General features: G+C 38.0%; 1 protein-coding gene and 1 long non-coding RNA gene across 2 annotated transcripts; one reads left to right on the top strand and one right to left on the bottom strand.

Annotated features, from left to right (window-relative positions):
* Positions 1–10,540: 10,540 nt before the first annotated feature.
* LOC135087037 (uncharacterized) lies at positions 10,541–11,486 on the bottom strand. The gene is made up of 3 exons (XR_010260662.1): positions 11,401–11,486; positions 10,876–10,997; positions 10,541–10,625 (listed from the first exon to the last, which is right to left on the bottom strand). It is a non-coding gene; the product is annotated as an uncharacterized LOC135087037 (long non-coding RNA).
* A 2,381-nt stretch (positions 11,487–13,867) lies between these two features.
* On the top strand, positions 13,868–57,638 carry LOC135086618 (glycerol kinase 3). The gene is made up of 8 exons (XM_063981367.1): positions 13,868–14,264; positions 15,019–15,192; positions 15,695–15,842; positions 16,063–16,214; positions 16,427–16,675; positions 17,072–17,241; positions 18,194–18,329; positions 53,056–57,638. Exons 1-8 carry the CDS (start codon positions 14,022–14,024, stop codon positions 53,326–53,328), a joined length of 1,545 nt encoding a protein of 514 aa, XP_063837437.1. The 5' UTR covers positions 13,868–14,021; the 3' UTR covers positions 53,329–57,638.
* The last annotated feature ends 14,451 nt before the right edge of the window (positions 57,639–72,089 follow it).

Raw genomic sequence — 72,089 nt, forward strand, 5'->3', positions numbered from 1 at the left:
ATTGTACGATGTGTATACTAGTGAACTCGAACGCGTTATTGCCCCTTCCTGTTCAATTCTACAATATGCTGATGATGTCTTAGTATACTCAGTTGATAATTGTATTGCTACGGCTTCCTCGTCACTAGAAGAATCTCTAAACAACCTATCCCTGTGGTTATCAAAGCATGATTTATCCCTATCCGTCTCAAAAAGTACTATAGTGGTATTCTCTAGGAAAAGGTTGATTCCGGATATAATTATTAAAGTCAATGGCAATCAGCTTCCCATCGCTAATGAAATTTCTTTCTTGGGAAGGAAGTTTGATAGTAAAGGTAATGGCCAATCTCATATCAACTACACTGTGGACAAATGTGAGAAAGGTTTAAATGTCATGAGAGCTCTCTCAGGGGTGTGGTGGGGTGCTCATCCTACGACTCTTAAGCTTGTTTACAACGCATTAGTACGAAGTCTTTTAGATTACGGCTCCTTCACGAACAGCTTGGCCTGTAACACTGCCCTTAGGAAATTTGACTTGGTACAATCCCGTAGCCTCAGAATTATACTTGGTGCTATGAGAAGTACACCAGTCAACGCCTTGCAGGTAGAGGGTGCAGATCCTCCATTGAACATGCGTCGACAATACCTTTCAGACAGGTTCATCTTTAAAACTGCCCAATTCACAGACCATCCTCTCTTCGGCAAACTTCAAACTCTAAACGAATTCATCAACGGTAACAATAGTTTCTGGCGTAACAAGCGTGTGCCACATTTAGTTTCTAGCTACCGTAAACTTATTCAACTTGATGGTGATATACTTAAGTTCCCGTGTCATCCGTTATTTCATTATCAACTCATTGATATTCTATTTGAACCAGATGTATCTCTCTCTATAGGCATTGGTAAAGACACTATTAACCCAAATCAAGAAATACAACGCTACATTCAGCAGAATGCCCCAGATTATGAAATATTTTTTACTGATGCATCTAAAACCGTATTACCAGATCAAGATTTTGACTTGAACTCTGATAACTTGGTCGGATCTGCATTTTTAAGACAGTCTACAGGTTATTTTAAACTTTTTAAGTATCCAAGTTTGGCTTCCAATTATAGCGGCGAAGGTTTGGCCATCTTGGAATGTATTAAGTACATTTTAGAGCAGAAAATAAGTAATTCTCTGATATTATCAGACTCTCTGAGTTTTCTACAATCTCTTCTGGCGAACCCTTTCAATAAAAATTTGTATAACCCTTTATCATTATTGGTGAAATGTAAAATAAGAGAATGCCGTGATCAGATGTTAAGTGTGAAGTTGGCCTGGATTCCTGGTCATTCGGGTATTAAAGGTAATGAATCAGTTGATAAACTGGCAAAGCTTGCTTCAAGACAAGGCTATAATAATAAGAGTGTTTACTGTCAGGATCTGGCTTCGATTCCGCGCTATATTATGCTACAAGACTGGAGTCAGGATTGGGAAAGTTCTTCCCAACACAAAGGTAAATTTTTTCACCAATTTCAACCAAGTGTCTCTCTGAAGCCTTGGTTCTCAAAATTCCGTTTAAGCAAGGATATCACTTCCACTCTATCCCGTTTACGGTTTGGTCATTGCTCTATTCCAGCGCATTTGGCGAAACTTCACATTTTAGATTCCTCAATTTGTGATTGTGGCCTGGAGGAAGGTAGTATAGAACATATTCTATTTAACTGTACTCTATATAATTCTCTGCCCCTACATAGTATATTAATTAAAAACAAAGCCCCCCTTCCTTACAATCTTTCATCTATTTTAAGTATTACTAATAAAAAATATGTACATTCCCTTGTTAAATTCATTAAGCACCACTCTATAAAACTTTAAACTTATATTTTATATATTAAATTTATGTATTTTATACGACCTCAACCGCACCTAATATCCCAAGCCCAAGCCCAAGTCCCATCCCACTTGGTCCCTCTTCTTAACTCGTCCCACACTCACATGAAAATGGCACAAATCAAGTCGGCCTCGACGAGTATTGCCAAGAACAAAAAAGAAGAAGAAGAAGAAGACTTGACTTTTTTTTATTTAATTCAGTGTTGCCAGAAGGTTACTTTTGTAACCTTTTAGTTTACTTTTGAACTGCATTGGTTACTTTTAGGTTACACTAATGAAAAGGTTACTTTTAGGTGATTTTTCAGAAATTGTAAAATTAACTTTTACAGGTTGTTCAGTAATAGTGACAATTTAAAAATTAATTCATAAACTGCATTTAAACATTAATTTGATTTATTATTTGTTAACCCTCAATTTGCATGGTAGGTCCCAGGGACTCCATGTGAAACTGTTTTGGTCCATAAAATTTTTCAATACGCGAATACAGTGCTGTTTGCTTCAGTAGCTTCCTTTGATGTCTTGGCCAACTCGGGGGCGAGAGGTCGTGTGCATGCGCATCACAGAAAGGTGAGTAATTGACACTTGCGGAGTCCCGTGGACTCCACCATACACTTTGTGTACCAAAAAAAAATATTATAAAATTATGTTTTTTTTTTACCCTACGGTTATATTCACGGTTTAAGTGGCTCAAAAAGCATTTAACAGTCACACACAATACATAATTTATCAATACGTTACATGAAAATAAGGCCTCAGATATAAGGAAATCTAGAAAAAAATGCAGAGGATGAGGGAAAAGAAGATGACTTTACATCTTATGTCCCGAAAGATTTGTTTTGATGATATTGTATTTTGATGATGTGTTTTGATGAATTAAAAGGAAGACTGCTTATTTTGAAATTAATTTGACAAAAAAATGCTTGTATTATTCAAAAATGTTTTGCAGTCAATGTGCTGCTCGTACTAGTTACTAAGCCATTGCACGTTTTTTCGTGTTAATTTTTTTCTAACAATTTACATATTATTTGTGAAGAAGACTGTTATGTCCACATGATTTAGAGAAATCATTTTTTTTTTGTAAATTTTTTTTCTATGTTTACGAGGTACAAAATGGCTATGTCGATTTTTATGTGATTTTTACGACTGAATGAAAAAAATAATTTTCAAATTAATGTTAATTAATGTTTTAATTTCTGTTGTTTCTAATTAATAGTATATTAACCATATTATTATGTTATTATTATTATTATTATAGCTTTATAAATCCACAGTTATTACAGTTTTATTTAAAATTAATTAAGTATTTCTCTTGATTGTGGCCCCACTTGGGTAAAAGCCTCCTCCATCATTTTGATGGAGGGTGGTGGTCTACTTCCCCCACGGTGACCAGCCGTATTGGGAGAGTTTTTGTTGTATAAGATGTTGTTGTCGTTTACTGTAGGTAGTTGAATTTTCGTTTCCGGTGTGATGAGTTGCATTGGTTGTATTAGTTCCTGGTTTCGTTTGAAGCGGAGTTCGGTCTAGCTCGAAATGTATCGAATCTCTTGTTAAGTTTTTTTGGAGGGGCAGCTGTTATATTTTTAGTGTCTTTCTGATTTTCTTTTGGTGACTTAGATGGTGATCTTTTCCTTTTAGCTTCATCCACATCCCTATGCTTGACTATAAGTTTGTCGTATCTTATAAACGCTATCTTCCCTTGCCTTTCTTCTTGCTCTTTTTTCTCTTTTAGTTCTTTCCTTTTTATAAGGACATCCCTTGGGTAGTCTTCAGTAGCATATAATGTCAGATGGAAAGTTTTTATAGTTTTTCAGGACTTCGTACTTTCGCCATGTCAGTGTAAGAGTTATGAGTATTGGTCTCTTTTTCTCGGTATTTTTCTTCCCAAGTCTTCTCACATTGCTGATTTCCCACTTGTCCCAGTCTTGCATTCCTTCGACTTTTTGGGAGATTTTATTTAACATCTCTATTACTTTATTCCTGAGGTCACTATCGTTTGCTTCATTTTCAGGAACGCCGTGTAATATAATGTTGTTTTTCCTAGTTTCCCTTTCCAAGACTTGTACTCGCGATTGTAGGTTTTGAACTTCTTCTTTTAATTTTATATTCTCCTCCAAAAGTGGTTTCAGCTTTTCATCTATAGTTTTTGAGAGGCTTGTGTTGAAACTTTCAACTAACTTTTCATTTTGCATCTTGAAGTCTGTTTTCATTTCTTCCATTTTTGCTAGTATCACTTTCAAGTCCATTTCTACTATTTGGTAGATTTCTTTTGTTTCTGGCAATAGTTTTGCTGTGGCAACACTGACCCAGTGACAGTTAGCCGGAAATCGTTCACCGCTCTTTATTTTGTTTGGCGTTTAGTGGGTAGTTTTCAAGTGATTTTTTATGTCACTGTGTTGTTGGATGATTTCTCAAATAGTTTTTTTTTTTTTTCCGTCTCGCGAGTGTCAGTGCGACGGTCCCTACGTATAATAACGTATCTGAAAACGGCCAATTTTACAGGAGAGCGGTTTGAAGGTTTAAACATGTGTAGCTCGCGTTCTATTTATCATACATTGATGAAATTTGGTATAATAGTTTTATATGAGGTATATTTTATAAATCATGAAGAATTATCAAAAAATATTCTCAATTAGTGTATTATTTGTCATTTACTCACTTATACAACGGAAAGTTTCTAATTACAAATGACGTAAGTGGTACTTACTGACTTTTACGTTGGATTAATAGATTTGTTTAAATCATTAACTGCCACATAAGTAATTGTACATGGGAACAAAGTTCAGCTACTACTGACCGTAACTCTCATTCTAGGCCCATAGTCCTCCTCGACGAGGCTTAACAGCGTCCTGCCTCGTTTCCCAGATAGTTGCATATTGGAGGCACTTCAATACCTTAAGATTCTTCCTTATCTAAGGGGTCTTTTGACTGAAGAATTCCTGTAGAACCGGTAAATTTTCTTTTTCAATAGTGCCGGCCAGGTTTGACACCATGGCATCGAGCCCGAAGATCCACATGGGTCTTTTTTGAGTTCGATCTTGTGGAACATTGGATACGACTGGGTACTAAATGGAACCCTTTTCAAGGGCATGGACATTTCAAGGTATCATCTGCCATGCAGATAGTTTCATCATTACAAGAATATCGTGATAACTTTCAGAGCCTCCCCTCCAACAGCGAGGCGGCTTGCCTGGGCGCCACAGATGGCATTATGCTCGCCCCAGGCCAGGGACCACATATATTTAAAAGCACCCCTGATACCTTCACCTGACGCCCACATCACTGTCAAAGCTAAGGCACAGATCAAATATCTAAGAGTAAGAGTCCTGTTAATCACCAGTGGTGCCAATTAGTGAGCGCAAATACGGTGACCTCCATCAACAGCCCTTTACAGTCCACTGCTAGACTATGAGCCTCCTCCACTATAGTGGAGGGTTTTGCCATAATCTCCACGCTTGGCCGGCGGGTTGGAGATCGCAGTTTGAAAGATTGATGTTTATCAGAGAGCGCTGCTGCCCGTTCTCTGTTTGATATGTAGTCCCTAAGTCGCCTCTTACGACGAGTAGAATACATTTGTCACCAACCCCTACTCTTCCCGCGGGTGTCGTAAGAGGCGACTTAGGCACTACGGTGACCTTAATTGTATATAATCAGTGGCAGCTTGCACTTTTTCCAATTCGTCGACGTGCGTATGGAAGACAGCTTGCTTCGTCGTGGCTGCTTCCCTAATTTGGAAGTCCGAAAACTCTATGTCGGAAGGCTATGGAGAAAGGCCAGGAGCTCTATACTGGCACCCTCAAAAGCATAATTCTGTACAGGACTCCCATCTAAGGCATCACCCTCGTAGGGAAGGGTAACGCTACCCATCTTCTAAGACCTTAACAGGCCCAGAAAGTCTACAGGGCTACATCGTAGGCTTTAACGCAGCGTGAAGAACGAGGTGAAAGCTCCGCCTTAGGAGGACAGAGAGGCCGTTTGACGTGAGACTCGCTAGCCTGTGCTGTAGTCTAGTAGTTGATAAACTACCTAGCCGTAGCTAAGTTGGGTCACCGAACCTTATTCGCAAACGTGCAGAAGTTTAAGGTTGCTCGAGCGATTTCACCATGACTGGGCACGGATCCTTCGAGCCCTACCTGTATTGCGGTGGCTAGGAGCATACGGCACACCATATTCTTGCGGGATAGCATAGTCAAAGCTATGTGGACGGTAACAAAACCTGGGTGGTAATGAATCACCTCTATCTGAGAAGACAAGGTGCCGAAAGAAGCTGCGGTACGATAGCGCGACTACGAACCAAGTGCGGGTGCATTTGAATTCACTCCAGGGAAGGTGACAGTATGATTGCCTCCTATCTTCCTTCCTCAGTAATGGCCAGCGTAACGGGGTCGTGAGGCAGTACGGGAGGCATTGCATAAGCCACCACCACCGTCTTTTGACGGTGAGTGTGTGTGCGGGAAAGCTGTGTACTTCCAGCTGCTCTCGTCCCAACTGTCGCCGTGTAGGCGGGAGGTCTTTGTTCGGAATCTCACAGTTAGCACTTATAGCGAGTGACGGGTGCATCAGGGCATTTTTAGTGGGTATACCTCATCCTTCTGACGGGTATGTATGCAAAATCATGTAAGCAGGTAATAGTAGCTTCTGAGTTAATTGAAACTTTTGTTTGTAAGTGTTGCCTGCTTATATTTATTTCTGAATTCCATAATATGCTTGATAAATAAATAAAATATTTTTTTACGATATTTTTACAAACTTGTATCTTATAAAAAGTAGCATAGGAGAAGAACTTGGTTGCGTTAAGTCTAATAAATGACCCTAGATACTTCAGTCGTGTTGTATATCATATTTTATATTGTTTTGTCTTCACTTTTATCTCCACCAGATATTGCTAAAATACAATTTCTCAGCGTAAAACACCGTTACTGGCACTAACTTATAGACATAAAACAAACTTTTCCAAAGTAAAACATTTATAGTGGCAGTTACGGCTAGAAGATACTTTAATTTTCCGACGTAAAAATATGTAAGTGCCACCTACTTACAATAGTAACTTTAATTTTCCCTAGTGAAACAACGCAACTACCAGATTCCTACAGTTAAATGATTAATTTGCCGTTGGTATAATGTTGAGTGAAATAAATTAGGTCAGAAACCATAGTAATACCTATTTCCTTCATAAAATACGTATCAATTCACTCGACCTGCGCGAATGAAAGTGGCAGTTGCGGGGTTGGGCGCGCGGGGTTAAGCGTGCGGTCCAACGTAAAATTTCGTAACTCCCACTAATGCAATTTTACTGCGGAAATCGTTCTAATTTTGTAGTTGCGGGATTTGTTTTTTGACGTTTTAAGGTTCAATTTGAATAAAAACTGTATGTTTTTTGAACTGAGCCGTAACTGTTGGGTGCTCTGAAGGTTTTGCAAACAAAAACGGCAAATCACGGAACTGGTAGATACTGAATTGTACGTAGGGACCGTCGAGTGGCTACACGTGTTTCAGGAAAACAATTAGTTTTGGTGTAATTACTAGTGTAATCTTTTACAGAAAATCAATTTTAAGCTAAATTATTACTAAAACAAGGGTGGTGGTACATAAGTTTATTTATTCTCGGTAAGTTTTAACAAAAATGGACCCTAGTCCTCCCGACCCGCCTGATCCTCCAGATCAGACGGATACAATGGAGGTCTCCCAACCCTTATTCTCCCAAACGGCAACTAAACGCCGCCTAGATACGGAGGTTGACTCCGAGCCCGCCAAGAGGACAAACACAGACGGATCTTCACAAAATCATCAATCGGTGTACACACATCCCTCACTTGTGATTGCTCCTAAAATCTACAGCGACCAGGACAAAGGCCCCTTTATCGTTCACGTTTCCCATGTGGAAAATGAACCTTCTTCCCCAGCTTATATACAACCCATGAGATTTGGCAAATTTCTTGTGACTAACAAGATACAGGGAATTATTTTAGACGGAGTCAAAAAAATTGGCAGAAACAGGATTTCTGTCGAATTTCTTTCATCCACTGCTGCTAACAATTTCCTTAGTAATGAAATTTTGTCCATGTACAAATATGTAGCTTCCATCCCAACTTATAACGTGACCCGCATGGGCCTCATTCGAAATATCCCTACAGACTGGACCATGGACGAACTCGCTGAATCCTTGACTACCCCAGACGGCTGCGGTATCCTTTTGAAGGCGCGCCGTCTCAATAGGAAACTAGTTCAAGATAATCAAACTTCCTGGGTCCCCACACAAACAGTCGTAGTCACATTTAAGGGTCAAGTTCTCCCGGAAAGAGTCTTTTGCTTCCACAACTCATTACCAGTTGAGACGTACCAGCTCCCAACTATCCAATGCATGAACTGCTGTCGTTTCGGCCACGTCAAGTCTCAATGCCGGTCCAAGCCAAGATGCTACCGATGCACTCAACCACACTCCGCTGAGGAATGCCAAGTTACGGAAGACAAAGCCACTTGTATTAACTGTCAGGGCCCCCATTTTGCATTAAACAGGTCCTGCCCAGAGCACTCTCGGCAGAAGGCAATCAAGATCACCATGTCTCAGGACAATATCTCCTACTCCCAGGCCTCCTCCCAATTTGCGCCAGTTCGTAGGTCATATGCAGACATTGCTAAATCCCCATCACCCCAAAAATCCAACCCCACTCCTCAATCTTCCTACCCCCAATCCACTCCCTCCACTCAATCCAGCTCTTACAGAAAGTCCATCCCACGCCCATCCCGTCCTCATACGCCATTGAATAAAGGGTATGACAAACAGGCACACCAAGCCATAATAGGCAACTGTGCCTCCACCCTCCCCAATGGCTGCGCTTTAGGCGATGACTCTTTTTCCTCCTTAGGAGAGGAGAACCTTCTGGACCTGGTTCTCTCTCTTATCCTCCAAATTGTTTCTGGCCGTAAAAACACCTTACCGTCCAACGTTGCGCAAAAGCTTTCCCAAATCTCGCAGTTAACTTGCAATAATAATGTCGACAGAGGTAGTCCAATGGAACTGCAAAAGCATTAGACGTAAAAAACACGAATTAACATTTTTGATTAATAAATATTCTCCATCGGTCCTAGCCATCTCGGAGACATGGCTGGTGCCTGGTTCACACTTTCGTGTATCAGGTTACTCGTGCCTCCGGGATGATAGAACCGATGGTTACGCGGGAAGTGCCTTACTTGTAAGGCGCTCTCTCCGCTATACCCAACTCCCTCTCCCCTCGCACAGTCAAGACATTAATGTCGTGGCCGTGCGAGTATTTGACATATCCTTTCTATCCGCTTATATTCCTCGTCCTAACTCTTCCTCTATTAATGAATTACGCTCTGCCATTATATCCCTTCCTCCTCCTGTCCTCATTATGGGTGACTTAAATGCCCATCACGTCTCATGGGGCTCATATCACTCTGACTCCCCTGGATCATTGCTTTTGGATCTTTTGGATGATTTGGACCTCTGCATTTTGAACAATGGCTGTCCAACGAGAAGATGCGCGCCGTCTCAAAACCCAGCGTCTGCCGTGGATGTTTCGTTTTGTTCACCTAATTTGAGCTCAATTCTTTCCTGGAGCGTTCTTAAAAGCACGTTCGGTAGTGACCATTTTCCAATTTTAATTTCTCTACCGAATAATAATTCTCCAATAAATCGCCCTCCTCCCCTCTTAAAATATAAATTAAATAACGCTGATTGGTCAGGCTATTATGCGTCGGTTAGAGAGAAACTGAAGGACCTACCTAATGTCACTAACGAGAACGCTCTTGACGTGTACTCGGAGTTTGTGAATACCCTGCTGACATCAGCTGATGCTCATATCCCAACAAAAAACCCATCTAGGAAGGTATCACCTCCCTGGTGGGATGCAGAGTGTACTGCTAGTGTCCAAAATCGTAAAGAGGCTGAAAAAAGATACAATCGTTCAATGACCATGGAGAATTACATCTTCTACCAAAAAACTGCTGCGCAAACCAGAAAATTTCTGGCCAAAAAGAAGAGAAAGGGCTGGATTAAGTTCTGCGAGACTATGTCTCCAAGAACTCCTTCCTCAATAGTTTGGAAGCATATCAAAAGATACCGCAGGTCTTTATTACCAATGAATGCTCCTTCAAATGATCCCTCAACATGGTTAAATTCTTTCGCTGACAAATTGGCTCCTCCTTTTGTTCCTTTCATGGATAGCTTCCCTTCTCCCAGTAGTTTTCTTCCTCATACAAACAACCTCGATAAGCCCTTTTCATTTGAAGAACTGTCATTGGCTCTTGACGGTTTAAAGGATTCTTCCCCAGGGGTAGATGGAATCCCATACTCTTTTATATTAAAATCCCCCGAAAAAGCCAAACATTACTTTCTCGACACCATTAACTCTTTTCTTGATCTAGGTTCTCTTCCGGAATCTTGGAAACAACAGATAGTTATTCCAATCCCCAAACCAGGAAAAGAACCTTCAGACCACAATTCCTACCGTCCTATAGCTCTCTCTTCCGTCCTTCTCAAAATAATGGAGCACATGGTTAAAAACCGCCTAGAATGGTTCTTAGAATCCAGCAACATCTTGCCTAAGTCCCAATTTGGCTTCCGTAAAGGGCTGAGCACTCTTGATAGTTTGAGCATCTTGACAACCGATATCCGAGTAGCTTTCCAAAATAAAGAGTTCCTTGTTGGTGTTTTCCTGGACATAGCCTCCGCGTATGATAACGTTTTGCTCCCATTGCTCAGGCAAAAATTGCACTTGCTGAGTATCCCGGAGAAACTGGTACGTCTCATCTGTAACACATTGATGTCTAGATCAATAACGGTGAGATGTCAAGACTCTTCTGTTCCTCGTTTGATATGGAAAGGCCTCCCTCAAGGGTCTGTGCTTAGTCCCCTACTCTATAGCGTTTATACATACGACCTAAACAGAACAGTTGACTCTTTCTGCAGCATACTGCAGTACGCGGATGATATATCTCTGTATTACTCCTCCAAATCTATAAACGAAGCAAGCTCTCGTCTAAACTCAGCATTAGATTACCTTAACTCTTGGATGACAGACCATGGACTCTCAATTTCTGTTCAAAAATGTAGTTGCGTTGTCTTCACCAGAAAACGTTCCATTCCAAATTTAGATATATCATTGAACGGCGATAGCATTCCCTGCAACAATCAAGTAAAATTTTTGGGATTAGTTCTTGACACCCGGTTGTCAGGTATCCCGCATTTCAACTATATCCTTGGAAAGGCAGAAAAAGGGTTAAATATTCTTCGAGCCCTCTCGGGTGCCTGGTGGGGTGCTCATCCTTATTCCCAAAAGCTACTATATAATGCTATCGTTCGTAGCCATTTTGACTATGCTTCATTTCTGTTAGACCCTTGTAACAAATCCGTCCTCGATAAAATTACTAAAACCCAATCTAAATGTCTTCGCATAATACTGGGAGCTATGAAATCCTCGCCTATCAACGGTTTACAGGTTGAAAGCGTGGAACCTCCCCTCTATTTGCGTAGACAATACCTCAGTGACAGATTTTATTTAAAAGTTTCTCAAAATTCAACTCACCCATTAAATGACAAATTAATCCTCCTCTCTTCACTGATCAACAATGACCCCTCCCGGAGTTTGCCATGTATCTTGTTAAGTTACCAGAAATTTAACCGTCTCCCCACTCCAATTGAAAAAATTACATTGAATCCCCTTTTCTCCAACAGCTTTGAATCACTACTTTACCATCCCCCCATTATTTTAAACTTTGGTATAACGAAAGATTCATGTTCTGCAGGCCAAGAATTTATCAATATTGTCTCCGAACACTGGCAAGGCTGGCTCAAGATATATACTGATGCTTCTAAGCTGGACGAAGGTGGATGCACAGGTGCTGCAGTATGGATCCCAGCATACAAAATAACATTGAATTTTAAGTGTCCTCCTGTTACATCAGTGTTCACCGGAGAATCTGTTGCTATACTTGAAGCTATTCGCTATATAATCTCTCATCAACTCAATAACACTCTGATTTTCACCGATTCTCTAAGCTGTCTTCAATCCATTTTAGCCAATCCCTTCAAATCCAAATCCAAATTTCCAATAATTTTCAAAATTCGAGAAGCCCTATATCAGTGTAATCAGCTGAATTTAAAAGTCGTTTTGGCCTGGATCCCAAGTCATCGAGGAATTCCTGGTAATAAAACAGTAGACTCATCCGCCAAAATTGCTATAACCACTGGCTCGTTGGAACATTACAAGTTATATGCGCATGACGCTTCCTCCCTGCCACGCAGTCACCTTTACAAATCGTGGAATACTCACTGGGAAAAGTCTAAACGATTGGCTGGTAGATATTATGCAGACATCCAACAGAGCATTCCCACAAGACCCTGGTTCTTTAAATATCACCACTTATCTAAAAGGACTGTTTCCATTATCTGTCGCTTGCGTCTTGGTCATGCTTGTACCCCGGTTCACCTTGCAAAAATGCGGATTAAAGATAATTCCCTATGTGAGTGCGGCTTAGACGAGGGATCAACCAACCACATATTTTTCAATTGTCCGAAAATTGGCTCTTCCTTGTTTGATTTTCTTCCCAAAAAATTCCCACTCCCTACTAACATTAAGTGTGTCCTTAATTGTAATAACCCTTCCACTTTAAAATCCCTTGTTAAATTCATTAACTCAAACAAAATTAATTTGTAGGTGAATGGTACTGACATACTCTCTAATCTGTGACTGTTTGGCAAACGTTTTTAAATTATCCCTCTGAGTGACAAGTAACTTTTTTTTTTTTTTCCCTAATTTGTCACCTGCACTGCAACAACAACATCCCTTTTTTTTGTCTCCCATAATTGTTTGTTCTTTTTATATTTTATTTTCACGTATTGTGTTGTCTTATTTGTGATGTCTGTTTGTTTTAGGTATATAAGTTTGCTTAGATTGCAGCTACAAAATTTTCTATTTTTATAACAACAACCACTGTGTAAAAGCTGCGCACGTGACATTGGCGGAATAGTGTGCCCTCAGTGGCGAAAAAACGCAAGTTCATCGCCATAAACCAAAGAAGAAGAGATTTCTCAAATATTTCACACTCGGAATATTCTCGTTTGCACCTGATATTCAGCGAAGCTAACGTTTGTGGTTAAAGTTACACCAGTTAACTATAGTTTTCGGTGGCAAACGGCACTAATCGCGCACTTTAACACTGTGTATTTACGATTGTAATCAGGAACCTCGATTTACGTTGTGAACTGTTTGACAACCGGAAACGGAAAAAAAAATTATTATGTTACCAAATAAAAAATATATTACTTTTATTAGTATGAGTATATTTTTTCTTCATTTGAAATGTGGAGTCCCAGGGTCTCCACCTTACACTTAACGTAAGTTTTAGTCACCATGCAAACTGAGGGTTAAAAAAAAAAAGAGTTTTAGCGAATGTTTTTCGATAATAATAAAACGCAAATCCATGAAACGTTTTTATACGACCAGTCACGTTTCGGTCTTCATGGAATGGTCAAAATTTATTTCGAATTTAGGTAAACGATCGATGATCAATTGTATTTAAAGGCACTGGGTCTCTATCAGAAGGAACTCTAGGGGTGGAATCTCCATAGGCGTGGGTTAACGGGCAAGGAGATAATATCTTGGACGGTTGACAATCACTTTTCCTACAATTTAACGTTCCACCAAACTCAACACGCTTTCAAAGATGACCTCGCAGCCGCCTGCTCACACTTGACATGACACAACTGATTGACAGTTATCTTTTTCTGCGCATCAGTCGGGTGTTACGTTTAGGAATCACAAACCTTCCGCTCTACAGATTTATACAGATAACATAATATTAAGATTGGTACTATTAATCATCAATAATAATTTGCAGCATCTGTGTCCGGCGCCGACATATTCATTTTCCATCCATGAACAACCTTACACAATCGCTCCGCACCCCCCCCCCCCCCGTACGAAGGTTACTTTTTTTTATATTTCTGGTAATTTCTGACAAGACCCGACTGGCAACACTGATTTAATTGCGTTGCGCTGTCGGTGTGCGGTTGACGATTGTCGAAAACATTGTCTTCTTCTCTTTTATTTATTTGTAAAGTTTTGTGTGGTTTAGTTTGGTTTCTTTCTTCTTGAGCTTCTTTTCTCGCCTAGAATTTGGTCCAGTAGATAAACGGGACTGAGTGATGTCTGAATTTGGTAAATTTGGCCCTTTGGTTGGCGCTATAGATGAGGGAACTTCAAGCGCAAGATTTATTATTTTCAAAGCAAATTCAACGGAAGTCGTTGCATCTCATCAAAAAGAACTAGAACAGATATTTCCTCAAGAAGGTTGGGTAGAACAGGACCCTTACGCCATTTTAGAAGTTGTAACAACATGCATACAAAAAGCTGTGGAACAACTGGAGAGTCTTGGCGGGAAAGCCAAGGTAAGTACATAATATCAAGACCATTCTGTTGACTTATTTATTTAATTTAAGCAACTACCGTAAATTGGCACTTAATGTCTCTTTGGTTGTCTTATGTTTATTTCTTTTTCTCTGCATTCTGATTACATAATGCATTCAACAATTAGGTGCAGCTTGGCTCAATGTAGATTTTTGGTACCTACCTACTTGTTCAGTGATGGTTGACTTGTAGCCAAAAATTGCCAATTAAAGTCAATTGAAACAAGCAGTGATTTTGGTTTCAATGTGAAAATAATTACACAAAATAAACATAATTTCATAAAGAATATTGCTTGTTGTAAATAATCTGATGACCTATTTTAACATGCTGTGTGCTGCGTAGTTATAAGCTAACTATCTTGCAAATATGCGAATTTTCAAGTTTATGCAGCGACTTATTGAATCATGGTTGCTGATATTTTTTTTTATTGTTCGTTCCATCATTCATTCATTTCAGCCGAAAGACGTCCACTGCTGGACAAAGGCCTTTTTATTGTATTAATAAAGTATTAATTTCTGTAATTTGTTATTCTAGTGTGCCAAATAAATGTATTTTCTTTCTTTCTTTCTTTCTGATAGTACTACAGCAGCTAAATATTATCCATGACATTTATCATTAAGCATAAGTCACTACTATGAAGCAACAATGCGCTATATCAACATTTTGTATATTTGTGTTTCGAGCTTGGCAATGTACTTTTTCATATTGAAGTTTATATGTATATTAATTTCTTAGGACATAATAGCGGTGGGTGTCACCAACCAACGAGAAACTACCATAGTGTGGGACAGAAACACCGGTGTGCCATTACATAATGCCATTGTTTGGTTGGATATGAGGACCAAATCAACCATCGATAAACTTCTCGATACCGTGCCAAATAAGACAAGAAATAAGAGTTATCTAACAGTGAGTAATTTTACTAAGTTAAGAATAACTTCATTTTATAGCTGATATTAAATATCATTCTAGGATATCCAATAACCTTGTATGTATGTGTCATATACAAGACTGCTTATCTATTTGTTAGCTTACTATTAATGTTCAGAATTATCATTTATAATTCTGAGGCAATTATCATTTAATATCCTGTATTAAAGTTATCACCAGTTACTTATTATGAGGCAATATTTATATGATTAACGTGAAACTAGGCCTAATTTTATCTTGTATAATTCTGATGTTTGCCATCGTTTGGAAGTGTTTGGTATATGTGTTACTGTAAAATTGTGAATTCCGTCAGCTTATAATCTGATATAGTTAAATTAGTTTCACATTGACTTATTACGCACCTTGAGAAGAATGGCTATTTAGTATTTCATTGCCAGAAGAAACATTTAATAAAATCATAAAATATTTTGAAGATTTTTAAGGAATGAAAACTATTTAAAAATGTTTTTATTTGTTACAGCCACTTTGTGGATTGCCTATGTCCCCATATTTTAGTGCTGTAAAATTGAGATGGCTGAGTGATAATGTGGATGCTGTTAAAAATTCCATGAAAAAGGGTACATGCTGTTTTGGAACTGTTGACACTTGGGTAATTTGGAATTTGACAGGTAACTTACTAAAGATTTATCAACATTCGCCTGACAAGCAAAAAGTCGTGAGTTCGATTCCCGCCTTAGGCAGTTCGATTGTTTAATGTTATTTGTTATTTATTTTGAGAAGTGACTAATTGCTAAGAAATTTTAATAGCTATCTATCAACATGAACACAATAATGTTTTTCTGATGAAAATGTATAATTAATTAAAATGTGTAAAATAAACAATTCCAGGTGGCCCAAATGGAGGAAAACATGTTACAGATGTCACTAATGCTTCAAGAACTATGTTAATGAACATAGAAACTTTGGAATGGGATCCATTGTTGTTGAAGTTCTTTGAAGTGCCTAAATCAGTTTTACCTAAAATCAAATCAAGCTCAGAGGTATTTACACTTTTCCTTTCTCTCTTTAGCCTGATGCCTAAGCTACATCATAGTGTCCTTTGTGATTCACTATGCTGTAAAGTAATATGATCTCACTGGCTTACATAAGTTGTTTATTACTTGTTGTTGTTATTGTTGTTTTAACTCAGTGTATCAGCTGACACTGATCATAAATGGACTAAGTCTTGATATTTTCATAAAATGTGTTTCAGGTGTATGGGTACATACCGGAAGGACCTTTGAAAGATGTTCCCATTTCTGGCTGTCTCGGAGACCAACAAGCTGCTTTAGTTGGACAAATGTGCCTACAGAAGGGTCAAGCCAAAGCAACATATGGCACTGGTTGTTTTGTACTTTACAACACGGGAGAAATCAGAGTAAACTCCAGTAGAGGGTTGTTAACTACTGTTGCATATCAATTGGGAAGTAAAAACCCACCACATTATGCCTTGGAAGGATCTGTAAGTATTATTTAAATAACAACAATAAAAATACATATCTAGAAAGTTCTGTTACGAAGAAAATTTTCCACAAAGTTCGTAACTTTAGTACATTATTCGCGATAAAAAAGTCGTAACATATTATCTCTCAGCTTAGCGACCGGATAAAGTAAGGCTTTCGGTAAGGATGCGTCTTACATGATGTGAACAGATGAGTAGGCAACTGCTTTGTGTTGCAAATAACATTCAATTTAACTTAATATTTTAAAATACTGCTTAGTAAGAATTTTGTATTGGTACAATACTTAATTATTACCATTTTCTTAAAGCGAATGAACTATAGACTGCCTACCTCTAAATAAAATAATGCCCACCAACTGAGTCCGCTAACTTTTACTTGATTTAATTTACTTTTAGGTAGCCATTGCCGGAGCTGCATTAGGTTGGCTGAAAGATAACTTAGGGCTTTTGGAGAGTGCCAGAGATTCACAAGCTATTGCGGAAAAGGCTACAGTTAATGGTAGTGTGGTATTTGTACCAGCTTTCAGTGGATTGTATGCACCTTATTGGCGTCAGGATGCGAGAGGGTAAGCAAGTCGTTCACTTAGGGCGCCTTCAAATAGCAGACGGCAGTGTGGTTGTTTCAAAGCAGCAGATTCAAGTATCATAGTGTTGTCAAATAGTAATAAGTATAACCCAAACTGACCAAAAAGTTGAACCTTATTCCAATTGCAAAGAATACTTTTGGCTACTTTGGGCGTTACTAACTATTTGATGCTGACTATACAGAAGACAACATATCAAGTTAAACACCGTGGCATCTAATGTCTTTTGTATAGTGATTTGAAGTTGCCCTTAACACATAAGAAATGCTGTTAATACGATGAAATGTGATAAAACTCCACATCAATCTACCACACCACCACCACATTTACATTTATTTATTAGGCCGGTTTCCACCAAGGCGGGTCGGTGCGGAGCGGAGCAGAGAAGTTTTAGGAATAGCCAATCAGATTCCAATATTTGCACATCAACATCTCCACTCCGTCCCGCTTCGGGGTAAATGGATCGCGCGGAGAAGAGCAGAGAAGTGTCGGGCGCAATGATTATTTTTCTATAGAATTTGACAGCGGCGACGGCGCGGCGCGTAGTGCTGCGGAAAGGAGCGGAGATGTGCGGAGCGGTGCGGTGTTTCATAGATAGTAATAGACTGCTACGCACAGCTCACACAACTCTCGTCTCCGCTCCGCTTTAGTGGAAATAGCCTGCGTGCTTAGCCGCACATCTCTCATCTCCGCACCGCTCCTCCTTGGTGGAAACTAGCCTTAGAGTGTAATCTTTGTCTTTCGCTTAATCAAAGGTTACAGCTTGATAGTTTGACATTCTGTTTACTACATATTTTATTACTAGAAAGGTCGAGACTATCTGGTGTCGGTTTTAATAGCCTATTATTTCTTTTGTTTGCTACTTTTATTATTTAAATACATACCTACATTATTATGCTAGAGATAACTGAGAGATAAATAATTTGTATTTCAGTGTGATTTGCGGAATTACTGAAGACACTAATTCTAATCACATCATTAAAGCGGCACTGGAAGCAGTTTGTTATCAAGTAAGGGATATTTTGGATGCAATGAATCGAGACTGTGGTATTCCTCTTCAGTTTTTAAAGGTAAATTTAAATAATAATATTATTAAATAGCGAGCTTAACTTTAGTTCGTTTAAGCTTCGAAAAAACCAACGCGTGCGCTATGGCGACGGCGATGGCGATCAGATTTCGATGGGTTCACATTAACGCGTCCTGTCATTGGTCGCGGCGATCGGCGATCAGATCGCGTCCGTTTGGCTGATGTTTACAGATCTCTATTCCTCTAAATGAAGAGATCTATAAACAAATAAAATCTCCGACGAATGTAGTGCCAATAGGCAGGGAACCGACAGCCATTTGGGCTGGGTTCTGCGATGGAGCGCATGTACCTGATATTATGATGATAAGGAATTAAGTATGAGTTTACAGTCCGTGGAAGATTTCTTTCAAGAAAAACAGTACTTGTGGGGAATTCTTAGTCTCTGCTACAATATCCAACATTCCTGTATGTGTTCACTAACTGTTATGTAGGAGACTATATTGTTCTACTATTTGCTATGAAATTCTCTATGAAAAGAAATATTGAAACTAGGAATATAAACAGCTGTGGTATGCTTTTTCTCTGTTGTATGCGAATATGCGATGCATTTTTTTTTGTCTATTCTGCTACTTGGCAATGTGTTTTTTTGTTTCGTTGGTTATTTTATTGGTACGGTAAAATTAACTGGCTTGTAGGAGTTCTTTAGTTTGATTTCCTATCCATTTGATTGTCTTATTCTCATCTTCATGTTTATTTCTCTGTTTCGAATTTTAATTGAATGAAGAACGCTGACTGAAGAAATGATTACTTTTAAGATGAATTTACAACCGTTGTTCGTTCGTGTGATCTTGCTGGTAGTCGAGTGAGGCTCCTTGCTCGTATACAACTTCAGACGTATTCTGTGCGCTGATAGATGGCCGATAGATGGCGTTAACATTCTCTCTTTTGAAAACATAGGTTCTTGGAATTTGTTGTGTTTATCTTGTAACTTGGAATATTTTGTGATTTCTAAGTTTTCCAGTTTTTTTTAGGTTTCGTTTCGATACTTACCAATGCTACGTTATTAGTTTTCTTCGCAATGAATGGTCAGGGTAAAATTAACAGTGCTTCAATGTAGTATACATTGAAAAATGTAAGTCGTAGGTCGTTTTTACTACTCAAAAGAAGTAATAAATAAGTAAATATAAATCATCTTATCAATTTATGATGATTTATATTTACTTATTACTTATTTTGTCAGGTATTAATTTGGTTTGAAAGTTTTAAAGGATATTGGCTTTTAAGCAAAGATGTCAGACAAACCTTTTTTATTTGTCTTAGATTGTTTACTACATTGAGATCTATCGCTAAGTACACACGGCCACACTGTTAACTATCCATTTCCGTTTTTGCTCTCGCTCTCATCAAATGATGATTCTTTGCAATAGAACGAGACGACATGACAGGCAATGGATAGTTAACACTGTTGTCGGTGGTACATAAACTGTTGGATTGGATTTATATACACACTAGCGGCCGCCCGCGACTTCGTACGCGTGGATCCCGTTTTTTCCCGTTTCAACCAATGGTACACTGTGATTCAAATACATAAAAATTCTTTATTTAATAAAATTTGAATATTAATTACGAACAGCGCTTGATAGATGGCGTTGCACGGCTTCGTCTTCCGCATGAATATTTTCGAACGTCAAAAGCAATGTTTATAGATGGCGATTTTTTGTAAATATTTTTCACATCTTATATAATTATTGCAATTTGGTTTGTCACATATCGTCATAAATTATAGCCTATATGTTATTCTGGGTTCTTCATCGTTTTTGTTCTTGGCAATACTCGTCGAGGCCGACTTGATTTGTGCCATTTTCATGTGAGTGTGGGACGAGTTAAGAAGAGGGACCAAGTGGGATGGGACTTGGGCTTGGGCTTGGGATATTAGGTGCGGTTGAGGTCGTATAAAATACATAAATTTAATATATAAAATATAAGTTTAAAGTTTTATAAAGTGATGCTTAATGAATTTAACAAGGGAATGTACATATTTTTTATTAGTACTAATACTTAAAATGGATGAAAGATTGTAAGGAAGGGGGGCTTTGTTTTTGATTAACATGCTATGTAGGGGCAGAGAATTATATAGAGTACAGTTAAATAGAATATGTTCTATACTACCTTCCTCCAGGCCACAATCACAAATTGAGGAATCTAAAATATGAAGTTTTGCCAAATGCGCTGGAATAGAGCAATGACCAAAACGTAAACGGGATAGAGTGGAAGTGATATCCTTGCTTAAACGGAATTTTGAGAACCAAGGCTTCAGAGAGACACTTGGTTGAAGTTGGTGAAAAAATTTACCTTTGTGTTGGGTAGAACTTTCCCAATCCTGACTCCAGTCTTGTGGCATAATATAGCGCGGAATCGAAGCTAGGTCCTGACAGTAAACACTGTTATTCTGGGTTATAAACAATAATACTGTGAAGTTACGTTGAAATCCGTTCTGTAGTTTTTGCGTGAAAGAGTAACAAACATGTTGACATCCAGACATCCATACAAACTCGCATTTATAATATTATAGTAGGATTTACACTATGTTGGGTTTTCTGCAATTTTTGTTCAAGTTTTGTGCCCCTCTGAGGAAATAAACTTCACATTGATGTTGGTTTTCACCTGGTATTTTCCATGTTGTAGTTATAATACGGGATTGTTGGATATTGTAGTGGACACTGATCTCCCCTACTAGGTGTGTACTTTACTGTTCTTGTTACTCAAAAGAAGTAGTAATAAATAAGCGAAAATCGTCTAAAATGATCTGTACCGATTAGGGTGTTTGTTCATGGCTCATGTATTGAAAGTTTTAAGGGATATTGGCTATTAAGTCACGACTTGAGACAAATAAAATTAGTTAAAACTTCTTTTATCTGAGATTATTGACTATATTGGGAACAAAGTGAAGCGAAGCGGAGAAATGTTTTGAATAACCAATCAAAATTCATTCAATATGAATGATTTCTGAGGAAACGTACCTCACATGGATGTTGTTGTTACTTTTTGGCCTGGTATTTCTCAAGTTGAATGAGCATAAAACTATGTCATTAGAGAGTATCTAACCAGTTGGGATACCTTCTATTGATACAGTTTTTATGATCTGTCGATACGCGACTTTTTAGAAAATTTTAAGGGATCAATCAATAAACCAAGATCTCAGACAAATGAAAGAATGTTCAAAATTACTTCAACCTTCATTTATTTGTCTAGGACTGTTTACTATATTGAGAACTATCGCTAGGTACCTAAACTATCTTGGATCGGATCAGGGTTGCGTGATTTAAATCGCAATTTTTATTGCATGATTTTTTTAAAATAAACATCACTGATTTGAATCGATATCCGATAACGGAATTAATTATACGCTGGGAGTGCATACATATCAACCAACTGTAGTGTTCGAAAACAGTGTTAATACCTTGATAGTTTTTTTTTGTGTGTACCATCATAAACTAGGTACATAATTTAGATACCTATTTGGTTTGGTACATAATTTTAATATTTGGTATTCAGTCACATTAATCATAATCCGACTCTACAATTAATTATCAACGTTCAAGTCTAAGCCCGCAACCTTGAATGTATGTCTGGTATGGCCCTGAGATTTGTTAAAGGTAATTGAAAAAGAAGTCTTTAACGGAAATTGTAAACGTTTAAATTGGAATTGTAAATCTGAAGGTATTAAAGGAATTTGGGGAATCAATACATCTTCTCCGATACCACATCCGGTGAGTATTGTGCACTCTTTTATGAAGGTTTTCAGGGTTTTACCACAGAATATACAAGTAAACACGATTTTTGAGTCTGAGTTCTGTAGTGCTGATTTTGATTAATTTTATCTAACTGAACTAGGAAAAAATACTTCTATCTAATAAAGTTTGCTTTTGTAGCAACTAGAACGAAATTTCAAATTTTAAGAAAATCTTATAATTCTAATTCAATCGAATGCGAAAGCAAGAGATAGAATTTTAATTTAGGTGTTAATCACTTTTATTTACAAAGAACAATAAAGATAAACGTCAAAATACTTAAAATGAAACAGAAGGAAGCTTTAAAAATGAAGATTTTTTGTTTTTCTTCTGTGTATGTAGGAACTTTCACGTATTAGACTCCAAATGTAGTCACCCATCATGTTTTCATTATTATTGTCCTTGATATCATCACATCTTGATGAAACCGTTCTCCTTGCTTTTCTGAATATGCCCCTAAGTTATATTTAAACTCTTCTAAGTGAGCATCTAGCATATGTATTTTAAGGGATATTCTGCAACCCATGAGTTTGAAAATACTTATTAAGCATATTAGAAATTAGATCTTTATAGTTTGCAGCTTTTTTATTGCCAAGAAATCCATTGATTACTGCTTTAAGACTGAGCCACGATTGTTTTTCGTGGGCGTTCAGTAACTCGGGGAATTCCTCACTGGCCATTATTTTTTTAATTTCTGGACCGACGAAAATTACTAGCTTTAACTTTTTCATTGTAAAATGCACAAAAGCAAACTTTATTTGGTATGCATAGAGCCTCTGGGTACTTTTAGATGTAGACAATAAGAAAATATCAATTAAATAACAAACTCAAAAAAAAAGTTTTTTTTTGTTGACTTGTGTAATAAGTAGTACGTACAGAAGGTTTTCTTCGCGAAGGTATTAAAAAAAAACCGCTCAATGTCGTTAACAATATGGTGTAATTTAGCTTGTCTCAAGAGTCGAGCACTATTTTGTTGACAAACGTCAGTGATCGGTATTGCGCCGAAGCCATAGGGCTGACTTCGGTAAAGTGATTTGTGACTTGAGGTGCCAAACTGCGGAAAATGGCGGAGGAAATACATGAATAAGCATGAATTATATTTTGTTTCTATTATTATTCAGGCAGTTAAAATACTGCACAGTATTAATTACTCCACCGTTTTTACATACATAGTTTATTGTCTTTACAATGCAAAAGGGTGAAGAATACACGTGCGTGCGTCAATGCTCGCTCGTGATTGTCCTGTCATGTTGATTAGATATCTCAGGAGGTGTAGTCGCGCGTGTTTTGTTTTCGATGCAAACTCGCGAAGATGAACAGGCCTGATTTTACCAGCAAACGCGTGCCATTGCAAAGTTTAGGTGGATTCAGGTTTCTTAACAAAATAACAGGGCAATCTACTTTTAACACCATTTTATGAGGAAGGAGTCCGGAAGGATTCAAAGAATTAAGAAATTCTGTAGGAAAATTAACAGCTTCTTCCAAATCGAGAACGGTATTGACCGAGTAGTATATTTGCGTCGGCGCATCAATCTTTGAAAGAATCAAGTTAATACCATAATAATATCGACTTGTTCGTTAGTTGGTGATAGAATCGCTCTTTCTTTAAACCAAGATATAGTCTTATAACTTATGTTATCAATGTCGGGATAGACATTGTTGATCAACTCTTGAATGTGGTCTATCAAAACACAAAGGATTTCTAGGTTAATCCTTCCTTCACTTAATGTTAACTCTCCATTGCCAACTTTAAGCAACATCTCTGAAAAAAGCCTGTTTGCATGTGAAGACAATGAAACTCGTTAGTTTTAAGCTCTAATTTATTCATGTGTGGTCAAAAGTTGGATCTCTTCTTGAGTCACAACTGGTAGGATTTGACTAAAGTCTCCCGAGAACAGAATTGTGCATCCACCCATAGGTGAATTTTTGCCGCGCAAATCGCGCATTGTTCTAGCTAGTGCTTCCACAGACGTCTTGTTTGACATGGTTGCTTCGTCCCAGACTATAAATAAGCAGTCACGCATTAATTTTCCTGTATTGATCTGTTTAGAAACGCTACAGACGCTGTTATTATCGTCGGTGGCGAATCTCAGCGGGAGCTTGAAAATTGTGCGTGTAAAATTCTAAAGCGTAGCTGCTATGCCGGATGACGCGACAGCTAATCAGCTAATGCAATTTTTCCGGTAGTTCTGACTTTAGTTAAAAGCAAATTGATTAAACATATTTTTCCTGTACCTCCTGGGGCATCAAGGCAAAATATTTTTCCTTCATTGTTAAATTGTTATCAATTGATGATAGTAATGTAGTGAATGCTTTTTCTGATCGATGTTCACTCGTGGCTCATCTTGAGCTATATTTTGTAAAAGTCTCGATTGGTCGTATGATCAGGCCTGTACATCTCACGAGATATCTAATCGACAGGACAATCACGAGCGAGCATTGACGCACGCACGTGTGTTCTTCACCCATTTGCATTGTAAATAAGATAATGTCAAAGTCTTCTTTGTGTATGGTCAGGTCTTGGATATGTCAAAAAAGGTTACACATTTTTACTAAGAAAGAATCTTGAGTGACCCTGGCTGAAAAATTAAGAACTACTAAATATATGAAAAAAATGGATCTGTCAACAGCACTGGACACAGGGGTGATTCACTGTTTGTACTAAAAATGAATGGCATGAAGCCACTGTTCAAAGAGCGCGAAATACTTGTAACTTCTTTATTTGTAGAGATATATTTTCAATATTCTTTCACTAATATTATTGGTTTTACTTATATTTTCAAGTTTTATTAATAGAAAAAAAATGGAAACTTCTCCATTGGTAGCAGATATTGCTTTTGCTATGTTTATCGATTTTGTTTTTTTGAGTGGCCGTAGTGCTAGTAAAAAACTTGAAATCAGTGATGAAGACCAAATCGTTTCCTACCAAATGAGGTATTAGGATTCGAGCTGCTTGTGCTTGGTTCAACTGAAGATGTACTTGCGCTACTTGTACTTGCCATTGGTTGATTAATAGCAGCGTCTGCAGTTTCTGCAAAGAATTACTAAATCAAATGAAAATACTTTAAGTAAGTCCTAAAAACTAACTTCCTCACTATTAAAAATATTAGAGATCAAACGGATAGTTGTTTGTATCTGATATCCGGCCAGCTGCTAGGCCGGATAGCCGGATATCCGGCGGCCGGATAATTGGCCCATTCTTTTTTTTTAATTTGGGCATTTTGAATTTCAGAGAGAGCGCGGCGCTATCGGTTTACGCGTTGCTCTCTCCTACGTGATTTAGAATTTTAATTGTTGAAAGATTTTAGGTTGCTAACTATGTTTTCAATGTGGGTGGTAAATGTTGTTATGGAATCTTGCTTGGTTATAATTTGTTGGAAATTGAATGGGACGATGTTGTAAAGGACAATGGGCAAAATGGTACCCGGCTCCAATAGATATGCTTCTAGTGTCGTTTGAAAGGTCTTACCAAGACGAACAACTTTTACTATGGCCACCAGCCTCAGATCTGGTTGTGTTCGAAGATAAACATACTTTTTAGCAAAATAGTACCCGGCTCCAATAGTTATGTTTGTAGTGTCATTTGAAAGGTCTTACCAAGACGAACAACATTTACTATGGCCACCAGCCTCAGATCTGGTTGCGTTCGAAGATAAACATTACTTTTTGTGTAACCTAAGTCTCATACGTGTCCATAGTATGGTACTTAGGTTGTGCGAGGCATGAAGTGTTTACTGCTCCAGCATCCTTCCTTAACTCTATAATTATTGATAGGGATAATTGTGAAATATTTTTTTTTTTTAAGAACTACTACCCCCTTATTAATAAAAAGTTACACCTAGGAGAAACCTTGGATTAAAATGACATTTCCATACCAAATGACAATTTAAGCCAGAGTTCAACTAGGGTGTAACTTTTATTAATAAAGGGGTTAGAGTTTTATTACTTCTTAAGGGTTTTATTATGGGTTGCTAAAGCGAATAAACCCACAAGACCCAATAAGTCCACCCACAAGATGGACCGACGACCTCATAAAGGTAGCGGGAAGGCGCTGGATGCAGGCCGCTACCAACCGGCCATTGTGGAAATCACTGGGGGAGGCCTATGTTCAACTAGACGTTCTATGGCTAAAATGATCATGATGATGATGATGAAAGCGAATAAAGGGCTAATAGCTTGGGTAGTTCATCGAAGGTACAATCCTTTCCTTTTGAATGTTTATTTTAGTTATATTAATAGATTCTGGTCATAGTACATACTCGTATACATGGATGATTGTGTTATACTTTCATATAATACTTAGTGGAATTACTGCTTTCAAAACGTGAATTAGAACTGGCCCCATAGCAGACATTTTCCTACATCTAAAGGCCTTTTGAAATATATATTGGTTATGGCTATTGGAGCGGGTACCACTTTCCATACATTTTGTGCCCATCATCCTTTGGCAAACTATATTATGGCTAAGTCTTGTTGATTGAAATCTTGGGCAGTCCTGAACGAGATGCAACATTGATTGGATGGTTATATTATCACAGGGACATGTGTCATTGTCCGTAATCTTGAATCTGTGGAGGTATTCTTCATGGTATCCGTGGTTTGTGAGTAACTGAGTAATAGAAAAGGAGGGTTTGGTATGTGATATGAACTCGATAAGATTTTCATACAAAGGGAGCCAGGATTTAGTGTACGCGCGATTATCTGGTGTAGAGTTTTTTGGATTCCTGTTCTGATATTATTTTATTTTTGTGTTTAATGTAGCTTATGGGAACTTTATTAAAATCGGGAATTGTCTCTAATGAAGCCGCAGCCTTAGCAGGCATTGTCTCGTTGCATGTCGTGACGAGTTTAGCGCCGCACAGGTGCTTCAAACGCGATTAGTGGGTCTATTAGTAGACTAGACTAGTCACACTTTTCGAAAATCGAATCCATCCGAATAGAATGTCAGATTTTGCCACTTGTCTAGGGGGCAGATCAATTTGGGCGATTTCGGTTGCTATCGTGAGTGTGTGATTGAATAGCGAAAATTAAATTAGTTCACTTGCTGACTAATCTGACTAAACTGCATGCATCATGTCATCAGAACATCAGTGAAAAAAAGATCGCCTTTTTATTTGGCAATATTTCAACATTAACAGATATTTACTATTTATGTATTCGTCATTAGAGTGAATAGCCCAGAAAAAGAAATAAGTTTTTTGAAAAGCCTTAATATGGCTTTTTTGTAACTTTTTGGACTTTAAATAAAAGCCGTCATTATTATAAGCCATTTTATTGTAAATACCTCAAAGAATAATGTATTTCATTTTATTAATAGGAAATTGTCGTAGTTTTTTAATATCCGGTATCCGGCCGGATAGTGAGTTACTATCCGGTATCCGGCCGGATAGTAAATTTAGGCCGGATATCCGGCCTACCGGATAGTTACCGGATATCCGTTTCATCTCTAATTAAAATACTGAAAAACAAAAGAGTTGTAGTTGTTAAACTTGTGGTTGAAAAACTCAAACATTATTGAAAGGAAATCGAATTAATTTTGAAGTCTTTAACCTTCTTCATTTATACAGTTTTTCTGATGCTCTTTCATTCTCTGTACCAACCCTTGCATTTCTTTTCCACATTACTTGCACTGGGCTCTGCATCCAGTTTTATCTTTCATGGCGTTGGAAATTTCGAGATATCTGCAGGCCTGTTCATCTCCGCGAGTTTACATCGAAAACAAAACACGCACGATGGCCCACCTACAGGATACTATTCGACAAGGCCTCACATACGAGCGAACATTGACTCACGCACGCGTATTCTTGTGTATGATGGAAGAAAATAAAGAAAATGGTGTACTAAATACTGTGCAGTATTTAACTGCCTAAATAATAATAAAAATATAGAATGTACTTTTTTAATTTGCCTTAAGACACTGAGAGGTAAATAAGTAGTTAATATTATTCATGATAATTCATGCTAAATCATGTATTTCCTCCGCCATTTTCCGCAGTTTGGCACCTCACGTCACATCATTTTACCTACTCTCTAATCTGTGATTTTACCGAAGTCAGCCCTATAGCTTCGGCGCAGTGCCGATCACTGACGCTTGTCAACAAAATGGTGCTTGACTCTTGAGACAGGCTAAATTACACCATATTTTTAATGACATTGAGCATACATTTTTTTAAGTACCTTCGCGAAGTAAAACTTCTGTACGTAGTACTTATTATTATTCTGTGATATCTGTCCCAAATAGGGTTTTTTTTTCTACCAGCAGCACTCATGTTCTGAAAGTTATTTATGTTAGTTACTTGAATAGTAATATTCGTTACGAGAGAATTCAGAATAATTAAATAAAAATAATAACAATCATGGACTGACTTGACATAACTTCCAAACCCTTTTTTCGGTCGATGTGACATTTTAATTGGCGTTGTCAATTCTATCGAAATTATCGTAAATAAAAATGCTTTTCGCAAGAAAAACTAAGGCAATGATCGCTAAATTAATAAAAAAATATCTATGACAGTAAAATCATGATTAAAAAAATGATTTTTTATTTTTTTATTAAAATAAATAAAATCTTTTTTTCCACCCTGCTTGCATGTTGTTGTTACTTTTTTAAGGTGGTATTTCCCAAGTTGTATAATTATAAAACTACTATGTCATTAGAGGGTCAAAACAGTTTGGATACCCTCTAATGACAAAGTTTTATGATTTGTCCATACGCGACTTTTTTGCAAGCTTTAAGGAATCTTGGCCATTAAACAAGATCTCAGATAAATAAAAGAATGTTCAACATTAGTTCAACCTTCATTTCTTTGTATGAGATTGTTTACTATATTGAGACTATCGCTAAGTACTCATACTACACTCGCGAGCAAAAGTATGGAATCACTTACATGAAGTTGTTTCCACGCGATCTTGTGTACTAACGAATTTGTTAGTAACAAAAAAAGTGGCACCATTTTAAAGATTAAACTTTTATCTTTAAATTGATACCAAATTCATTTAAATCACACCAGTATTTAAAAAGATATCCCGGCTGATGTGAAGAAGTAACGAAAAAGACATGTATCAACTGTTTAATACGTCGCGAGTTGCGGCCTATTTATCCCCTATAAAAGCACGCGTTTTCGGATTTTTGCTTTCACACGTTGATTCATACACATCTCCGCTTCTTTTGACACTTTACATGGGATTCTACACCTTCAGAAGCAGCACAAATCGTTGCACTATTACAAGAAGGGCTCAGCCAGCGGGCTGTCGCACGTCAGCGCCACATAAGCCAGTCCTGGGTTTCGAAAGTTTTAAGACGCTTTTGGGAGACTGGGTGGCTTTATCCCGAGACCAAGTTCTGAACAGCGCCGGTGCACATCGCAGAGGGAATACCGTTTTTTCATGTCAACCTCTCTGTGAAATCGTCATTTGACTGGATTCGACCTCCAGCAAGAGCTCAGAAATGTTCGTAGGATAGCTGTTAGCGAGTGGACAGTTTGTCTAAGATATAAGCAATAGAATTTGACTCCAAAAAGGCCGGCCACAGGCTCGAAACTGACGGCAGGTCACCGATAAGCACGCTTTCAATTTGCTCGTACACATCTCGATGGGAAGTCGAGCAAGCCACCCCCATAAGCCACTGTTTCAGCGAACAAGCACTGCACAAATCGCTCCCCAGGCCGCCTTTAAACCCGACCTCTTCGACTGCTGCACTGCAAACACAGTTTGCATTCATCGGAGAACAGAACTCGCCTCCATTACTAGACTTCCCATCGAGATGTGTACGAGCAAATTGAAAGCGTGCTTATCGGTGACCTGCCGTCAGTTTCGAGCCTGTGGCAGGCCTTTTTGGAGTCAAATTCTATTGCTTATATCTTAGACAAACTGTCCACTCGCTAACAGTTATCCTACGAACATTTCTGAGCTCTTGCTGGACGTCGATTCCAGTCAAATGACGATTTCATAGAGTGGTTGACATGAAAAACCGGTCTTCCCTCTGCGATGTGCATCGGCGCTATTCAGAACTTTGTCTCAAGATAAAGCCACCAGTCTCCCGAAAGCGTCTTAAAACTTTCGAAACCCAGGACTGGCTTATGTGGCGCTGACGTGCGACAGCCCGCTGGCTGAGCCCTTCTTGCAATAGTGCAACGATTTGTGCTGCTTTTGAAGGTGTAGAATCCCAGGTAAAGTGTCAAAAGAAGCGGAGATGTGTATGAATCAACGTGTGAAAGCAAAAATCCGAAAACGCGTGCTTTTATAGGGGTAAATAGGCCGCAACTCGCGACGTATCAAACAGTTGATACATGTCTTTTTCGTTACTTCTTCACATCAGCCGGGATATCTTTTTAAATACTGGTGTGATTTAAATGAATTTGGTATCAATTTAAAGATAAAAGTTTAATCTTTAAAATGGTGCCACTTTTTTGTTACTAACAAATTCGTTAGTACACAAGATCGCGTGGAAACAACTTCATGTAAGTGATTCCATAGTTTTGCTCGCGAGTGTACATATTTTGGATTTGATACACTTGCATTATGTTGGGTTTTCTGCGTTTTCTGCAATAAGTATTGTTTAATTTTTGTGCCGCTCTGAGGAAAAATACCTCACATGGATGTTGTTGTTACTTTTAAACCTGGTATTTCCCAAGTTGAATGATCATAAAACTATGTCATTATTAAAGAGTATCCAACCAGTTGGGATACATTGATACAGTTTTATGATTCTGGGAGTGGGTAGTCAATACGAAAAAACAACTGCTCGACGGTTGGAATGTGCAGGGGTCAAAATGTCCATAAGTACGGCCCGGCTAGGCTGTTAGTGTGGCAAAAAGTAAGAACGTCAGAATGTCCCAGTGTCAAAATGTACATAGCACCATGGTTACAATGGTTTAGTGACAAATGGTACACATCACAAAATACAAGTACAACAATCTATACCAATCGTTACCATCACCAAAGAACATTTTGTCATCATTTTTAATTTGTAATATTATTCTTGTTGCGTAGTTGGTACCGAATAATAAAAATTATCATTCCCAACCTCTCAAATTATAAATTGCTGTCTTAATATTTTTGATATTTCGACGTTTTTTAGTGTATTGAAAGACGTTGATTTGACCTCCAAAAACTCATTTCTTGCTTTAAACAATGACCTTTTTCACAGACTTCAAAAAAGGAGGAGGTTCTATGTTCGATTGTATGTATGTTTTCTTCTTCTATGTATGTTTTCTTCTCCTATGTATGTTCACCGATTACTCTGTCAATTGTGGACCGATTTTCAAAATTATTTTCTTGTTGAGGTGTCCCCATTGTCACCAAATCAGTTTCTAAAGTTATTCAAGTGTTTGCATCAGATAGTCATCATCTCATCACGATGAACTGGTGATGGTAGGTAGCTACAACTCCTTAACGCATTTACAAAAAACTGAAAATTACTTAAAAACTAAACTTTAAACGTCCACCCACAAGGTTGACCGATGACATCATAAAGGTAGCAGGGAAGCGCTGGACGCAGGCCTCTACCAATCGAGCAACATGGAAAGCATTGGGGGAGGCCTATGTTCAGCAGTGGACGTCCTATGGCTGAAATGATGATGAAACTTTAAAAATTACTTAAAATAATGGCGCATTTTCATTAGTCAATAACTCGTTCGGTATACAGCATGCGGGGACTTCCTGCATGCGAGAACGACCAATGAAAGTTGCAAGTCGATACGCGTTCGGTACAACGCCTGCGGGGATTCCCCGCATGCATTATACCGACCGTGCTATCGACCAATGAAATTTATCAGTCGATATACAGCTTGCTTGCGGGTCTTGAGTCAAATATTTCATACGTGTGCTTGTTGGATTAGAAGGACACTGTTCAAAATGGCTGATCGCTTATCGGATTCGCAAATGTTAAAACTTGTGGAAATCTATCAAGATTACGATTGCTTATGGAATGTGATTAGTAAGTTGTATAGAAATCGAGATGCAAGAGAAAGTGCGTACAAACAATTGCAGAAAGGCTAAATATTAAGGGCATCTTAAATAAAGACATACCAAAAAAAAAATCTCAGATCATCCTACTATCAAGAATTAAAAAGGATTGAATCAAGTACTCGATCAGGTGCTAGCCAGGATTCCGTATACAACGTGTCCCAAAATTCAAGGATAAGCCGGCGCCGCAGGATGGACATAGTCATGACTACTTTAGGAAAAATAAGAAAAAAAATCTATCTCAATTATTTTTTAAGTTACACAATACATTATGAAATTCGTCGAAAATTGACACCCCTTATGATATTTTACATTACCACGACTACAATTTTTCAAATACTTCTGTTTTTTTGTTTATATTGGCAACTTAAGTAGTGCTGCTGTCCACTCCAATTCTTAAAACCCCCAGAATCCTTGCAGTTTTTACACAAAAGTTAATCAAAATATGATATTTCCTTAAAATTTTAAACGATTTTTACTTTCACTCCACTTTGACTCGTCGTTTTGTAAAAAAATTGTATGAATTATGTTGAGTGAAACAAACAGAAGCTAGTTTGACACTGGTTTATTTTTTCTTAATAATTATGTAAATCTATGGTACAAAAAAGTATGTAAAAGGCTTATAAAAAAGGTGGTCGTGAACATGGCCCCCGGCGGTGTAAGCACCAGGTTTAGGGTGAAACGACCAGCTTGGCCAATTTTTTTACGGGCCGACGCAGGACACCCCCTTTAGTTTGAACATCCACTACCCTAACTATCCGGTCCTTGCCAGGGTAGGTAGCAACGATGCGGCCACGTGGCCAACAACGCCTGGGTAGAGTCCCGTCCACTATGACCACCAGATCGCCAATGATGAAGCTCGTAGAAGCCGTCGGTGAAGAGCGGCGAGGGACTAGGCTAGGCAGGTATTCTTTGGTGAAGCGCTGCCAAAAATGGTCGGCCAGACGCTGTGCCTTCCGCCACTGTGCCCGGCTGGACAGATCGGTGTCGTCGAACGGCCGTGTTTGCAGATCGTACGAAGGAGTGCCGATAAGGAACGTAAACGGCGTAAGCGCCTCCTCTGCATCGGGTTCCGTTGACACGTGAGTCAGCGGCCTAGAGTTAACTATAGCCTCTGCTTCAAGGAGTAGGGTGTGGAGTGTCTCTTCTCTGGGTGACTGTTCTTTCAAGGTTGCGGATAGCGCAGACTTGACGTTCCGTACCAATCTCTCCCAGCATCCACCCATGAAAGGAGCCGACGGCGGGATAAATTTCCACTGTATCCGCTTGGTGGTCGCGAACTCATAGACTTCCGCTAACATCTTAGAGGCCCCAACGAAAGCCGTCCCATTGTCAGAATAGATGCAAGTCGGGCAGCCTCGACGAGATATGAAGCGGCGTAGGGCCATTATCGCAGAGTCTGCTGATAGGTTATCGACGATTTCCAGGTGAACTGCTCGGACAGTCATACAGGTAAAGAGCGCGACCCATCTTTTCGCATGCTTCCGGCCGATCGTGACATTGAGAGGGCCAAAATAGTCCAAACCGACGTAGGAGAATGGGCGCTCATAGATGGCCATCCGCACGTCTGGTAAGTCGCCAATGGGCGGCGGCACAGGTCTAGCCTTCCATACTCTGCAGCGCTGACATCTTGAAGCCACTTGTTTGACGGCAGATCTCAGGCCGATGATGTAGAACTTCTGGCGCATTTCGTTGACGACGAGTTCATTGTTTGCGTGAGCGCATCGTATATGGTATTCATATACGATGCGATACCATTTTTACAAGCACTTCGCTTGTTAGTTAGTATGGGATAAATCTTGCAATTAAATTTAAAACCAGTTCTCCTCAACCAATTGAGCTGAAATTTGGTATACTTATGTAAGTACGATGACATTGCAATATTATGGTATCATTGAGCTGGATGGAGTCTGGAGGTAGCCATAGGAACTTCTAAACAAAACGGCGGAAGATTATCGAGTTTGGGTTCGTTGGATTTGACTTCCCGAGCACTTGGACCATGAGATTGAGAAACAACTAAAAAGTGTAAAATAAAGTTATAATAAAAAAAAAACTTTTTTAAAAACAAGCATTAATGCGAAATTTTACGAAAGAATTTAACGATAAAAATAATTGTATGCAAGGTTCAAATAATTTCGAAAGTTTTTAGCGCAAACAGAAAAAAAGAGGAATAAATTCCATGCGCGATTATAACTTTATTTTAAACTTTTTAGTTGTTTCTCAATCTCATGGCCCAAGTGCCCGAGAAGACAAACCCAACGAACCCAAACTCGATAAGCTTCCACTATTTCGTTTAGGAGTTCCTATGGCCAGCTCCTGGCCACCTCTTGACTTCATCATCAGGATCCTGGACATCATCTAGCACCAAAGTGCTTGAAAAGACAAATCTAACGAACCTAAACTAGATGCAATTCCGCCGTTTCATTTAGAAGTTCCTATGGCCACCTCCAGACTCCATCCAGCTTAATGATACCATAATATTGCATTGTCATCGTACTTACATAAGTATACCAAATTTCAGCTCAATTGGTTGAGGAGAACTGGTTTTAAATTTAGTTGCAAGATTTATCCCATACTACTAACAAGCGAAGTGCTTGTAAAAATGGTACGCATATCTTTTTTGCGACTAGTTTTCTTAGAGTATTATACCATTTTGGAATCTTGGATAGTTGCGTCAACTTTATAATAAACTTGCCGCAGTAGTGTTTGTTCACGACCACCTTTTTTATAAGCCTTTTACATACTTTTTTGTACCATAGATTTACCATAGATTTACATAATTATTAAGAAAAAATAAACCAGTGTCAAACTAGCTTCTGTTTGTTTCACTCAACATAATTTGGTGTCAGAAGAAAAAGAAAAATATTATTATTGTAATATGCCCATAACACGATCCAAAGGTAAAGCCGCAGGCGTGGCAGTGCCCCCTGCTACTATCCCTGCTACAACGGAAGCGGAGACCTCGGAAGACGGCGCCTCCAGCGTCGTCCCGGAGACGGCGGGCCCGTCTACGACACCATCTCCCGCTAGTATTACATCAGTTCCTAAGAGTGCGCGTTCTAATCGCTCTACCAGTACTATGAAGGCTCGCATTTTAACTGCAAAAGCGGAGCACGCTCGACGCCTAGCACAGCTCGACGCAGAGCGAGAGCGTGCCCAGCTTGAGCGCGAGCGTGCCCAGCTTGAGCGCGAGCGAGAACGTGAGTGTGATATTGCTAACTTGGAATTACAGGCCGAGCTGGCCGCCATAGCAGCCAGCTCCTCTCAAAGGTCTCTTAGTAATTCTAGGTCGAGCGTAGAACGTTGGCTGGCACAGTCGACAATTCAGGACACAGATTATAACGCTAATGCATTACTCGACAGGGAACCGTTTCCTAACGTTAAGCCGCAGCCACCGCCGCGGCCGGCGCCACCCGCCACAGCAGATGGAGCCGCCTACACTGCGTTACCGGTCCCTGCGGAGCCGCAGCCACCGCCACGGCCGGCGCCATCCGCCACTGCGGGTGGAGTCTACACAGCGCTACCGATGGCTACATGTTCGCAATCAGCGTTAGTTGTGCCAGCTGAGCCAACCACACAACACATAGATTTAGGCACACGTAAAGAACATCATTGTAATTGCTACCAAAATAAAAAGACTGATCATGAGGGTACACAGATTTATCAGCTGGCTAACGCAATTGCGGACCTCAAGCGGCCTACACAGGTTTGTGAACTCCTTAAATTTGACGGGCGCGTCGCGGACTGGTTCATTTTCAAGAAGGCGTACGACCAGTCGAAGGCACACTTCACCCCAAGCGAAAATGTCGCCAGACTTAGCGATGCACTGTGTGGAGCTGCTAAGGAGGCCGTCGCAGTGCGCTTGGTTGCTGCTGATGATCCGGACCAGATAATGAAGGCTCTTGAGGTTAGATTTGCACAGCCTGAAGTCATCATTCTTCACCAGCTTGCCATGGTAAGAGCCCTTCCTAAACTCGGTCTTTATGACAACTCGCGCGAATTGAATACTTTTGCCTGTCGTGTTCGCAATTGTATTGATCTAGTTCGCCTACTCAATCAAAATGAGTATCTCGCCTCGCCAGAGTTATCCAATTCCATAATTACCAAATTGACCCCGCTTCTCAGGTCTAGATGGGCTGACTTTGCGGCGGCAAGAGTTGGCTCTGGCAAATTTAAATTAGAAATTTTGTCGGACTTTTTGGAAAACGAAGCATATTTACAAACGAAATTTGGCGTTGTCATGTCAGAGCCGACGTTTGTCAAAAGTCAAAGTCAGCCTGTCAAGACCAAAGACAAAATTTATCAGAATGTAGTTTCGTCTAGTTCGCCTAGTCAACCAAAAAGTTCCGAATCATTGTGTAAATATTGCGCAACCGGTAAGCACGAGGTAAGCGAATGTATAGGATTCAAATCGCTTGGTGTAGATGATCGGTGGCAGTGGGTCATGGATAATAAGGTTTGCCGCAAATGTTTAAGGAAGGGCTCTCATCTGTATAAAAACTGTAAAAAGCAATGTGAAGTTGATGGCTGCGTGGCGAATCGTAGACATCATACGTTACTTCACAAGCTTAGGTCCGACCTGTCGGCTTCCACGACTCAACCGGAAGAGCAAGCTGCCATCGTAGCGCATAACGCTGCACCGATCGTTAGTTTTTTTTTTTTTTTTTTTTTTTTTTTTTTATGTGATAGGAGGCAAACGAGCAAACGGATCACCTGATGGTAAGTGATTACCGTCGCCCATAGACACCCGCAGACCCAGGGGCGTTACAGGTGCGTTGCCGGTAACCGTGCCGTTGTTAGTAAGCGACAACCGCTACTCAAAACCATACTAGCGACGTGCAGGCGTCGCTACGTAACCATTTCAGCACTGTAATCGAATCAGACCACAGAAACGTTTTAAAGGGCTTATTTTTGTGAGCCTTAATAATGTAAGCAGCAAAACGCGCGCCTATCAACGCCGCCTGAAGTTCCATTCTCGGAATAGTCGCTGGTTTTAGTGGCGCGAGCCTAGCTTTGCCTCCTATAAGCGCCAATTTGACTGAACCATCCGATAAAACAAATCGCCAGTAGGCAACGCAAGCGTAAGCTAGCTCGCTAGCGTCGCATAAGACGTGAAGCTGACTTTCTATAACTTGCTTTCCCTCCGAATAACATCTGGGAATAGCGCTCCCTGATAAGTTCTCAAGTTCCCGGAACCACGACTGGTATTTTAGAAATAACCCCTCAGATAATTTTTGATCCCAATCCAAACCTAACTTCCACGTCTTTTGGAAAAGAATTCGACCCTTTATAATAAGAGGCGTTATCAACCCTAACGGATCGTATATCGACATAAGTAAAGACAAGGCAGAACGTTTCGTAAGCGTTGGGGGAAATTTCGGGATGGACTTAAGAAAGGACAAGGAGTCATCGCCAACAAGCCAAGTCAATCCCAAAACTCTAATGCGCGATGGAGAAGACGGACCTAACCCTACCTCAGAGGCTTCAGTGGCGCGGAGGTCTAAAGGTAATAAGGTAAGAGCCTCAGCGTGATTGAAGACCCAAGATCGCATTTCAAATCCTGCAGCCTTATGGACGGTGACTATTTCCGAAGCTAAGCGAGCTGCCTCCTCTACACTTTCAAAGCTTTCAAGATAATCGTCCATGTAATGATTTTCTATAATGGACTGAGCAGCTTTCGGATAAGAATTCTGAAATTCAAGAGCATTTTTGTTTTTCAAGTAGAGTGCTGTACACGGGCTAGACGTTGCTCCAAAAATCATAGAAGACATCCTATATTCTAAGAGAGGGGACTGAGGGTCATCCCTCCACAAAAAGCGCTGAGCGTCGCGGTCCTCAGGTCTAATTTTTACTTGTGGGAACATCTCCCTTATATCCCCCGTAATAGCGATCTTACCTTCTCTGAATCTCATGACAATAGCAAGCAGGGGTTGCAGCAAGTCTGGACCTGATAAAAGCATAGAGTTCAGGCTCACCCCGTTACATTTCGCTGCCGCATCGTGCACCACGCGTAACTTCTTTTTGTGTGGGTGTACGACCCCAAAATGCGGGAGGTACCACGTGATGTTACCAGTTGGTGGTCCAGAGCAAAGCTCCGCATATCCTTTGTCAATCATACCCTGAATGTTCTGTTTATAGGAAGTCGCGTAAGTTTTGTCTTTAGCCATTTTAGATTCGAGACTTTGAAATCGGGACAGTGCTAGGCGCTTACTGTTGGGGATGATCTTAATGTTGTCCCGCCATAGAAGACCAGTTTGGAAGCGACCAGAGGTTAACCGCACCGTAGTCTCATCTAGAATTTCTATAGCACGTCTATCGCTAGGACTGCTATGAAGTTTCTTTTCTATGCCAATGGAGTCTAATTTGTAGTAGTTTTTAACCAGATGTTCTAAATTATTGTCCAACTGGTCATCTTCAACTTGATTTACATGATTGACAAATTCTACCGAACTGGCCGTGTTGCCCATAAAACCAAAAAGTACCCAGCCCAAAGGGGTAAGGGCAGCGGCAGGCTCAGATTTTGTACCACGACGTACGCTTTGGGTCAAGAGAAGATGCCAGTTGTCCGTTCCTATAAGGCATGTTGGTTGAGCGTCCCCATAAGCTAAGACGTCGGCTAAATCTGTAAGGTGACTGAATCGCTGGACATCATCAAAGCTGGCAGTTTGCGCGCTGAGATTGAGATTGGGGATAGAACGAGCGCGAATCTCGAAAGTGTCTGAGCTATACCGGCCTCTCACTTTAATATTAACAAAAGAGACGTCCGACAATTTAGTGAGACCCCCGATGCAATGAATTCTCAGAGGTTCTCTCGGTCCCTCATCCTCTAGTGCATCAGCAACTGATCTATCCAACAACGTCGCGGAACTACCGTCATCCAATAGCGCAAAGGTATCGACACTACCCTTTTTACCTGAAAGCGTCACGGGAATAATTTTGAGTAGCGGTTGTCGCTTACTAACGATCGGTGCAGCGTTATGCGCTACGATGGCAGCTTGCTCTTCCGGTTGAGTCGTGGAAGCCGACAGGTCGGACCTAAGCTTGTGAAGTAACGTATGATGTCTACGATTCGCCACGCAGCCATCAACTTCACATTGCTTTTTACAGTTTTTATACAGATGAGAGCCCTTCCTTAAACATTTGCGGCAAACCTTATTATCCATGACCCACTGCCACCGATCATCTACACCAAGCGATTTGAATCCTATACATTCGCTTACCTCGTGCTTACCGGTTGCGCAATATTTACACAATGATTCGGAACTTTTTGGTTGACTAGGCGAACTAGACGAAACTACATTCTGATAAATTTTGTCTTTGGTCTTGACAGGCTGACTTTGACTTTTGACAAACGTCGGCTCTGACATGACAACGCCAAATTTCGTTTGTAAATATGCTTCGTTTTCCAAAAAGTCCGACAAAATTTCTAATTTAAATTTGCCAGAGCCAACTCTTGCCGCCGCAAAGTCAGCCCATCTAGACCTGAGAAGCGGGGTCAATTTGGTAATTATGGAATTGGATAACTCTGGCGAGGCGAGATACTCATTTTGATTGAGTAGGCGAACTAGATCAATACAATTGCGAACACGACAGGCAAAAGTATTCAATTCGCGCGAGTTGTCATAAAGACCGAGTTTAGGAAGGGCTCTTACCATGGCAAGCTGGTGAAGAATGATGACTTCAGGCTGTGCAAATCTAACCTCAAGAGCCTTCATTATCTGGTCCGGATCATCAGCAGCAACCAAGCGCACTGCGACGGCCTCCTTAGCAGCTCCACACAGTGCATCGCTAAGTCTGGCGACATTTTCGCTTGGGGTGAAGTGTGCCTTCGACTGGTCGTACGCCTTCTTGAAAATGAACCAGTCCGCGACGCGCCCGTCAAATTTAAGGAGTTCACAAACCTGTGTAGGCCGCTTGAGGTCCGCAATTGCGTTAGCCAGCTGATAAATCTGTGTACCCTCATGATCAGTCTTTTTATTTTGGTAGCAATTACAATGATGTTCTTTACGTGTGCCTAAATCTATGTGTTGTGTGGTTGGCTCAGCTGGCACAACTAACGCTGATTGCGAACATGTAGCCATCGGTAGCGCTGTGTAGACTCCACCCGCAGTGGCGGATGGCGCCGGCCGTGGCGGTGGCTGCGGCTCCGCAGGGACCGGTAACGCAGTGTAGGCGGCTCCATCTGCTGTGGCGGGTGGCGCCGGCCGCGGCGGTGGCTGCGGCTTAACGTTAGGAAACGGTTCCCTGTCGAGTAATGCATTAGCGTTATAATCTGTGTCCTGAATTGTCGACTGTGCCAGCCAACGTTCTACGCTCGACCTAGAATTACTAAGAGACCTTTGAGAGGAGCTGGCTGCTATGGCGGCCAGCTCGGCCTGTAATTCCAAGTTAGCAATATCACACTCACGTTCTCGCTCGCGCTCAAGCTGGGCACGCTCGCGCTCAAGCTGGGCACGCTCTCGCTCTGCGTCGAGCTGTGCTAGGCGTCGAGCGTGCTCCGCTTTTGCAGTTAAAATGCGAGCCTTCATAGTACTGGTAGAGCGATTAGAACGCGCACTCTTAGGAACTGATGTAATACTAGCGGGAGATGGTGTCGTAGACGGGCCCGCCGTCTCCGGGACGACGCTGGAGGCGCCGTCTTCCGAGGTCTCCGCTTCCGTTGTAGCAGGGATAGTAGCAGGGGGCACTGCCACGCCTGCGGCTTTACCTTTGGATCGTGTTATGGGCATATTACAATAATAATATTTTTCTTTTTCTTCTGACACCAAATTATGTTGAGTGAAACAAACAGAAGCTAGTTTGACACTGGTTTATTTTTTCTTAATAATTATGTAAATCTATGGTAAATCTATGGTACAAAAAAGTATGTAAAAGGCTTATAAAAAAGGTGGTCGTGAACAAACACTACTGCGGCAAGTTTATTATAAAGTTGACGCAACTATCCAAGATTCCAAAATGGTATAATACTCTAAGAAAACTAGTCGCAAAAAAGATATGCGTACCATTTTTACAAGCACTTCGCTTGTTAGTAGTATGGGATAAATCTTGCAACTAAATTTAAAACCAGTTCTCCTCAACCAATTGAGCTGAAATTTGGTATACTTATGTAAGTACGATGACAATGCAATATTATGGTATCATTAAGCTGGATGGAGTCTGGAGGTGGCCATAGGAACTTCTAAATGAAACGGCGGAATTGCATCTAGTTTAGGTTCGTTAGATTTGTCTTTTCAAGCACTTTGGTGCTAGATGATGTCCAGGATCCTGATGATGAAGTCAAGAGGTGGCCAGGAGCTGGCCATAGGAACTCCTAAACGAAATAGTGGAAGCTTATCGAGTTTGGGTTCGTTGGGTTTGTCTTCTCGGGCACTTGGGCCATGAGATTGAGAAACAACTAAAAAGTTTAAAATAAAGTTATAATCGCGCATGGAATTTATTCCTCTTTTTTTCTGTTTGCGCTAAAAACTTTCGAAATTATTTGAACCTTGCATACAATTATTTTTATCGTTAAATTCTTTCGTAAAATTTCGCATTAATGCTTGTTTTTAAAAAAGTTTTTTTTTTATTATAACTTTATTTTACACTTTTTAGTTGTTTCTCAATCTCATGGTCCAAGTGCTCGGGAAGTCAAATCCAACGAACCCAAACTCGATAATCTTCCGCCGTTTTGTTTAGAAGTTCCTATGGCTACCTCCAGACTCCATCCAGCTCAATGATACCATAATATTGCAATGTCATCGTACTTACATAAGTATACCAAATTTCAGCTCAATTGGTTGAGGAGAACTGGTTTTAAAGGACAATGGGCAAAATGGTACCCGGCTCCAATAGATATGCTTCTAGTGTCATTTGAAAGGTCTTACCAAGACGAACAACTTTTACTATGGCCACCAGCCTCAGATCTGGTTGTGTTCGAAGATAAACATACTTTTTTGCAAAATGGTACCCGGCTCCAATAGTTATGTTTGTAGTGTCATTTGAAAGGTCTTACCAAGACGAACAACATTTACTATGGCCACCAGCCTCAGATCTGGTTGCGTTCGAAGATAAACATACTTTTTGTGTAACCGAAGTATCATACGTTTCCATCTTATGGTACTTAGGTTATGTGAGGCATGAAGGGTTTACTGCTCCAGCATCCTTCCTTAACTCTATAATTATTGATAGAGATAATTGTGAAATAAATGTTTTTATTTGAAGAACTACTACCCCCTTATTTAAAAAAAGTTATACCTAGGATGTACCTTGAATTAAAATGACATTTCCATACCAAATGACAATTTATTTTATTTTATTTATTTAGTTTATTTAGTTTATTCAGACAATTTAAATCAGAGTTCAACTAGGGTGTAACTTTTATTAATTAAGGGGTTGTAGTTTTATTATTTCTTAAGGGTTTTATTATGGGTTGCTAAAGCAAATAAACCCACAAGACCCAATAAGTCCACCCACAAGATGGACCGACGACCTTATAAAGGTAGCGGGAAGGCGCTATATGCAGTCCGCCACCAACCGGCCATTGTGGAAATCATTGGGGGATGCCTATATTGCCTATGTTCAACTGGACGTCTTATGGCTAAAATGATCATGATGATGATGATGAAAGCGAATAAAGGGCTAATAGCTTGGGTAGTTCATCGTAGGTATAATCCTTTCCTTTTCAAGGCTTCTTTTAGTTATATTAATAGATTGTAGTCATAGTACATACTCGTATACATGGATGATTGTGTTATACTTTCATTATAATACTTAGTGGAATTACTGCTTTCAAAACGTGAATTAGAACTGGCCCCATATCAGGCATTTCCCTACATCTAAAGGCCTTTTAAAATATATATTGGTTATGGCTATTGGAGCGGGTACCACTTTCCATACATTTGTGCCCATCATCCTTTAATTGCAAGATTTATCCCATACTAACTAACAAGCGAAGTGCTTGTAAAAATGGTACGCATATCTTTATTGCGACTAGTTTTCTTAGAGTATTATACCATTTTGGAATCTTGGATAGTTGCGGCAACTTTTTAAATAACTTGCCGCAGTAGTGTTCATACTGTTTTATTACAAAACGACGAGTCAAAGTGGAGTGAAAGTAAAAATCGTTCAAAATTTTAAGGAAATATCATATTTTGATTAACTTTTGTGTAAAAACTGCAAGAATTCTGAGGGTTTTAAGAATTGAAGAGGACAGCAGCACTACTTAAGTTGCCGATACAAACAAAAAAACAGAAGTATTTGAAAAATTGTGGTCGTGGTAACGTAAAATATCATAAGGGGTGTCAATTTTCGACGAATTTCATAATTTATTGTGTAACTTAAAAAATAATTGAGATAGATTTTTTTTCTTATTTTTCCTAAAGTAGTCATGACTATGTCCATCCTGCGGCGCCGGCTTATCCTTGAATTTTTGGACACGTTGTATAAACCAAAAGTTTCTTGGTTTACGACTTACTTTTATATAATCTGCCAGTGCTTCATAAATAGCGTCACATACTTGTGGTATAAAAGTGCTCATAATAGAAGGAGACACGCGAAATAAGTAACACAAGCTTTTGTAACTATCGCCAGTAGCTAAATAACGTGATGTGACCTCAAGTTTTAATCTTAGAGATAGTGCCTCACGTATCTTTTTTTTGAAGTTGTGTTTCTATTTTATTTAATAAATCTTCAAATAAGTCATTAGATAAATCTGAAAAAATTATCATGATCTTCTACATCACACTCCAAATCCAATTGTAACTTCTTGCACAATGTGTGAATTTATCTAAAGGAAAATACTCAGTTTGACACTGACTTTATGTACTTTTATTTAAAGGAGATTCAGATGAACAGACGAGTTCACAGGGATCCCCTGGGTGATCGGGTTAGGGGATACTAGTGGACGAAAGGCTATTTTTTAGTAAACTTCGCACCCAGAATCTTTTTTTGGTTTTCTTCAGTGAGGCTAATAGTTTCTTCTTCTATAAGCCACATACAGTCAAAATTGCTCCGCATAACATTAATTGATGATCCATGGGAAGAAAATCGGTCTCAGTGCCACTCTCGTTAACAACTGGCGACGATGTTCTCTCCCCGCATGCGGACCATATCGACTGATGAAAACGGTTCCCCGATTGCGGGCCCAGTGGCACGCGTTCCAGAAATCTCTCGCACTCCGCATGCGGACCCTATCGACTAGTGAAATTGCGCCATAAATACTATTTACAAAAGTTTTTTTCGACATTTTCATTTGGGAATAATAAAACGTAATTGTATTTGATCGTTTTAAATATCTGTACTTTTTTCCCTTTCCAGTCCTATGTTGTTTTCAGCTATAGTAGAAGTGCAAATATGTACATTCACTTTATTTTTTTACGATGTATCTACGTATATTCGTTTCTGTACTTTGTATGAATAAATAAAATATTAATCTAAAAAAAAATAGCCGTAACACAGACTACCTAAATAAATCTGTATAACATCTGTGTATCTGGATAAAACTGAAAGACGTGAAATGTTACCTATTAAAATGACTCAACTGTAACTGTCTAAATCACCTTCTTACGATGAATAGACTATAGCATATACAAGGTGGAATTTTGTAATGCCACCTGGAGGGAAAGTACTCTAAATACTGTAGATAGAAAATTTTACTCAAAGAAAATATTCCTTTATTTTTTAAAAGAAAGAGAACTACATTCAAAGATTTTGTAAAATTTACCACCATACCATACAATTTTCTGTAAATCTATCTTCTATCTATATAAATAAAAATGAATTGATGTTCGTTAGTCTGATTAAAACTCGAGAACGGCTGGGCCGATTGAGCTGATTTTGGTTTTAAAATGTTTGTCGTAGTCCAGGGTAGGTCTAAACGGTGAGAAAATACGCGCGCGATATTGTTTTTCTGTGACTGACAAAATTCCACGCGGGCGAAGCCGCGGGTGGAAAGCTAGTAATTAAAATAATTTAAGATTTCATGGATTTCCTTTCATTTTATTTTGATTTATCAAGTTTGTTAGAGAGATCCTAACGATCGATGCAATAAAATAAAATTAAATTTAAATTAATGTTGCCGTGTAAATTGATACACTAATTTTATTATACTCGCATCGCACAGTATTAACTCTTTTATTGCCAACTCCCGGTCCCCACATTACATGGCGACCCTGCCAGTGCTGCCTTAGGGCAGAGTCATCAAATATTGTGTCAACACTTCTTTTTTTACCGGCTTAACTAATAACCTTGTAAATCTTCTGCCCTTATTTATTACCCGACTGCCCGACGCAAAAGAGTAAAGGATTAGTATTGTGTTTATTAGCCTATGTATGTATTTATGTTCCTTTGAAGCACTATACACACCAAACGCCTGGGCCGATTTTTATGATTCGCACGTCAATCGATTCCTCTTAGTCCGACGAGTGTCACGAAATACATGATGTTAGTGAAAATTCAATATGGCAAATACAGGTATACTTAATTGGATGTCGTCCGTGTGGTTAATCCTATTGAAGTTCTTGGAAATGTTCTTGGAATGAATTGGCAAGGGAATTTAATTTTTTCAATAGATAATATAGATAAATGTTACGGAAAGAATCGGGCCTAAATGGGATTCCTGGGACTCCTGACTTTATGAGAATCGCCTCTGATGCATAATCCTTGACGGTTACTAACTGACTCCTGGTTTTTAGATAAGACTCGAGCCATCGCAATTCGCAATCGACTACCGTGTATCCCATGCTTCCAGTTTATTACACAAGACAGTGTGATCTACTTCGACTCATAAGTATTCGATTGTGGCCTTAACTTTTGTAACGATGACACCAATAAATTGTCATTGCACGGAACAACTAAGTTCAAAGAACGAAGAAGAAAGAAAGATTTTTTTATTTGGTCCAAAACATAAAATATTAATACAATATACAGGTTGAAAGTACATGTAATGTTGTGAACCAAAATGGCATGCGCTCAGCATTTAAGCTATTTTTGAAAAGAGCGTCATCATTAGACGCTAACGAGCAAAGCAACTATGTAATTACTAACCTCCAGTCGTCCATTCTAATTTCTGCCATTATATTTGCAGCATTGTCGCTTACAATACATTGAATTTTATCAAGTTAGTGCTTGTTTGTCGTTTATACAATAAACGACAAACAATTAATGCATCCAAGTAAAACGGAACACAGTGTTGTAGTTGAATCACGGAAGAAACCGTGTAGCTCTCATTGGTGCTGGATGTCTAACCTTTTGTGTCTAAGCAAACCGCTGCGCTCCAAAAAAGATTCCGCTTTTTTAATTTATTTAATTTATTTCGTACCTTTTCGTATCAAAATGGTTATTAAAATTCTGTTTTTTTCTTTCTTTCATTATTTACTGTGACCTTTGGTCACCATCTTAACTAATAGTTTACTATTTGGTTTACTTTTCATGTTGAATGTGATTTCCGAGTGAGGCCCGTAATCGGTACAGTAGTGTTCGAAGTATGCGGGACGTTGTTGAATGCTGTTCCGGGGCTTCGGACACAGACTTAGCGTTTTCTGGAGCAGTAGCAGGGCCAGCAGGTTGCCTTTGTACCCACAAGGAAATGATGGGTGCTTATTTTCATGTGCCTGTTTAAATTTCCCAATGAACCACTTTTTTGACTCAGACGACATGAGTAGTATTTACATTTGGCACGATTTTTCCATGTTTATTCCCTTTATCGGCTGGAAGTAGTGTTTCCAGAAGAAAATGATTTTGTTGCCTTCTAAAAAATTTAGAGTAAACTCGTTTTCGTTCAAATATAATGTTGATACTCTTAAGAGTCAAATAAAACCTAGATGCTTTGAAGTGTTGACATGTATACCAGATTCACCTCTTATTCTGTGTAACTATGTTTCTAGTACCTAGCATATCAGGATCATACCCGCGAATTTTTCATGCATTGAGTAACATCCTCAATTTTTGTTAACTTAAGTAGGAATGAGTTTTAAAAACAGTTGCTGGTGTTAAGATATTGCAGTACAAGTGACGCATGACGGACTGAACAGGTTGATTACAGTCTTTAACGTTGCCAATGGTACCTAAAATTTTAAACTGACACTGTTCATACTAGGTATTTTAGATTACATAAATCGGTTATTTAAAAAAAAATAAGAAATTAATTTACTAACGATGTCACAATGACTCGAGAATTTGGCTTATTAACTATTATTTAAACTATCTAATAATGAAATTTTTTTTAAAATATAGGAATTTCATATAGTGGTGCTTGAAAATAATGTGTTCAATGTTCATCAACAGCGCAGGTTTTCTTTAATTTCACATATAAATTACTGTGTTATGTATAAAGTTTGATAGTAATTATCTTCTTCTTTTAAGATGGTAAAAAAATGTGCGATGCCGTTGGGTTTAGTACTATTGACTTAATTGTTTACCGTAGAGTGTCAGCTCTCGACCATATTTGTAGTGCGGAGTTGAATATAATTACAAGACCATTTTTCGGCAAAAAACGAATTCTCACTCAAGTTTAAAAAAAAATCATTAATTGACTGTACTTTACACGAGCGAGTTGACGACAAATAAAGGTAAAATCAGAAGGTGCCACATTGCACGCGCGTGCGATTTTGACACCCGCGAGTTGACGACAGGGCAAGTTTTTTAGTGTAGGTAATGAACGAAAGTCAACATGTTAATTTCTTATAGTTTTTCAAAACATTCCCTTCGAACCCTAACAAACAATGCACTTATGCATTCGGATGAACCAGTTTTCGAAATAATTAAAAAAGTATCTCGTGGGAAGTCGAAAAATAAACGCTGAAATTCTTTGATGACTTCTTCTGAAATGTTAAGTTTTCGCCCTCGAAATATTTTTCATTTGTGTTGTGGCAGTCGGCCTTCGGTAAGGGTGATAAATAAGATTAAGTCTTTTTTAAGCCTCATGAAGCGAGAGTCTAACAGAGTCGCAGTGACAACTGTCCTTTTATCAAGAGTCAGCATTACTTTTTTAAGGTATTATCAAGGTTTCGTCGTCAGCAGTTGAGTTGAGCACATTTTTTAACTCCATTTTAAAAACAAGAAAAAAATTGATTGTATTGCCTCACTCGAACTGTATGCTGACATTTGTACAGTCGCGGAATGAAAAGGTTCGTCACCTTAGTGTCGGTTTTCGCTTGCACTAGGTACTGTAAGAATCAAACCTGCCAACATAACCGTGCAAGAAACAATGCTGCTAACATTGAAATAAATAACTATGACGTTTGCTAACGAATAAGGTTTTTGCTTGTTTATTTTTCTATCCCATCAGTGCAATGTCACAAAATGTAGTTTTTTTTTATTTAATAGAAATAATAATGGCCTGTTGAACCAACAAGAAGGTTTTAGTTTATCAATCATAATAATCTTCTTGACAAGATGAATCGTCAAACAACTTTGATCTGATTAATTTTGAACTTTACTGACGAACAGTTAAATATCATTTTCTCTAACTCGAGATTATTCTGTAACATAGTTTCAAAAGGTAATATGTGATCGCGATTCGTTGAAGGAATCAATATGAAAACTGACGAACCTTTTCATTCCGTGACTGTACATACATTTGTAGGTACTGAAGAACTGGATTACAAGGCGAATGTTCTTTATTTTGGTTAGAGAAAACATGATCCCACCAAAAACATTCTGTAAAAAACTAGCCAAGTCTCGATGGAGCAGCTTGTTTGTCTGAAATCAAGACAAAGTCGTGCCAAGTCTATGATTCCTTACTGCGATTTCTTTATTTTAGTTAATGTTGTGTGACTTGGCTGTTGAACATTATTTATACGTTAGTAAGTACAGTCAATTTTGTTTACACGTAATGTTACATCTGTTGTAACTACCTATGTTTGTTAAGCGAGATAATTGCCCATATTGGTATTGGTGATTATGACGCTAGTGTCTCATTTTAGGCTGTTGTTGATTGTGCAACACATGCATTCAGCATTGACAAAGCTGACTTCTGCTCTCTTCTTTTTGGAGCGTCAAATCCACCACTGATCTTTTTTATCTGAGATAAAATAAACGGACTTCTATCAATGATTAGAATTTTTAAACTGTTTGTTTCTGGCTCGCCTGCCTATACATAAATATTATTGAAATACAGTACGGGACTATTCCCACCTCTCGTTCCCACCACTGCAACTCCTGTGTGGCATGGCAACTTTAAACATAAACTTTACGAATTCAAACTAGTTCCGTCTCCTTTTTGCGAGTGTTCCACTGATGATGTCAGTCATGAGCAGTCTGCCCATCATATCTTGTGGGAGTGTGCATGATCTTTGGAAACATAAACGTGATATAATGCTTAATTCAATACAACATACATCTGTTTCCGCAATTTATTACACCGATCTTGTCGCGACAAGGAAAAATGCTTTTAAGCGATTTTGTGAAAAATATTATTGGCAGGTAGTTGCTAATTGCTCATAAAATAGGCCCCCTTAATTGATATTTATTGTCCGTGGTGCATAATCTTTTCTTATAGGTTTTAAACCTTTGTTTGTCACCTGTCATCCGCTTTGCAATGGAGGGAAGTCAAACCTTAATTTCGAACTCCTCCTATGTTCTTCTGATTGAAATACGGTAATTGAATCAATGTTTTCCAAGTGGCAATTTTCCATAGTCAATGGGTAGCGGTTCTGGCAACAGATTGGTGCAATGGTGTCATGGAGCACCTGGTTTTGTACCATTGCGTACCCTTCAACGGCCAAGTCACACAACATTAACTATAATAATAAAAAAAAATCTCAGTAAGGTACCAGGTATAGACTTGGCACGACATTGTCTAGATTTCATTACTTTTTACAGATAAACAAGCAGCTCCATCGAGACTTTGCTAGTTTTTTACAGAATGTTTTTGGTGGGATTTCACTTCTTTTTGTAGATAGTAGCATATTTATTTATTTTACTAGATTTTCTTATTTGACACATTTTTTTCTTTTTAGGAGTAGTTTTTTTTATTATTACAAAATCATTCTTTTCTTTTTTTTCGGTTCTGATTCTTGTAAAGTAGCAACAGTTTTTCGTATTGCCCATTCGCGTTCATTATTTTATTCTTTTAGACGGTTTAATTTTTGATAGATCGGCGCGGTATTTACGCCTAAGCCGGTTGTATTCGGTGATCGCTGAAGCTTGAGCTTTTAGACTCTTGAAGTCAACATTTATGAGGTGCACTCAATGAAGATTGGTTACTCGTGAAAGCGCCACGTAGGTTCGGCCACAAGAGAATATGGAGGTGCCAATGTCCATGAGAGCATTTTTTAGACTTGACCTTGGCTCTTGTGAATTGTTAGGGCATACGCCACACAGGTTCGGAATTGTTCTCTGTACACGTATGCCCGGGGTATGATCTCAAATTTTGACTTAATAGGCAATAGTTCGTGAATCAAATTATTTGCGAATTTTACAACCAATTGTTTTGTTTGGTCTTCCTGGTCCCACCTCACTTTTTGTACAACGCCTATCGATCCATTCACTAAACTTAAACTAACATCAATTTTTCTGCTAAGCATTACTTTAGCTCCCTCTTTAATGATTATAGTTTCTTCCAGTCTAGCAGTCATCGACGCATCATCTTCATATTTTTGTAAACACGCCCGGGCTTTCGTTATCATACATTTTGAACAATCCAAGGAATCTTTAGCAACCGACTTTATATCGGGGTGCGGAATCGCTTTTAACATAGCATTATTTAACTGCATACACATATTTTTAGTTGGTAGGAAACAAACAGTATCTTCTGCTAAGTCCCTCAAACATTGGGGGGCTATTTACATTAACCTTCCTTCATTGGAATGCGAGAGCAGAGGTATCAATCGGCTAGACAGTATATCTCTACCTGATTGAGTTGTCACTCCTACTTTGTTCTTTTTAACATTTCTACAAGGTACGCTATAGGCTAGATTAAATTGGAAGATGTGTCCCACTACGCTAGATTTTTGCAATGACTGTCGATTTTTTTATGTACCAATAGTAGAAGGGGGCATTACCATATCTCTAATACAGCTGAGACCAGGTGGGGATTCTTCATCAGATACTTAAGACCTTCCAGTTTTGACATCGAATGAAGCGTCCCACCAAGTTGAATATTTTTTGTAAAGGCGGTATGTCGATCTCTAATAATTCGGTTGGGCTCTTGTGTTTTCTAATCAGGGTCACCAGGTACTCCAGATCTTCGATTATTCTAGTTTTTACAGTTTTCCCTTTATGTGGCCATTAAACCCTAATTCTGTACCAAATTTCAGCTCTGAGTTTATGGGAAGTACTTAACTAAGTAGTTCTATTCTGACGATCATGAGTGTCATAAATGCGAAACTTTGCTTTCGCTTAACTTCGGAACTAAATGACCTACAGACTTGAAATTTTGGATTTTAAGTATGTGATTATAGCTTACTGGATGACGAAAATTTCGTGTTGTCTTATACAGTGTGAGTCACGTTAAAGTGTACATATGAAAATAGGTGAAACTAAACCTATTTTTATTGACAAAAAAGAGGTCAAACATTTTTTGTCATTTTTTATACAGTTTTTATTCTTACAATTTCTTCTTGTAAAGAAAACGTAATAACTTTTAAACTAAGAGGTATATCCTAATAAAATAAAAACAGTAATAATGCTAAATAGCAGGCAATACTAAAAAAATACATAAAATACTCAGAAAATGGCAACAAATAATTAAATGATACATTTTGAGAAAAATCTGCATTTTAGTTCGTGTTTTTTTTGTTATTTGATAAATTTCTCCAAATAATGCCCCCATAACAGGTAGTTTTTATTACTTTGTGTTATTTTTTATCGTATTACCTTTGTAAAACCAAAAATGGCATGTCTCTATCCCTATCACAACGTTTGCAATGTTCTTTATTGTGGTTAGATAAAACATGATTTGGCTTTAACTTATATCCAGGTAGAAAAGTTACAGACACAGTTATTGGTGTTATTTCTGATCTAAATAAATGAGCAATGAATTTTGTTACCAGAGCTAGTTTGGACAAAAATTTGAAATTTTCGAATGCATCCAGTTGCATCATATTATTATGACATAGGTTTAAAAAGAGAAAAAAAATGTCCTCTTTCTAAAATCTAAAATATTGTAGTCGATGATATTTTTCTTCTCAAAATGCAGGTTTGAAATATATTTTAGGCATTTTAGTTTAAGCTAGACATTTAAGCTTGAATGATAGTTTAAATGTTAGTATGCGAGTACTACGATGGATATTTAATGAAAACCTTGGGACTGGTTTTTTTAGGGTTCCGTAGCCAAATGGCAAAAAACGGAACCCTTATAGATTCGTCATGTCTGTCTGTCCGTCCGTCCGTCCGTCCGTCCGTCCGTCTGTCCGTCCGTATGTCACAGCCATTTTTTTCCGAAACTATAAGAGCTATACTTTGAAACTTGGTAAGTAGATGTATTCTGTGAACCGAATTAAGATTTTGATGCAAAAATAAAATAAAAAAATATTGGGGGCTCCCCATACTTAGAACTGAAACTCAAAAATTTTTTTGTGGGGTATCTATAGATAGGTCTTCAAAAATGATATCGAGGTTTCTAAAATACTTTTTTTCTTAACCGAATAGTTTGCGTGACAGACGCTTCCAAAGTGGAAAAAAGTTGGTCCCCCCCCCCCTCTAATTTCTAAAATAAGAAAATGAAAAATGAAAAAACAAACATATGATGTACATTACTATAAAAACTACCAACGAAAATTGTTTTGAACGAGATCTAGTAAGTAGTTTTTTTTAATACCTCGTAAATCGTAAACCGCTTATTACCGCGTAATCTTTCATACAAATAATTTAAATTAAAAAAAAAAAAAAAATTCATAAATCAATGGTACGGAACCCTTTGTGCGTGAGTCCGACACGCACTTGGCCGGTTTTTTTCCTTTATTACCCCTAACCTGATAAAAAATATTTACTTTCACTAGCGCTTATCCAACAAAAATGTAAGGTAACTGGCTCAAAACTTGAAAGTTACCTAATCGCTTCACGTTAAATTAATCAATGTGATGTATTTTCCAGGTAGATGGAGGCATGACTTCTAATGCGCTGGTCATGCAGATGCAGGCAGATTTAGTTGGAATAAACGTAATAAGGGCTGGTTTTACTGAAAGCACTGCTTTGGGTGCTGCGCTGGTCGCCTATTGGGGGGTTAACAGCGATACTCAGGGAACGCCCATCCCAATGACAATCGGCAGCATCTATACACCGAGCATAAATGAGGACGAGCGTGACATGAGGTACAAACAGTGGAAAATGGCTGTGGATAGGTCTCTTGGTTGGGACCAAAATTGAATATGTGATAGTATAAATGATAATGTGTTACAAAGAAAAGTGCCCTGAATGGAAATGAATTTGATTATTATTATTTCGTAATATACATTATGTATCCTTACGAAACATTAATTAATGCATTTACTTGGTTTAAGTCAGGCACGTCCGCATTCAACGCACTCAACATATGGCACATTTTGTTAATTGGTCATTCTGAAATTTTGTACTTTATTATAAAAAAAGACCACGAATCTTCTATTACAGATTTGTGAGTATATTCCTCAAAAACTGACCTTTAACGGCTTATTTAGATGTTCGACTAGCGCGACGTTAATTTCAATATTTCTACGAAGCTGTTCACTGTTGATGCGAACTGCCAAGAAGTGGATGAGAAGTCATGTATAATTTTCGACTTGTAAACAGAGCATAGTACAAAATTTTCGAAATCATCGTCTATTTATTGATGCCAAGTAAATATTTTCATGCAGGGCCTTTTTTTTACAAAATTGTGTTAAAAAATACTACTCAAGTACCTACTGTAGTACTACAGAAAGCAAGTCTATTTTTCCGTCATTTTTTCGTATTTTTCTTTTTACTACTCACTAAAAACACAAGACATGAATTACCTACATACGGGTAAACCTACAGTTAGAATTTAAACGTCTGTTGAGAAATTCTGGCCGAAATTGTTTGTTTTTTACGTTTCACGTTAATTTTATTGTCATGCTATCCTATTATAAGTTATACCTTAATATCTTTATAATATACTATTAATATATACTTACCTACATAATTGCGTTAAGTTGTTATCTTTTGTTTTAATTTGAAATATAGTGTTAATGTTTTAATGAGGCCAAAAGACCAAATAATATTTTCTTTATTATTTAAGACACTTGAATGGTGAGACCTTTACAGCGTTGATTTTTCATAAAATTCATTCATTCCATACAATTCATTCCAATGATTAACAATATTTGATAAAACATATTAGTTACATAAATATAGCGATGCAGTTTATAAAGTTTTGTGTCGAATAAAGCTGTATGTACTAAATATTGGTTATTCCCAAAGGTCCACGTTTTGTTTTTATTTCCCGCCGGGTCCATGAAATTCAAACATTTTGATAGAAAATGCTTTTTTATTTTTGATGTCGTGGACCCGTTGGGAATTGAAGTATGAACTCAACAGTAGAACTGTGGAGTCTTTAGGAATAAGCCCTAAATAATGGCAAAGTGCGTGTCGTGCCACGCGCAGTGCAGGGTTTCGTAGTTGTCTGTCGCTACCACAATATATACTCAACATCAAATAAACCGCACCTTCCGCGACGCGAACTTTAACGATTTTCTTCTGACACAATCATGGTGCCCCAACAATATTGGTGTTATTTGAAAGCCCAATAAATATCCTTAAAGAAAAACACATTTCATTTCTTAATAAATGATTAACATATACCATAAATGTGACTTGAAAAAATACCTCACTTTGGGCCCACCTATGGGATCAATTAGACCAATTTTTATGGTTATAAAACCAAATAATGATCTCACGTGTCCTCTTTAACAGATGGATAGCAATTAAACCCAACTTAACAGTTTTATAGCCATAAAAGTTGGCTCTAGCGTAACTACCTATTTTTGGAAGAAGTGACTCTGGATCCTTCTAAAGACACATTTTTGGGGTAAAAACCTTTCCTTTAATGAAATGAAGGTTAGAATTAGGCTTTTAAATGGTACCAATATTGGTGGGAAGTGGGGATGCATACGTTTGAAAATGCTTGTCGCGGGAGGTGCGATTTATTTGACGTCGAGTGTATTTCAGAAGCAAGCTATTACTTCATCTAAAGTCACTCTAAATATTTTCTTCAAGGATTTTTTATTAGGTATGAAATTTTATAATACATGACGGGGGACGACGCCCTACTCGAACAAAAATTGGCACTTTAATATTTTGCAAACGGATCCCGAAATCGAATTATAGTCTTAGAAACCCCTAAGCCATTTTAAAAGACCTATCCAACGATGCTACACTCGATGGAATAGAAGATGAAAAAAAATCATCCCCACTTTACATGCCTATATTCCCACTCGCCCCCGCGGGGATTGCCACCAGAGGCAAATGGAGCAATTATTTTTTTTAAATTTTATTCTACCACTTTGTAGGCATGATTAATATACATACCTCCACAAAATTACAGCTCTCTAGTGCCAATAGTTTCCAAGCAAAACCTCGGATGGATAGACAAACAGACAGACATAACGAAACTATAAGGGTTCTTTGTCAGGACTACGGAACCCTAAAAAAACAGTTCTTATGCCATAAGAACTTAGATGTAATTAACTTGCGTGCAATCGCCAAATTATGTATTTTGCCTTATAAATATTACTTAATAATACATTACTGAATTAAAGATGCCACAAGCATATTTAGCTAAGTACGAGGGGCTAATGGGACTTATTAGTAATTTGTGCAAAACAAATTACTAATATTCTTCTTAAAAAAAATCGACTTGTTCAATGGACAGAACAGCAGACATGAAAATTATGCATCGCGATATTGGTACTTCTTTCTTAATAACTAATCCCAACTAATATTATAAATGCGAAAGTAACTCTGTCTGTCTGTCTGTCTGTTACGCTTTCCCGCTTAAACCTCGCAACCGATTTTGATGAAATTTGGCATAGAGATAGTTTGAGTCCCGGGAAAGAACATAGGATAGTTTTTATCCCGGTTTTTGAAACAGGGACGCGCGCGATAAAGTTTTTCTGTGACAGACAAAATTCCACGCGGGCGAAGCCGCGGGCGGAAAGCTAGTTTTAAATAATTATTGCTGAAAATTCAATTTGTACTCTCAAATGTTCTTCCCTAGGTTATCTATCTAGGTATACTACTACAAATTACTTGTATTTTGAACGCTTACTTGCGGCAACAGTTCTCCACAAAGTGTCTTATTTTGTAAGTGATCGCATAAGTGCTTTACAAAATATAATAACGAAGTCAGTACTCTTGACGGAAGGACAATATTGACAAAAAAATCTCATTAATTTAAAATTCGAAAAAATTTTTGCGCTCATCACCAAATAAAATTAATCAAATAATTTGTATTTGCCAGCATGTCAAACTGAAACATTTAAAAGTTCTAAATTTATTAAATGACCTTTTTTTTACTTGTTGGCAACTGTATTTTAAGTACTAATTTCACCATAATATGTTTGTTAAGTCCTAATACATATGTGATTAACTTAAAAGGGTTGTTAATATTAACAGGGCTGTTATGGTGCGTCCACACTGAGCGAACGGGCTCGCGCGGCAAACTCGACATCCTGCTCACTCAAGACCAGGGTGAGCAGGATGACCAGCGTGCCGCGCTGATATGTCTCATTACTGATATGTCTCACGGGATGAATACAACAGACCATTATCAAACCAAAAATTTTACTAAATATTAATTTGCTAGTCGTTTACTCTTTTTTCAAGCAACCGAATCTCCATTCATAAAAAGCGGTGATTAGATGTAATTGCCTCGTCATGAATTTAATACCTTGCAACACGTGGTGGACACTTGAACTTTGACAGCCCGGTTAGTGATTTTACAGTACGTTTAATATTAAGTCTATATTACATATAATACATTATACAGTGTGAGTCACGATAAAGTGCACATATGAAAATAGATGAAACTAGACCTATTTTTATCGACAAAAAAGCGGTATTTTTTTTTAAATTTTTTATAGAATATTTTTTCTTCCAATTACTTATTGTAAAGAAAACGTAATAACGTTTTTATTTTATCAGGATATACCTCTTAGTTTAAAAGTTATTACGTTTTCTTTGCAATCGGTAATCGGAAGAAAAATATTCTATAAAAAATTAAAACCTCTTTTTCTAAAGGTCTAGTTTCATCTATTTTCGTATGTACACTTTATCGTGACTAACACTGTATATCTATATCTAAGTCAATAACTTATCATTTTACATAAGACTAAATCACGCCTCATTGTTGCTACACTAACAATTGGTTGATTTTTTTACTGAAACATTTGCTATTACATTAAATGTTAGTTATCATGAAGAAAATAAATCAAGATTAAAATATGATGCAAATTATACTTATAACGATCATGTAAACAACAATAGAATACAATTTTGTTAGAATCTTACGAAAATAGCCTTAAAATTAAACTGTTGATATCGCTAAGTAAAAAAGACATTATTTACAACGATTTACAAAAGTAATGTAGCTTTATTTAAGTAATTATTTTTATGATATATTACCATATTCTATTGTTATAACTTTGTTAGAGGAAATATATACGAGCATTGTAATAGTAAAATGAGTTCTTTTTTCTTTCGTCCTATTTTCCAAAATACCAGATACAAAAAAAACTCCTCTTACTTCTTCGAGGTTTTTTTGCAGGTCCACACTTGACGCCTTATGATTTCGCAACGCCTGACTCTCCAAAAAGCGGTCATCTCTTGGTTCTGTGCATCGATTTCTTCCGAACCGGGTCTCCTTTTGACCGAACCGGTCTCTTGATACCGTTGCCAAGTCCTGTGGGCAGTTGAACGACTCACATTTAGCCGCTGAGACACGTAAGTTTGCAAACAACCTTCTTCAAGTAAGGCTATAATTTTACCGGCCCTTATCAGTCATATCAGAAAGTGGTACTTAATGTAAAAAATAAAACTGACTCCAAAAACATGCACTAAAAAGTAGAAAAATGATTACTAATTACTTATTTAATTAGGACGAATTAATATTATACCATAATTGAAATCTGTCATGGTATTTTTTTAAATTTAGGATCCAACCTAGTGCTTTAAGTAAGTATACTGTTGCCAAGGTTTGCTGCTGAAGCAGACTTCGACTCTGGTAAACCATGAAAGAGTCGTCCAAATATACGACTACCCTTCATTCCAGCTTCTATTAGCTTTTGAGCTATAAAATTATTATCATTGCGAAACATCTTGGTGCACATGCTATACCGAATGGAAGACATGTCATCTGGAATAATATTTTGCCTGAAAATCAATCTTAGGAAGCGTCGATGACTTTGAGCTACATTCACGTGAAAGTAAGCTTGTGACATGTCGATTTTTGTCAGCCAATCGCCTGGTTGAAGGAAGTTATCTCGAAGTGCGACACAAGATAAAATTTCTTTACCGAAATATAATCGTTTAGGCATTTTAGATTCTAATATAGAATATTAAGAACAATGGTGTGACAAAATTGGGACTTGCCTGAGCTGGTTCGATTATGTTCGAATCGATCATTTTTTGCACTTATACAATTTGTTCTGGACTGGTCCCGCGGCACCGGCGGGCGACTACTAGAATCGCGCGGGCCGCGGTAATCGCAGCCTCGGCGGTTTTCGCGTGAAAACCGCCCGATCGGCGGGTGACCATTTTGTACCAGTGACTTAGCGCGCCGTGAATTCTTAGAATAACCGCGCATATAACCGCTCCCGTGAGTTTTGAAATAAAACCGCAATTCCACAACCGTGTGATAACTTAGTATTTTCGGCGTAATTTTATTCCGAAATGTTATGTGGCGCCAATGAAGGGATCAGATTGTATCAACCGGGCTTGTGCCCGATATTATAAATTTTAACAGGTATATTTATAACGTTCCCAGACAAACCATGCTGGTGGGTAATCCATGACCTTTTCTTATTATTTTTAAAAATACATGCCGTGGACTTACTAATCTGTCCACCATTGGTGTCAATTCTTTGAGAGCATCTGGGATAGGGGGAAACTTTAATCCATTTACTATTGACGGTCGTTGTATTTGCCCTTGTCGTTTTCGCAAATCTGCAGCTCCTGGTTGGCCCATGTCATCAGGCTATACACACCCATACAATCCTGCCAATACCATTGAACTCATGTTATTAGCGGCCAAAACCAAGAAATTCTCTTCTGCGAATTCTTCGAAGTTCTTCTAACGCCCTCCTAGCCGAGTGACGTTCACCAAATATTTTAACGCCATGTTTCCGCGAAACAACAAAAAAAATTTATCTATTTACTAAAATAACTGATAAATTAATTGTGTAAAGCCCATTCTGGGCCCGACAAAGCTGTAGTTTTCAGCAAAATCGCACTGAATGATTATCTCACCCTCCAATATCGACTCATTTAATAATTTAAAACACCGAGTTTGCTTATCTTCTATGTAGGCGTGACGTTTTAAAGCGTATAATCTTGAGCAAAGACTGTCGACAAATTCATCAGATGGAAGAACTTGAGTGGCGATTGTGACACGGTCTCTGTACCAACTCATGTATTAAACTGCACATTAGTTCACTTGATTTACGTCAAATATATTTCCAAGTGCTCTCGAATTCTAAGGCCAGATAAATGGCCAGGGCAACTGTGGCATTGTTCGTCCAGTGGACGATTTTCTTGACATTAAAGTCCAAACAGGTTCAAAGACGATGTATTAACAATTACAATATTTTTACTAATGCTATTTACACACACACGGGTACCCGATGGAAAACCCTAGCACACAACTCCCTGTAGTCTTCTTCCGTCATAATAAAATTTAAATAAAATATAAACGTTCTTCAAACAGTCTGTACAAGTACATAGTCAGTAGGTACACGCACACACAACTGCTTCGTTTTGTACTTCGGTTCGCGGCTGGCAGGCGCGTAGGCGTTATAAATGTTACAAACAACGAGACTGCTTCGCCAACCAATAAGTGGTGTTAGTTTCCTTATATTTTTACAACAAAAGCTTAACTTAATTAGAACATCCATTAAAAAGTGCGAAAATTAAAATCCAATCAGAATCATCATGACAAGGGTATGGTCCAGCAAGCTCAGGACCATATCTGCCCTCAAAGAACTAAAGAAAGCAGTTCTTATTAATTATTAAAATATGCTTACTTCTGATATGCATGCTATCAAGACTTCCAGAGAGATACTTAGTTGGTAATACTTACTGTATTGGTGTCTCAGTAAAATTGTGGTGCTTTACTGAGACTTCTAATGGACTACTTGAGATAATCCGAAGAATCACGCAAGCACTGTTTTGTTTCATTGGCCCACACGCATGCACGTTCACGAACACTTAATGGTTTATAATCCACCATTAATACACATTAGTAGTCGCCCAATCAAAAATTTTAGAAAATAAAACAAAACCGCTAACGTGACGCTTCACATTCCCGCCAAGAAGTCCTTACGTCGTGTACTTTTTAAAATATAAAAACGTTTGTACAAACGAGCATTATTATAGTTTACCTGCAGAACTGTTGGTACTTTGGTTGGTACTAAAGGGGAATTAATAGTTTGCTGCTAAGTCAAAACTGAATTTTTGCAACTGAAAAGTTTCAGTAGTTCGGTCAACCGGACTAACAACCGATCTACTGCTAATACAGGGTAAAGCCATATTTATTTGTCTTATTTAATGAATAAATGAAGCCAGCTCTCAATAGGTTAAATTCGTGGTTCCATTTTTACCCTGCATATTGTGTGACGTAGCGCCATCTGTGGACAGCTTGGCATATGACATGACAAAGCTTGCTTTGGTTCTGGTATGAAAGGGTTGCTTTTATCATTGCTCACCTTTAGTATAATGTTTAGTATACATTTTGAAGATGGCGCTGACTTCTCTTATTCACAATACGTAAGGTAATCTTTTGTATGAGAGAATATTAAGTTTTTTTAAAATAATGTGCTGAAACATTAGCCGCAGAAATATTAATAAATACTAATGAAAAGATAATACCTACTTATTCCGTCATCTTTAATTGTGTTTCAGATAGGTTTAAAAATTGCGTCTCAATTAGTAAAGGGATGACTAAAAATTTATCAAGCGCCTACGCATTAATTAAAAAAAAACCATGACACGGTATTTGCTTGTACTTTTCTTTTTCGTGTAAAACCCTTAGGTTTAAATACGGCTACTTACATACACTTGCGCGAAGACATAAGCGCGAATCTAGTTATGTCTTTTTCGCGTGAATACAATGTGTCCGGGCTTGTAGTGATCAAACTTTAAAGGCGTAATCTATGGACAATTTTATTGATGAAAATACTTTAAATTTGAGGCTTAACCCGTTTCTCGCAAAATTACGAAGATATGAGTTTTTAATTTTTAGTTTTCATCTCTTCTTTCAAAACGTGGGTAACTTAACACTAATAAGCAAATATTTTATATCATGCGATAGCCAATAAAATTATCTATTAGTAGAAGTAGAAAACGGACCCAAGTTTCATACATTTTAAGGGAGTAAGAATGGATTTAATTAGAAAAAAACATGACTTTTTTCACTTCTTTTTCAGTTATTTTCCAACACAAGAAAAACCAGGTCGTTAAGGTATGTTTTATTTGCATTGTATTATTAGTATTTGGGCTATTCGACATTATTGTTGAACAAAGATACCCCTTCCCAGCGGTTCCGTAGAGCTGTTAGCATGCGAAAATGCACTGCCTGAAAGAATCACACAACCTATTCCGAGTACATGACTAACCCTTTGGACATAAGGGTATTGTTTATATGTATCTTAAATTTGTTTATTGGCAATTCGACAAGGTTGTGTGGTATTTTGTTAAATATGGTAACACATTTCCCCAAGAATGAACTACCTATTTTATGCAACCAAAAAGATGGAACAGCAAATTTATTCTTATGTCTCGTGTTAAATGAGTGGACGTCGCTTTTTTTTAGTAAATAAATGTATATGTTTAGGGACATAGACATAATGTTATCAAATATGTATTGCGAAGCCACAGTCAATATATTGATTTCTTTAAAAACTTCTCTAAGCGAGTCACGTGGTTTAAGACCATATATTGCCCGAACAGCTCTTTTCTGTAAAATGAAAATTGATTCTATGTCTGCTGCTGAGCCCCACAGTAAAAGACCTTAAGACATAATAGGTACTATGAAAACTAAAATATACAAGCCTTGTTGTTTCAACATCAGTCAAGTTTCTGATCTTTCTCACCGCAGAGGCAGCTGAACTAAGTCTTCCCGCCAAGGCAGCAATAATAGGGGCCCCATTGTAATTTACAGTCTAGGGTAATACCTAGAAAGACAGTAGAGTTTATCAGTTCAATACGTTCATTATTTACTGTAATATTTGTATTAACTTGTTTGACATTAGGCATAGTGAATTTGAAACATTTAGTTTTTTTTTTGCGTTTAATAGCAAATTATTAGTTGTAAACCAGTCTTTGGAAAGAGCATTATTCACGTCGTTAAATATTTCCTGACGCCAGTTAGTTTAAAAAATTAAAGAAGTGTCATTAGCAAATAATGCTATCTCACAAAGGTCATTTGAATAAAAAGGTAGATCATTTATATAAATCAGAAAGAGCAATGGTCCCAGTATTGAGCCTTGGGGCACTCCCATTTTTAGAGGGGCGCCCGAAGAGTTAGTTCTGTGAATATTTACTTTTTGTAATCTGTCTGAGGTAAGAGTGTAATAGGCTTAAGGCCTTGCCTGATACGCCATAATGTTCTAGCTTAAATAACAGAGTTTGATATCAGATTTAGGCTGGGTTGCACCATCTTACTTTAATATAAATAATAAAATTATAAAAATTGTTTATTTTATCAGACACTCATTCTAAAACATTAAAAAAAATTGGAAGATAACAATTGTTGTTCTGAGTGTGCGATCTGGAGCCTAAACTAGAGCCACCCTGTATTTCAGGCCTCCGGGTCCCCCACTCGCGGATCACAATAAGATTTTAACTTTGACAAACGTCAAAAATCTATGAAACTCCATACAATTGTTATACTTGGTTACGGACGGTACGGTAAAGTTAGGTGGTGCAACTCAGCCTTAGTGATTTCGCGCGGCCGAGACTGCGGAAAAAATTGCAGCGTAATTACTTGCAAATCTCCTTTTCTCTACTTTCTAAAACCTGCGAATGGTGTTCTGTTCAAGGGTTTAGCACCCGCGGTGGAGGCGAATGAAAATCTTTTAGCATAAGTTCATGCCTGATAAGAGAAAAAGGAAGCGAGTCACAATTAATTATAACAAAAAAAAACCGACTCCAAAAAACCTTAATTAATTATTTTTTAAACAAATACTCCCAAAAAGTTATGTCAAGCCAAAGCCCAGAGATAGAGCATCACTAGAACTACCCGAATCACCCCCATGTACGAGGGGAGGTCAAAAAGTTCGCGGAACGGGGGGTATGGAGGGAGAAAAGGTGACTTTTTTTACCGTCATTAGTAGTCACACACATCAAAAGCATAAATATGATGTTTCATTAAAATCGGATCATTATTTACTGATCGGATCTTATTCAATAAACAAGTCTATCCGGAAAAAATCACCAAGTCGAGCAAAAAAGCGGCACGGCCGTACCATCCTTTTCTCGAAGCAATTCAGGCCATTTTCGACCGCCTGTAACTTCGTTGTGGATAAAACTAGAAGGCTGAATTTTCATTAGCTATGCAGGCATTGTAAAGACACGGTATATTTAAAATTTCATTCAATTTGAACCAGTAGTTTAAGAATTATAACGGGTCAAAGTTACTTAATTTTGTCACTCACTGACTCACTGACTCACCGATCATCAAAACTCTAAGGCACTTCTAGCAGACCTAGAAGCTTCAAATTTGGAATATAAGTAGTGTTTGGTGTACGAATCAAGGAAAAACTTAAATATTTGGGGGCACGGTAGTGCAACCGCCAAGTCGAGTAAAATTTTTCAATTTCGGTCCAGTTTTCTAGATACATAACTGCTGTCTACAAAATACAAAAAGAAATGAGATCCCATCAAAAACAATACTTGTCAAAAAAAACAAGTCTCGCAACTCAGTTGTTCTACGGTAAAAAGTTGTGAGATCCATGTAATACCAAGTCCAGGCCAGGAAAACTTTAACGTTTTACATATATATATTGACTTGGCCATCGCATGAAAACACCTGAATGTCTCCAACTTCCTCATTGGCCCTAGAGCAATTCCAAGTATACCATCAATAAAAGCCTAATCAGAGTCATCAAACCTCTCAGTCATTCAATTAGAGCCATTAGAACTTCATAACTATGAGTTGTTTTCTATGTGTAAGCTGACGACACGTGTCTCCAGCTGACACATCTGTATCTTCGTAAATATTTATGCTACGATAATGTATTATACCTCAAAAATTACAGTCGAATCCAAATAGTAGGCTTTCCACTTTTCAAGACTTTAGCTCAAATACTGTTAAAACCACGATAAAAAAACTATGTGCGAGCTGGAGTACCGTGTCTCCAGCTTACACATCTGTATCTTCGTAAATATTTAAGCTACATCAATGTTTTATATCTCATAAATTAAAGTCGAATAAAAAAACCCGACTTCAATTCTTTCAAAGCTTTATTTCGAACCGTTTTCGAACTACGAACCGATACGTATGTGTAAGCTGGTGACACGTAACACACGGTGGATTATTAAAACCGTATAAGTTAGAGTTGCGTTTTAAAGATCAAATAATTCGTTATAATTAAAGTACACACGAGACATAATTTCAAATCTCTAGGCCTCTTAGTTTCAGAATTAAAAGCCAAAAACTATTTTCCCGCCAAATAATTCAAATAATATGGGTCGACTGCGACGTTGCCGTTCCGTGCGTCCACTAGAGCAGTCGAATTTGAACCTAAAAACTAGTACTGTTTGAATCATTTTTATTTGTAGTTTAAATCATTTAATTTCGATTATAAGAATTTTAGACTAGGAGCCGGCTGATTTCTGTATTGAGTACCTAATAACCTATAAAATAAATTTTGATAATAAGTTTTTATTTTGATCACAATGTTTTATTTAATCGAGGCAAAAACATTGCATCTATACTAATATTATAAATGTGAAAGTAACTTTGTCTTGCTTTCACGCCTAAACCACTGAACCGATTTTGATGAAATTTGGCATAGAGATGGTTGAGTCCCGGGAAAGGACGTAGGATAGATTTTATCCCAGTTTTTGAAATATGATAAAGATTTTCATCATTATCATATCATCTGAAAATTATAAATAACTTGAAAAAATCGAGTATTCGGGTAGCCCTAGTGATACTCTACCTCTGGGCTTCGGCTTGACAGTACTTTTTGGGAAACCTTGTACAGGTGAACAATGGTGGCGCCCCCTATCAATGTGTTTGGTGGGACAGTTCAGTTTAGTGGGTCTTTTATAGCTGAGACGGTTCATTGTTCAATACAATCAATTCTTTCCTCTCTATTATTTTAGGTGCCTTATGTACGTATAGATTACGCACATTCTTTTTATATGAACGTAAGGGTGGGTTTTAGGGGGTCACAAAACCGGTTTTACCGAAACCGAAAAAAAACTGTATTCAGACATGGCAAAACCAGGTTATTCTTGGAAATATAATAGCTAGAATGAAATACTAAAATAACAATCAAAAACGTTTTTATTCAGCTTGATTATTATCACAGATCAATTAACATTTTTAATAATTAAGGTAGATACACTTTACTAGAAATCCGATGATCTACGTTCTTGTCGGGTATCACTAATGAAATAAAATTCCTACTTCATAAAACTAATTAATCAGGTAAATTATTTATCATAGATCGATCAACTTTTAGTTTAGTTTAGATCAAGTTTACTTTAGATCAAGTTTCTGCCAAAAGTCCACGTGTCTCTATGATGGGTGCATGTTTGGAACAAGTAGTACAAGCTCGCAATCTGGGTTTACTTATGGATGGAAGGCTACTATTTGAAGGACACATACTGGAAATAATGAAAAATTGTTTTTATAGGCTCAAAGTTTTATATAGAATCCGCAAATACATCGATATAGAGACAAGAGTTAGCTTATGTGAGTCACTCGTCCTTTCAAAACTCAATTATTGTGACACTGTTTTTGGTGGATGTTTGTTAGTACGGACAAGGAAAGTGATTCAACGTATTCAGAATGCTTGTGCGCGGTTCTGTTTTCAAATACCTCCACGTTCACATGTTACTCCGTTTCTGAACCGTAACAGACTTTTGAACATGGCCGCTAGACAAAAACTGCACTTTGCTTCATTGCTTTTTGAAGTCATCAACAAACAGGAGCCTTCATACTTGTTCTCTAAACTGAGAGTTGCTCAGCGTAAAATAATGATCGCCTCTCGCCTTATGTGCCCAGAGCACAGAACAGCTGCTTTTCGTGGCAGCTTTCGATATTCTGCCACGAAATGTTGGAATAACTTACCGCCGCCAATTCGAAACTCCAAATCAAATGCTACTTTCAAACGTAATTTAAAGACTATTAGACGAACAAATGTCTATTGCCTGAGTAGTTGTTCTGCATCTCTTCCCTTTATTACACAAACATAACTTTTTGACACATCTAGCACTTTCTGTTGACACACACACAAGCCACATACACCCAACACACACACCTAACACATACACCTAACACACACACCTAACACACACAGCTAGCACACACACCTACAAATTTATGTAATCGTTGAAGCTTTGTATAAGTTTATATAATTTTAAAATAAAAATGCCAATGTTTATGGCGTCCAATGTGACGCTCTTTTAAAAAAGTGGCTTCCGCAGAATAACAGCGTCCTGTTCTGGGTCTACCTCAGAGCAGGACACAATGCTGAGCGGATGCCATTTTGGTCCACAAATGTGCAAGTACTGTAAACTGTTTACTGTAATAATTTAATATGTTGGGCCAAATAAAATATTTTCTTTCTTCTTTCTTTCTTTCTAATAACCTAGGTAGGGTAAGGTGGGGCACAATGTTACACGGGGTACAATGTTACAATGCATATTTCTCCGTCCCTTTCTATTAGTTGTATGATGTTGGTATACACGTTTTTCAAGCTCATAAGAGCTGCTGAACTGAGCCGCTGAACATCATACAACTAATAGAAAGGGACGGAGAAATATGCATTGTAACATTGTACCCCGTGTACATTGTGCCCCACCTTACCCTATACTTTACTGTGTAGTAGAATACTGGTGATCCACGGTCGGGTCGGGGAGGTTTCCGGCTTTTTTTTTTTTTTTGAAGGGACGCGCGCTGGTAGCTGGAGGAGCTTTTCCAGCTTCACCGGGCAGAGTGGCGAGTACAGAAGGTACTCTAGCCGTTTGGCGATCGTCGGTGCGCGTGCCGACGAGGCCGAGTGTGGGCTTCGCGAAGCGAAAGCGAAGACGTTCGCGATCGGGCCGTAGATTCCGGCTACTGGGACCGCAATTAACTGGGACAGTGGTCCCAGTCGCTGGATCGATAAAAATTAAATATTTTTCTTCCAGCGACTAGGTTCACTCATAGATAACTTAAAAAAATATATTATTCAAGCCAAAATCGGTATCGTACTAAAAGGACAATGACCAAAAGTGGTCCAAATGTCCACCACTAATGAGACCTATATTGGCTTATGGTCCATTAAATAGAGATTAACTTTCAGTATGGGACGAAAAATAAATAAACTGTCAGTAAAAAGTTATGACTGTATGAAAAATTGTAGTAGTTTACGCGCTAATCTCAGGAACTACTGGTCCGATTTGAAAAATTCTTTTTGTTATGGATAGCCCATTTATCAAGGATGGTTTTAGGTTATATAACATTACCCTACAACCAATAGGGGCGGAGCAGCGACCACCCGACCATAATTCCAATATTGTTGTCTTTCTTCTGAGTTTTTTTTTCTTTTAGCGAGAATCTAACACGGCACACTAAGCGACATGACATAATATGCATAGATTAATCCGAAATGTGCGATGGATAGAATGATATCAAGAACATTAATTTTCAGATGAAAAGGTAAAAACATGACTTTTCATTCAGTCATAACTTTTTACTGACAGCATATTTTTGATTGCGGTTTGGTTATAATGAATCAGTATTTAGTAGACTATTTTACTACATAGGTGGTGGTTGACATTTGGACCACACTCCATACATTTTTGGTCATTGTCCTTTATGAATGGTCCCAGAAAAGTATTTAATTTTTACTGATCTGGCGATTGGGACCGCGGTCCTAGTTGATTGCGGTCCCAGTTGGCGGAAACCTCGGGTCGGGTATCACTCATCCATCAGAGATTCGTAAATCTAATTAATCTATTTAATTACCACAGATAAATCATATTTTACTAACTAAATCACCTAAAAGTAACCTTTTCATTAGTGTTACCTAAAAGTAAACCAAAGCAGTTCAAAAATCAGCTAAAAGGTTACAAAAGTAACCTTCTGGCAACACTGACTGTTTCTCAATATTGCAGTCAACTGTCATCTTTTTTTTTAATACAAGTTTTACGGCTATGGATATAGATCCTTACGGCCAATTCTGTGCAAATGCTGTGTTTCGTCTATTTTGTGATGTCTTAGTAGTGATTGTGATTTGTGATGTTAATGTTGTTAATTTTTTTTTTCAACAAAAGAAGAAGAATTCAATGAGGGCTTTCGCGATTGGAAAATCCGCCAGATGGCAATACGTAGACGCGAGGTCCAAATGCTGCGTGATTGGTGGATTTTGACATATCTGTCAATGTCATGCAAAATCTGTTTGTAACCATAGAGCAAAATACAGGGTGGAAACGATAAGTGATCTCACTCGATTATATCAATAAACTAGTTATTGATCCTGAAAGTGCTTCATGAGCTCTATCAAACGGTATTAATAATAGGTTACAGAATAAACTGGATCTATCCGAAACTTCAATGTTTCCAGCTTCCATACATTTGGTAAAGTCACATTATTTTAAAAACTACATATGATATCGTAAAACTGATTACTGATTCTAAAAGTGCTTCACAAGCTCTATCCAATGGTATCAATAATAGGTTACAGAATAAACTGGATCTAACCAAAAATTCAATGTTTCCTTCTTCCATACATTTAGTACTACCACAGTCATGACACTCATCTCTTGACAATATTATAGCAAGTAAAGCCTAAAACCAATGTTTTTCATTAGTAATTTAAAATAAGAATACAATTTACGAGTTTATTTTAAGTATTTATTATTAAATTAAAAAAATTACACTTCTAATATTGTGTGTCTGGCATACATTTAGTATGGAAGCTGGAAACATTGAATTTTCAGATAGATCCAGTTTATTCTGTAACTTATTATTGGCACCGTTTGAAAGAGCTCATTAAGCACTTTCAGGATCAGTAACCAGTTTTTTAATATCTTGTATAGTTAAGAAATAATCGAGTGAGATCACTTAACGTTTCCACCCTGTATAGTTGTTGCCCATTTTTGCCACTTGACGTGGCAGAATCGTGGGACTTCACGGTATTTAAATAAAAATTAAAGTGGTTGCGTTTAGAAACGCCACAAATATTTGAGTCTTTGGAAACAAGTTCGTTATTATACTTGTATATTAAAATATAATTTTGTTTTACCTAGCTTTTTCTTATTAATAAAATATAGGTTATTAAGTACTCAATACAGAAATCAGCCGGCTCCTAGTCTAAAATTCTTATAATCGAAATTAAATGATTTAAACTACAAATAAAAATGATTCAAACAGTACTAGTTTTTAGGTTCAAATTCGACTGCTCTAGTGGACGCACGGAACGGCAACGTCGCAGTCGACCCATATTATTTGAATTATTTGGCGGGAAAATAGTTTTTGGCTTTTAATTCTGAAACTAAGAGGCCTAGAGATTTGAAATTATGTCTCGTGTGTACTTTAATTATAACGAATTATTTGATCTTTAAAACGCAACTCTAACTTATACGGTTTTAATAATCCACCGTGTGTTACGTGTCACCAGCTTACACATACGTATCGGTTCGTAGTTCGAAAACGGTTCGAAATAAAGCTTTGAAAGAATTGAAGTCGGGTTTTTTTATTCGACTTTAATTTATGAGATATAAAACATTGATGTAGCTTAAATATTTACGAAGATACAGATGTGTAAGCTGGAGACACGGTACTCCAGCTCGCACATAGTTTTTTGATCGTGGTTTTAACAGTATTTGAGCTAAAGTCTTGAAAAGTGGAAAGCCTACTATTTGGATTCGACTGTAATTTTTGAGGTATAATACATTATCGTAGCATAAATATTTACGAAGATACAGATGTGTCAGCTGGAGACACGTGTCCTCAGCTTACACATAGAAAACAACTCATAGTTATGAAGTTCTAATGGCTCTAATTGAATGACTGAGAGGTTTGATGACTCTAATTAGGCTTTTATTGATGGTATACTTGGAATTGCTCTAGGGCCAATGAGGAAGTTGGAGACATTCAGGTCATGAAAACACGTGTAAATTAAATTATTTAGTGCGATGGCCAAGTCAATATATTTATGTAAAACGTTAAAGTTTTTCTTTCTCCACGGATAATATTAAGAGAGAAATAGCCAAACATGGATTTTTTGTTAAACTGACCAAAAACCTTAACCCCCACTGCGAATCTCGAGCCTCGAAGCCGGAACCTCTGGGTCTGAGAAAGGTGGTCCTGCCACTACTTGAAGATATAACATATCAATCAATACGGATCAATTAAATTATTCTTTCATGGTGAATCGAGAATAGACATAAAAACGGGTAAACATTCAGAATTTCTGTAAATTAAAAAATACTAGTTGCAAGAAATTTATTTCAATATATCAAATAAAACGACGATTAAAGATAAAATTACAGAGCCAAATGTGACTCTGCATAAATTTGGCACTGTCACCCTTTTTCCTCACCCTTTTGGTGTCAAAATTAAAAACTTAACTGCTCGGATCTGCTTTTTAAAATGAACAGAAGCGCGTTGTCGAGGCAATTAGAAACAGACTACAAAATATTAAAAGTTCCCCTTGCAGTAGAAACGTCCGCAGCAACGTTATGCCATTCGTCACGAGTACGACCGATTCTCTGACAACAATCATACGCACGTTTCATGACGCACTTTGAATTATGTTTAATGGAATGCAATTGGCATTAAATACAGAATAATCTTCTATTTTACATCGTTAAATCACCAATCTCGACTCAGACTTAAGTACCTACAACTTTTACTAGGTAAAGAACACCAAGTACTTAGCTATGACGTATAATATACGAAAGGTAAAAATATCTTACACAAGTGTAATGATTTTAGAATTAATATTGTATTTTATACGATTATTAGTTGCTTATAGATAGTTATTGTAATAATTTTGGTAGAATTTAAAAACCCATTATTAAAATTAAATACTTTACTTGATTACTTCCTGGAAATTGTTGCAGATATTATAATGGTTTCAGAATTTATTCTGTATTATATTCAATTACATATTTCATGTTTATTATTTAATGTAATTATTTTAGAATTTTTATTGTATACAGTTTAGTAATTTAGAAATAAATTGTTATTTAAGTATTGATTTTGACTACTTCCGGGGCATGCTGTAAGTCGTTTCGAGCCGGTTGACTTTGACGAATGGAAGGGGAAGTTGCCTTATCGCGGGCATGCCGCCGGACAGGCAGTTCGATTGGAGCATTTAAAGCAAGAAGTACTAACTTTAAGGTGTTATAATGTTGGAAATGTATAAATTAGTATCCTGAATAAATAAGTAATTGATCAACAAGTAACTTTACATTATACAAGTGATGAAATGATTCAATTAAGTTTTGTGATAGGTACTTAAAATTGTCCTTTTTCTTTTTAGTCACAATAAGTATTCGTTGTTAAACCTTTTCCACTGAACTATTTAATATTCATTAGGTATAAAGATTTAACCAATATTTTGAATCGTGGAATTTCATCGATTAACGATCCAAGTCATTTCTTGAAAACAATGCGTTCATTTGAGGTGTTTGTTTTATACACGTCGTCAAACCACGCTATTTGCGACACGTTACTAAAGCGTGGCGTGGCAACA

Source organism: Ostrinia nubilalis, chromosome Z, assembly GCF_963855985.1.
Source record: "Ostrinia nubilalis chromosome Z, ilOstNubi1.1, whole genome shotgun sequence".
NCBI lineage: Eukaryota > Metazoa > Arthropoda > Insecta > Lepidoptera > Crambidae > Ostrinia > Ostrinia nubilalis.

Excerpts from the sequence above, each read along its gene's own strand:
- LOC135086618 (XM_063981367.1), top strand. The coding sequence starts at position 14,022 with ATGTCTGAATTTGGTAAATTTGGCCCTTTGGTTGGCGCTATAGATGAG. Across the intron at positions 15,843-16,062 it reads GGTAATTTGGAATTTGACAG|GTGGCCCAAATGGAGGAAAA; the intron begins GTAACTTACTAA and ends AAACAATTCCAG. Across the intron at positions 16,215-16,426 it reads AAATCAAATCAAGCTCAGAG|GTGTATGGGTACATACCGGA; the intron begins GTATTTACACTT and ends AATGTGTTTCAG.